The following is a 72,089-nucleotide window of genomic DNA, read 5'->3' as shown; positions in this document are numbered from 1 at the left end:
TGCCCTCTAGAACCCGTGGTCCCTGTAGCTGTCTGAAGCCTGAGACAGATCTACACACAGCCTGGCAGTACTTGAACTAGACGCGTGATACCCTGTGTTTGGGGGAGAACTTTGGGTTACAGCTTCACTTGAGAAGAGTTACTGTGGCGTCCTTCAGTCTCCAGTTGGTTTATTTAAACTTGGTTGGTTGGAGAAACTTGTGGATTTGGTGCTTCAAACCTTAAGTGTGGCTTGGATGGTGCAGAGAAACCTGGAAGAGTAAACAGCAAAATTCTGATGTCGAGATCTCTATTTTTATTATAATTGAAACTATATGGGGTGGGGGGTGGGTGGGAACGGGAGATGGGGGAGCATTAAACTGAGAACCCACACCTATGGTTGTTTGTTTTCTGCAGATTTGTAATTTTTTTAATTCTTATTTAGTGATCGTCAAACCACGTTTTTAACAACTCAGACAAAATATTATGTGTGCTAGTGCCAAAGTCTGCAGATTGCTTTATTTTTCCTCCTAATTACATGTACCTGTTCTTTTACACATTTAAATCCTCATAAATGAAGGATATGATGGGTGACTCAGCCCAAGCTGCTGATATATTTCTTATTAACGCAGTCAATTACACTGATGAGTATATACTGCTCCTTAACAAGGAAAGTATCCTTATTCCTTCTCCAATTCAGTGGGATGTAAAGGAGACTGATAAAATAGAAATGGTTCTTCTATAATTAAGGAATGGGGGTGATAGGAGGATGTATATTTTGACTTGTAAAAAAATCTTAAATGCATGAGACTTTTTTCTGATAGTCATTTGCACTCCTTCCCATCTGTAATTCCTATGTGTGCTAACATATAAAGTAACTGAGAGAACCAGCTCCTTTTTCCAAACATCTTCAAAATACATCAAGAACCCCCCAAAAAAAAAAACAATATTGAAGAAAAAAAAAACTTGTTTATTTCCCCTTGCTATTGAAGTTTGGGTGGGAACAAAAATTATTAGAAAATGTCATGCAAGGACTTTATAAAAGCTCAGAGAAGCTAAAATTGAGCCTGTTTTTCCTGTAACTCATGGAACCAAACCTGACTTAACCAGGCAATCAGGGAACTGACAAGCTATTGAACCTTGGAAGTTCGTCACTGATCTGATACCTCAATGAATATAATAGCAGTAATAGTTTATATTTATCTGCCTTTAAAATTTTCAGTAATACTTAGTCATTATCTCAAATTAACTCTGAGGACTCTCCAACACAGGGAAAGATCACACAACAAAAGATGAGAAATACATTATCTAAATAAAAAGGAGTAGCCCTGAAGGATCATCTGCACAGAAAAAAGGAGAAAAAAATAAAATAGAATTTGAATGTGGAGCATTTAATATGCCAAAGAAGATTCACACTCCATTCTTCAGAGAGCTTTCTGCAGTTTGATACCTTTTGTCTGCAGAAGCAAGTTGTCTTTGTAAAATGGATTCACTCCCTGCTTGAAGCTCCCCAGACCAGACTGTCAGACAATAGATGCATTGAGCTCAAGTAGGCTGCTGCTTTCTTACTGTGCAGACCTTCACTCTGGGGTAATGACTCTTGAAAATATACTATTCAAAAGTTCACGCATAAACTAAGTAAAAAAGGGAATGAATTTTGATCAACATTTACACTTGTCACCGAAGTAAAATAAAATTTTAGGCATCAGACAATCCCTATATTTCTGTTATATCCCCAGGGTTTTTGTTTGTGACATTTCTCCTATGGAGAAATCTAACTTACTATGGATAGGAATGTGCCTACAGCACGGTATTTGTTTATATGTCACCAATATGTTTGTCTTTTGTCTATGCAGCTGTGTTTTCTTTGGGCCTAAGAAACAATTTAGTCAACCTCTAGGAGCCTGAGGGGGGAAAATTAATTGAAATAGTCACTTACAAATGAAGTCTTTATAGGGCACCTACAATGATTGTGTCCTCACACAAAACATGGTCAATTTAGTCACATGGTTGTTTGTCATTTGTAGATTACCCACTTGCGGTTTTGCTTTATTATTTGGCTGAATTGACTGAATTTGAGGCATATTGTGCGAAGTAGAAGCTTGCAAACCCTTGTAGTTCTAAGAGATCTAGAATCATCATACAGCATTGCACATGATAATGCAAAGTGTACTCATCCCAAGGGTATGTAGTTAAGACTGTTAAGTTCCTCGTCAGTTACTGCTGCATCTAGCATAGTTCGTTTCATAAACTAGACATATGGCTTTTTCGCAGAACATAAAAATGGGAGATGGAAATGTTTAACTTACATAGAAATGAAAATACATTTTCATTGGCTGTGGTAACAAATGACATTTGCCATATTGTTGAATTGCACAAAATTTCACACAAATATATGAATATACTCATTCAAAAATACCAATATTGTCTTGTGTTTCTAGAAATTTTAGAGTTTCCTTTTTACAAATGGACACGGCACCCATGAATGAATGGTTATTGAGTTCAACAAATTTCCTACAGAATAATATTCTTCACTTTTCTTCTCTATTACCTTAGTTTTATCTTCTTTAACCAGGAAGCCCTGGGAGGACTATAATTCACTCAAGCAGTAAAATCTCAGATTATGTGTACTTGATGGAGTTGCTGTGACTGAAAATTGCCTTTGGTGTTCCACCTTTCAACAAATGTGTAATTGGAAATGAAATTTAGGAAAATAATGAAATAAAGTCCTTTTCGTGTTAAAAAAAAAAAAGAGTGGATGGTGATTCTATTATTATGGAAAGATTGGTTCTTTGGATTCTGGGTTGCAGTTAGGACTTTGAACCTTCAAAAGAGAATAATTGATGAGAAACAATAGTGTGGTAGACTGGCAAGTACTGTCACACTGGGAGGATTTAGTTTGTAGGAAGCATTTAAAAGGAATGAGGCAGATCATGCTCTCCCATTCTGCAAAGAAGGTAAAGATCACCATCACAAGAGTTCTCCAGATCCCTGTCTTTAGGGAGAACGTTTAGTCTCTAGGCTAGGTAGTGAGATTCCAAGGTACTCCATGGTACTTGAAACACAGAAACAGGAACCGAGGAAGCAGGACTAGAAGCAGGCTTGGGGAAACGTAAGAGGAGGAGACTGACCTCTTGGATGGAACACCAGAGGAACAGACGGAAAAACAGCTTTGGAATCAGAAAGTCTTAGGTTTGAATTGCAAATAGAGCATGTTATAGCTGTGTGGCTTTCCTCAAATGCAGCCTACTTGCAATTTGTTGCATGCACCAATGCATGTAAAGCACCTATGAAACTACCTGACACTTTTTTGGCACTCAGCACAAAAAAAAAAGTATTTTTTTTTCAGTAGCCATCATTTCCTCGGTAGCCATCATTTCCCCACTGCCTCCCTTGTGGTTGGTTGGATGGCACCTGTAGCATAGAGAAAGTGAGGGCTATTTGATAGAGGTTGAACTGGGGAGGAAGCTAGCCTGAATGGGAGAAACCTGGCTAGACTAGAAGTGACTGAAGTTAAGAGTCTTCACACTTACCACTTCAGCTGGTGAAAAATAGAAAAATAGCTCAGAGGCCAAAACATGAGAGATGGTTTGCAGTGGCCCTAACAGCCAGAAGAAATTGCCCAATATTTCATGTCCGATAGCATCCTCTTACTCACTTTTAAAGTCTTCTTCCTCTTCTATGTCTGTAGAGATTTTTCCCAGAGTCCAGAGCCCCCCGCCACATCTACATCTTTTCCCTCAATGTTTCATTTCCTACTTTTCTGCTTTTCTCTTATCCCTGAAAACTCAGAAACCATGATAACCACCAATAATAACGTGTGGATCTATTATGGTTCTTATTTCAGCTCTGGAGGGCAGATTTGGCAGCCTAGGGTTTTTGCATACATAAAAAAAATTGTTGATTCGAATGAATGCATAATTTGGGGGAGGGGGCAAAAGCTTTTAACTGGGGGATCTACTGGTCCAAGGGCAGAGGCTAGTGGAGAAGTGAGTGGGAGGTGAAGCTTCTGCACCCTTCATCAATGTCCGTCCTTGAACAGTCCAGCAGGGGGCAGAGTGCCGCTGAGTTGTTTCCAGAATTCAGGTGTTCACCTTTTGACAATGTCTAACTCCTTCCTGGACACTGCAGATGGTATTGACTTCTCTAGGCTCAGGGAAATGAAGACGCATGAGCCAAGAGAGAGGGGGCTTATTATCATTTATTTAAAATAGATTTTTCAGAGCCGCAAATTCAGGTGGAGGATCCCTAAAACAAACCTAGAATTTTTCTTCATATATGCAAAGCCCATTATTTTCTTATTCATCTCTAGTCCTGGGAAATGCTAAAATCTTAGTATTTAAAACATTGTGACCTTTAATTAATGTGGCAGTGGGTGAATTCGGAGGTTAGAAGACAAAGAATTTATTTTCCAATTAAAGAGAGTGAATTATTAGATATATCCTTTGCCACTATGATTTTTCTCATCACTGTGTTCTTCTTTTCAGAATAACGCTGGGTTGAGGTTGATATATCCATAGTGCAAAGGTAGAACATTTGTCATTTGCCATTTAAAGAGAGGACTGGGTTTTTGCACAGAAGTGAGGTGTACTTATATGTCCGTTTTTCCCAGAAGGCAGACTTTGAAGTCTGTGTTGATTTTGGCATTTGCTTTAGAAAGAGGCATATATAGATGTGAGTACAATCTTATGTATCACAAACATAAATTTCTGTGTTGGAGAATGGATCATATAAAATGAGAAAACAAGTTAGATTATATCATTGCCATTCCTTCTGTAAGTAACTGTTACTCCCTGGCATTTTCATGATCCCCAGTGGGGAGTTTTTTCTGTGCCATTTCACACATCTGTCAGTTAAATCTGACTTTCAAAGTCAACATCCACATTTTAGGATTATACTAGGATTTTCAGTGCTCCCTGAGAGAGAGCCAATCCCTGGAGTTGAGCCAGCCAACACAGGGAAGACTTAACACTATTCCAAGTGTAGTTTGTAAGAAAAAGTGCCAGTTTCTTTTGACTTATTAGTTCATACTTCAAAAGATAGGAAAAATCCTTTCCAAAACTACCAACTAGAAATCTATAAAACAAGAATGGCCTTATAACATTTCCTGTACCTAAAGTGAACAGATGGTGATATAGGAATCCATTTATGGTAAATGCTGAAAAGAATCTACACATGGCTTGCCTAAATGATGCAAGAAGGCATGACTCATATCCTTCCTGACTCTGTGGGAACATTCCACACATCAGTCTCTGATTGGTCATTCCATATTAGAATAACTAGGTTTCAGCATATCTCTTGCTCACAAGTGTCGTGATGGGAGTGCAGTGATAGAAAAGTCCACAAAGTGTAGGTTAGTTGGTCAGGAACTGTGCCCAGGGTACTTTTGCACACACATCTGATTGTCTTTTCTAATCTCATTTGCTAATCCAGTTTATGATTGTTTTACACGACCTACATCACCACTGTCGTTCATCAGTCTATCCTTATTTCATTGAATAATCTCAATGGGTTCGGCATTAGACTGATCTGAATTATGTGGGAAAGAACTCTTTATGACTCTTTACCTCTCCACCCTCATCTTGCCTGGCCCTAAGTTCCTTGAGTCCTCTCTGTTTTTCCCTGCCCCTCAGAGGCTTTCCCATAGAGCATAGTATGTTGGGGTAATCACAAAGTGGGAAGTATGGCAGGAGACTATCCCCATGAAGAACCCCAACATGTTGGTAGGTTTAAAATGCAAGAGCAAGTCTTTGATGTGAGAAAGACTGGAGTCCAAATCCATGTTTTGCAACCATGAGCAAGTTCCTCTGTACACACCTTTATGTTTGCAGGTAAAAATTAAATGGAATAATCTAATTGTTTTTAATCTTGGCTGTACCTTGGATTCATCATGGGACCTTCAAAAAAATCTTTCCTCAGACCCTGCCTCCGACTAATTAAATTATATTATTTGGTGTACGGTCTGAAATTCTTATTTTAAAAATTCTCTTCAGGTAATTGCAATGTTTGGCTAGGGTGAGATTCACTAAGAATATGTCTATGAAGCTTTTAGAACAATGCTTGGCACACACAGTAACTGTGGGTGTGAAGGGGGCCCTGAATGAAATAGCAAGTCAAGTGGATTTGTTTTTTTTTTTTTTTTTTGCCATGGTACTTCTCAAAATTTGATGGACATACAAAATTTGATGGACAGCTGGGGAATTGGCTAAAATGCAGATTCTGATTCAGTAGGTTTAGGGTGGGGCCTGAGATTCTACATTCCTAATAGACTTTCAGGAGATGCTGATGATGTGGTGCCATGGACCCCACTTTGAGTAATAAAGATCTACAGGAAACCATAGCTTAGTTATAAAGTATCAGTCATTTCCCATGATTATATATGTAAAGAACAACCAAAACAAAAGCAACACAAAACTTCCAGATGATAAAATATGCTTTTTAATGTACAATAGGTGGTGTTTTCCTGACTTGTTTACATAATACTCCTGTCTCAGCTTCAGCAGCTGTTAAATGTCTCACCTTATATGCTTTCTCCCAGATGCTTCAGATCCTCAGTCTACCCTAAAACAACTTACTTCTGGATCTGAATCAGCAAAGCATGACCCTTAAATTCAGTCCTTTGTTTACACGTCACTTCCAAATAAGGGCTTCATCTTTTGTAAAATAAATAAATAAATAAAATAATAATAAAAAAAATACAAAAAAGATAAAACAAATAGAACAAAGAAATAACAATCATCAACATATGACAAATGACACAATTTCCTTGGTAATACCTTTCACTCAGTAAATTCACTTGGATTATAAATACACACACATTTACATATTATATCAGTTTTATCTTTTGTAAACATAGTAACTATTTAATCAAAGGTGGAAGAGGGGTGTTTTCTATATATTATTACTTTATTCTTATTGCATTTTAGGAACTTAATATCCTAGAGAAGACTTTGATTTCAGGAAAACCCCTCCCCAATATTCCCAAAAATATTTCATAAGGCTCATTTTTTTCTTCTTCCGTGAAAGTAATTTAAATTATTAATGAAAAATGGTTGTCAAGTTCTTGGCACCTGCCTACAAAACTGGAGAAACTGTTGAGTTCCTAAGCCTGGGTTGACATAAAAATCAAATGACTCTACTTCATAAAGAATCTAGTCCTTTAGTTTTTTCACTTGAGTTTTATTTGAGTTAAATGAATGTGTCATTGTCTAAGTAAGTTTTTATTGTACATCACAAAACATAATTCAAAATATTTTCTCTCCTTAGTGTACAATCGTGATACTTAGAGTTGTATTCCAGCAACGACACATTGCTGGGAATTTGCTTACTTTTTTTTTTTAAATATTTTATTTATTTATTCATGAGAGACAGAGAGAGAGGCAAAGACAGGCAAAGGGAAAAGCAGGCTCCCTGAGGGAGTCTGATGCAGGACTCCATCCCAGGATCCCGTGATCACGACCTGAGCCAAAGGCAGACGTTCAACTGCTGAGCAACCCAGGAGTCCCAGAATTTGCTCACTTCTTAAGCAAATGTACTTATTGCTGGTGGTTTTTTTTTTTTAAATAAACTTCTTAAGTAACCACCATGTAATGCTATCATGGTGTAGATATTATTGCTTCTTTATTATTGTGACATCATCATCATCATTATTGTCATCATTATAAACAAAGTACAACAACAATTTCATTCAATTCTGTGATTTAGAGAATTATAGCAACAGCTCCAGGTGAATAATTTGTATTCAGATTTGGAAAGGAAACTACATTACTAGGTCCATTTCACTTAGTCTTTGAGAATAGTGTTTTCTAAATGCTAGTCTGAGGCATTCAATTATAATAGAATGTCAGGGATTTTTTTTTTTTTTTTTTTTTTAAGTACAACGTTGTATCAAGGGGACACAGATTTTCCTCTTGGTTTGCTCCCAAATCCTGTCCCTCAGTGTCTAACAACCTTGACCAGCCAGGGCACATATCATGCCCACTTGTCTCTTCCAGGGGAATTGGTATGTATAAAAATGTACATTTAAGCTGCTGGTTATGGCAGTATTAAATATAGATGCTTCTGCTCTGATGAGTAATGTGTGACAGGAGGTATTTCTCGTTTATGGAAAGTTACTGAGAGATGTGTGTCAAAAACTTGGTACTTGGACATTATGCCTATTTTTACATGGAGTCAAATTTCTAAGTGAAAACTAAATTCAGGAAAGTAACAGGATGTTTTCAAATATTAGGTTTGTTTTAGCATTGTATAGATAAAACTTCTATATAAATGCTTATTTTTTGTATTTTACAATTATGTGTTGTATTAGCCCCACCCCTGTTTGCCAGAAGCTTTATATTGTTTTCCTCTTTTCCTCTCCCCTTTTAACTCCTCAAAAGATCCTAAAACACTGCCATAAACAACAAAACCAATAAATCCTCAAGAGAGCAACTTATCGGTATACACAAAGCTAATTTAAAGCCAGAACATTGAGATTATATATAAAGGAAAGATTTGCTTTTGTTAAGGAGCAAACATTGTAACAGTGAGTGTGAAAGGTTGTGGAATTGCCTCTGTTCTGGATTAAAAAAAAATGGGAAAATTCTGCTCAAAATTTTTTTTTGCTGGGTCTTTGATTATATCACCCAGTTTTTAAAAATTTTATTTATTTATTTATTTTAGAGAGAGAGAGAATGAGTGTGGGTGATGGGGAGGGGCAGGGGGAGAGAATCTTCAAGCAGACTCCCCACTGAGTGCTGAGATATCCCCAGACTCCCAACATGGGGCTTAATCCCAAGGGCCAAAACCAAGCGTCAGATGCTTAATCCATTGATCCACCCAGGTATACCAGTTATCATCCATTTTTAGTTGAAATGAAGATTACATGACAGAAAAGCTTTAGTAAACTTGGAATCAGAATTAAAATCTAGACCCAGGCAGACCTTGGTTCAAATTTCAGATTTGCTACTTGCCAATTATGTGACCTTCACCTCACTGAGCATCACTTTCTTCATCTATTAATATGTGGAAAATAGTGTATTATTCACAGTCTCTGAAGATTAAACAAGCTACTATGAGGCAGTGTTTAGTTCAGAAATTAAGCATCGTAGGTGTTTATCAGAGGCTGGTTTCCTTTTGTTCAGACAAAATGAGCCAGGTGTCTATCCAAAGATTTTGGAATTTTGAGCCAACAGAATTGTTTAAAATCCTCTTTTCTTATTATTAGTATGCAGTTTAGGACCATTTTTTTTAAATCTCCATGAATGTCAGTTTTCCTATTTCTAAAATGGGGCTAATATGATCTATCTTGGAAAGACTTTAAGAGGATTACCTTATGTAAGTGCAGTCACCTGAGATAGTTCTCAGAGCAACGCAATTGCTCAGTAGAATTTATTTTTCTTTCAACTTCCTTTCCCATCTTTAGGAGTTAAGGTCTGATGTCACATGCTATGCTTCAGTGTTCGTAAAATCTCATTTATCATTGAAAGTGAGATCTGTACAAATTTGTGATTTGCAACCAGTTTTATTGATACTATTTGGAAATTGCTTATATGCTGTGATTCAAGAAATGCTAAAAAAATGACCTTGTTTCCTGCCTGATGTTTATTAATTAAAAATTCATTTCTTTTATTATTTTAAAATATAAATGCTTTTGGAAGTCTTAGCACATCTTAGCACAGTTACCATCACCCATTTATACCTTAATGTGATTTAGTTTGTGGGTGCTAAAGATTATTTGAGTCCAGAACATTAAAATATGTGAGATAGTTGTTTTTTTTTTTTTTTTTTTAAGATTTTATTTATTTATTTGAGAGACAGATTGAGAGTGTGTGAGAGAGAGAAAAAGCATGAGCGGGGCGGGAAGGGAGGCGCAGAGGGAGAGGGAGGAGCAGACTCCCTGCTGAGCAGGGAGCCCGATGTGGGACTCCATTCCAGGACACTGGGATCATGACCTAAGCGGAAGGCCGACGCTTAAACTGACTGAGCCACACAGACATCTCCAGAACATTAAAATAATGTGAGTTTTGAATATTAGAAAATAAGAAATGGCTAACTTTGAGCCACAACATATTTTTAGTTAGACAAAAAAAATGGGTAGCTTGTCATAAACAGCCATGTGAAGGCCCTGGGGGAAGAATGAAATGTAAGGGTTATTGAAAACAAACCTGAGCTCCTTTATAGCTAACTTAGATAACAGCATGCTTGCATTTTATACCGTTTCTGTAAGATTTTAAATCTTTTTAGATACCATGAGCGTTCAAGTTTGCAGTGAGAAAACTTAATTTGGGATAGTAAGTAAGTCACTATCCTCAGCTGGGAAATAGAACAGAGCACATATAAGCTGCCCTGCGCTGCTTTTTCATGATCGCTATGGCTTTCTACACGTTAAATGTGACCTGGTGGGTCTGTACCTCCAAGGGAAGACTTGCCTGACAGGTGGCAATCTACTTGCCTGGCTTTATTCAGATGCAGCCCCAAGTACCACAAATGTATACTGAGTAGTTATTGGTCCACGATAACCCAAGCCACTGTCCAGAGGCAATGAAATAATTTTAAAGGTCACTTAGTCTGCGTTTAATCAAGTCTGTTTTCATTTTTGACCGCTTGTGTTACTCAGTGGTATTCATAAAACACAGATATTTGCTATAGCAACTACCACAGGCTGACACTGCTGGGTAGATGAACTGGCCAGATTATTTTCATTCCACAAATGAGATCCCCCTACTTTTATGAAATGGTGCCTGTGACCTATTTTAGATCAAAAGTAGACCAAAAATAAGGGTTTTAACACTGCATTGATATTTTTATTCTTTATTTTAGGTAAAACTGGTGTTTCCTTCAAAGGACAACAATAAATATATTGTGTAATTATAAAATGAAAGAGCCTCATGATGATAATCTATTCCAAAGCCCCAAAAATTAAAAATAAAAGACATTTTTGGTTGAATTAAAATGGATGTCTCTCTATATTTTTCTTGTTTCTCTCCATAACAATTTTAGAGGTCATAAACCTTTTCTTATAGAAGATAGTTGAGCAACTTATTAGTGTAGACCTGGGTCTTTTAATTTTGGCACTGTTGACATTTCGGCCAGAGAGTTTTTTGTGGTGAGGGGTTGTCCTGTGCGTTTTAGGCTGTTCACTGTTAGTACCAACCTCAACTCCTTGCCAGGCAACCAAAAATATATTGACACATAGACAAATGTCCCTTAATGGGCACTGGAGTACACAGTCAAATTAGAAATCTTAGCAGAAAATCTATTTAGGAATCTGAATGATTTGTTTTGTCACCATTTTGATGAGACACATATTCTCTCTTATTTCACCTGCATAATCAAAGAACTGCCTTAGCTCTATTTAATACATAGGTCCTTAGCAGAGTGTCCCCAAATCTCCAGAAAGTCCATGCGGGGACTTCAGAGTAGCTTTAGATCTCATAAAATCATCTATTTTTGTATCCTGGACAAAAGCCTTTTAAAAATTGTAGTAAAATATACATACATAACATAAAATTTACCATTTTAACTATTTTTAAAAGTGTAATGGACAAGAATTTTTATAGATTCCTTATGAGGTACTTGATCCCCAAAAAGTTAAAAATCATTGTTAATGAAGAGCAAGATGATGTAGGGCTATTAAGAAAAGTGGTTAAATGCACAAACTCCTCCTCTTCCTCATTCCACTTTACTTGCCATCACCTCTGAGACTTTTCTTTGTTTATTGAGATAAAATTGACATGACATATAACTGTATTATTTTTAGATGAAATAAGTTGGAGAAAAACAAATACCATATGATCTCACTTATATTAAGTGGGATTAAAAAAAAAAAAAGCCAAACCCCTAGATACAGAGAATAGATTGGCAATTGCTGCAGATGGGGAGGGGTTAGGAGTGGGTATTGGGCAAGGTACTGGAAGGTACAAACTTCCAGTTATAAGATAAATAAGTCCTGGGGATGTAATGTACAGCACAGTGGCTATCATTAATAATACTGTCTGTGTATTAGTAAGTTGCTAAGGGAGAAGACTTTAAAATTTTTTTATCAGGAGTTTTCTTTGATCCTTGTAGATGAAAACATTTGGTCATCTTTATGCTGTCTTTGCAGTCTTTCTACCACATATATGTGGACAGTGATGCTTATACTTAGCAATGAGGAATGGGCTTTCAGGAGAGCTCCGCAGTATCTCAGGTGAGTATAAAGGCAAACTTCTTTCTTCAGAGGTCTTAGAGTTACTTACCATTCCATTCCAAAGCCTGACACAGTGCCTTGCCCATTGTAGGAACCACTTAAATGCTCAGGAAATGAGTGTGTGAATGAATGAACAAAGGAATATGTGACCTTGTGTGACTCTGCTGGGTCAAACATTTTTCACTCACATGGTTTCCCAAATGTTTTTTAGTTAAAAGCACACAAGTGAAAGAAAAATGTGTTATCTTAAAAGAGAAGCTACCTATCTCTTCTTAATAAAGTGCTGTGAGATGCCGAGTCACCAAAAAAGACTAAGTGATATTACTTACTCAAGAAGAAAAGTGCATTAATACATTCTAGGAAGACTGTCAATAGCAAAGGTCACTGTCAAGGACCATGGTATGTAAGAGCCAAACACCTCTCAGTTAGCACTGGAAAGCAAACTTGAATGGACAGACTCATTTTCTAAGCTTTTTGCACAATTATAGTCTCATTGTCATTACATGATTTAAAAATAAATTTTCATACATTGGTCTCTGAGGGGATCACATTTTTCTTCTGGAAATGCCTAATGTACTTTTGCACAGAGTGATGAAGAGAGTTGTTTGTTTGTTTGTTTCCAAAGGGATGAAAAAATAATTAAATGAGTGTGTATGGAGGTGATTCTAAAGCAGTCAGGAAGGATGCTGGCATGGTCGTGGGCCTGAGGTGGAAGGGCAGTGCTCCCCAGAAGGCAGAGGCTATTGTTCTGCTTTTGGCTCTTCTGTGCTTCCCCCCAAGTCCCTGACACTCAGTGGGAATTGTGGTGAGGAAGAACCTGGGTGAGAATCCCAGATGCAGTGGCTGGTTCACATGTGGGTGGTTCATTGGTGCAGAGGTAGATAGTAAAATCCTGTTGGCATGAAGATCTCACTCTGGCCCAAAAGATGGTGATTTCTGATCCCTATGTAATGAAGCCTTCCTTCCTTTCAGATTGGGTGATAAATACAACTATACCAAGTATCTTGCTTATTTGCAAAATAACTTAGTAATGTTTCAATTAGAATACAAAAGGAGGGGTGCCCGGGTGGCTCAATCTTGGTTTCAGCTCCAGTCCAATTTCATGGGTGATGAGGTCAAGCCCTGCCTGGGCCTCTGGCCCACACTCAGTGGGGAGTCTGCTTGAAGATTCCTTCCCACTGTCTACCCTGACCCACATGTGCATGAAGGTGAGCATGCTCTCTCTCTTTCTCTCTCAATTCAATAATAATAATAAAAAGAATACAAAAGGATTTTTGTTAGTCACACTTATGTCAGCATAGGCCAAACATCCAAGTAAAGTTAGCATATTTTTTTTCAAATAGCTTAGACATTAATACAACAATAACAACAACAACAGTAGATTTTGGTGGCCTGAATAATTAATTTAGATTTGTGGTTTGCTTTGATTGGATTCACTGGATAAGTGCACATTTCCCTTCTTATTTCTGCTCTTGTGAATTCACAGCATTAAGTCTTTGAACAAATGTTAAATGATGGGAATTTTTTGTTTATTGTATAATTCAATAGCCCAGTATTAGAGCTGCTTATTAGGTGATTGTGAGATGCAAATAAAAGGAAAACTGCAATTTTCTTGGGCTGACTGGTACAAACAATGGAATCAGTTAGTGTTGGCTCTTAATTGTACAGAAGTATAATATTGCCATGCAAGTGTCAAACTGGAGATTTTTTAGGAAAAACAACAGACAAAGAAAAAAGAAGAAAGATTATGACAGAAGATTACGTTTATTGTGACAGGTTTTATCGCTCCAATATCAAGTCAGTTTCTTGGGGCTGAGTAGAGAGGAGAAGCAAGTCAGGGGAAGGAAAGGGAAGAGCCAATAAGAAAAGCAGTGCGGTGGGAAGAGCAATATTTCCAATCATCTATCATTGACACTCCCAAATGAGTGTTTGAGAATTAAATTATCTTGTCATTTCCCTAAGGATTGAGGTCATGAGTAATGGAAGAAGAAACCAAACTCACACCCTCTTCTCTGGAAAATCAACCTGCTATCTAAGCAAGTGAAATTTGTATCGTGACTGGTTCTAATTAAATACAGGATTGCTTCATTACTTCTGAAGCTCCCTGTCAAGTATATTGGATCTCACTGAAAACATCAGATGATAATGTCGTCTGGAGTCTCAGGTCTTGAATGCAGCTCCACATAAATAATACGTGTGCCATTTCTACTACACAAAAACTCTGATAAAGAATCTTATTTGCTAAATAGTAGATTTATTTTTGTACCAGGAGGTATTTTTCTTCTTTTGGAATTATGAATATATAGAAATCCTCAAATCCTCCATTCCAAGACAAATGCCAGCATTTATTCACTCCTTAATGAGGCACGAGGCTGATGGCATTATCTTGTTGAACTTTCTCAACAACATTTAGGTAGTATTACTATGTTCACTGACAGCTCCATCTCCAGCTATACCTCCCAGTGTACCTGATGCCCGGAAGTATTAATGTCCTAGTCTGTGGAACACACATGCTGTTCACCAGCCCCATGTATATGCTCTTCTCTCTATTGCTATTGGATGTGGGAATGCTTACTCATCTCTGAAGATGCAGCTCAAACTGCAACTCTTCTTCTCGGTCCTCCTAGGCAGAACTACTTACTGATTCCCTTTGCTCTTATCACTTATGAAACATATGAGAACCTCCAATTACATTATATTATAATTACAATCATATGTCTATGTCTTTAAGTGGGTTTAACTCTAAGGATGTGAAACAAAACAAAACAAACAAGAAACAAAAAAACCTCTAAGGATGTGGACTATCATTTATTCCTCTTTGTAACTACATGGTCTTAGTGTAGAGTCTGATCAATTAGAGATACTCAGTAAATGTTCACTGAATTGTGAAATGGTTGTAGTTAATTTCATAGATTTATTAATACTTTTGCATTAAACACCTAAGATTATCCTGAGGAGGGTCAAGTTCTTTTTGTTTCCATATTATTCCTGATTATATCTTAAGTATGTCTGTGTCTTTCGGGGAAAAAAAGAAAGCCTTTTGCTTGTACACATGAAGAAGGAATTATATAACAAGCTAATAAAAAACGCATGCTCTTTTTAGGTGGACAGTTAGCTTTCACAATACCATAGTTGATAAAAATTTCCAGTTTTAAAGTTACTCACATTATTTTAAAATAAGAGGCTCTGTGATTTGCTGGAAAAAGCATGGGATTTAGAACTCAGACATGGGTTTTAATCATATACTTCCCTACTGAATAGACTGGTAATCTGAGGGACTTGACAATTTTTACCTTATTTTTACTTACAGACTCATTGTGAGTTTTGAATAGAAGGACTTACTGAGTCATTGTTTTTTCCCACTGGGTACATGGAAGTGGGTCAAACCCGTTGGATCCCTGCCCTCATGTAGTTGATATCCCTGAGGGGAAACTGACAATAATCAAATAAATATAAAATAGGCGGCGGTGATAAGTGCTGTGAAGAAAACAGAGTGGTTCACAGTGTGTGCCCTTTATTGGACTGTCAAGGAAGCTCTCTTTGGTGAGGGGACCTTTGAGGATCAAACTGATATGGGGAAGAGTGCCTGGGGCCATGAGGTCAGCCATTATCATTCTCTGAGTAATTGCTTTGATTGTCCTGAAACTTCGAAGACTTGTTAGTAATCACAATGGTCTAAATGGAAACAAAGTTCTTACCAAGAGAGACACATTCTCAGACTTGTGGCCACTTCCGAGCAGCCTTCCTGCAGATCCTCTGGCTCACTGGGTTGCTTCCATTGAAATTCAAGACATTTGGCTTTCCCCAATGATAGAAGGTTGTTGCATTGCTAACACATTTATATGTTCCCATGTGTACTTTTAAAAAATCATTAATTTAGAGCTCTTAAATTTGCTTTTATAGTTACTTAAAGCCCATGACTTTCTCCTGTAAATATTGGCTAAATTGATCACTGCTTTGTAAATATACTGAGAGAAGCAGTGAGAGGAGTAAATGTACAGACAGCTAATGTTGAAATGAACTTTGATATATAAAGTTTGGATGCAGAATATTGCAGTTTTGAATGTGGATAACCTCAGAGCAGCTTTCATATTTTATTGGCCTAAGTTACTAACTTTCCCTTTTCTCTGTTCTAGAAGATAAATAAAAAAGCAGAGATTTCCATCATAGCAACACTGTGCATGCTGACATTTACTGATTTCCATTAGTATTCCAGGTGACTGGTTTTTACATGCTGTGTTAATAAACTGGTTAAGTGCTGCCTGTACTTTTTTTTTTTTTTTAATTGAGGTCCCTTATTTGCTCTTGACTGTTTTCAAAAATTCTTTTGAGTCTTGGCATTTGCATTTTCCTTGTCTTTGTTTTCCTTTCTTGGGGGGAAATGTACAAATAGCACCACACAAGTCTATTTCCTAAGAAACACTAAGGCGCAGAAAGGCACATTCTATTCCAATTTATGGAGGTTTTAAAAAGAATCCCTTTGTTCTTTTTTTTTTTTTTTTAAAGTCCAAGAGAACAATGCTTTACATATGCTGAAGCTGTAGGATATGGAAACCAAAAAGCGAGAGATTCATCTGGCACCTGGGTAAAATTATTGTGAGCTAATGCAGTATTTTCTGAGTGTCATTTCCAAGACTAGCACTTAAATCCCCAGAAAATAAGAGAAATAACAATGATGAGGTGAAGTTTTCATAAAGTAGCAGTAACAAAATTTGAATATCTGACCTAAATCTAAGGTTATATCATTTTAGTCTTTTTGGTATTAAATGTTCTTTTATGGATGATAGAGATTGTGTATGATCATTTTAACTATTTTTCTGCCTATGACAATGATTTGAATAAAAAAATAAATCAGTACAGTTCAAAATAGGGAAAAAGGACATTCATTTCTATACCTGTCTTCCATTTGCTACAGTTGCCCCCACCTGTACACATTATTGCCTACCACTGTAAATGCTACCCTTTTGTAATTCCTTTGTACGTACATAAGCAAAAACAAGTATGTACCTCTACTACCCTCTTCCCATGAAACAATAGCATAATATATATTTTTTATTTTTTTTTACAATAGCATATTATACACATAATTCTGCACATTGTTTTTTTTAAAACTTTAATTTTGAAATAATTATAAATGCACAGAAAGGGGCCAAAAAGTTGTATAGGGAAACCCTGTTCCCTTCTTTCAGTTTTCCTGATGGTAATCTGTTGCATAGGAACACTATAATATCAAAACCAAGAAACTGGCACTGCTACAATCTACAGAGCATATTTAGATTTTACCAGTTTTCCATGTGTACACATAAAACTAGGGAAATCTGGCAACCATTAATCTGTTCTCCCTTTCTAAAATTTTGTTATTTAAAAATGTTATATATGAAACATACAGTATGTACCTTTTGAGATTGACTTTTTAATTCAGAATAATCCCCTTCAGATCCATCCAAGTCATTGCATGTGTTAATCATTCGTTCCTTTTGATTGTTGAATAGTATTCCACAATAAGGATGTATCATGGTTTGCTTAACCATTAAACTAAAAGGACATTTGACTTATTTCCAATATTTTGTTATTGTAAATAAAACTGCTATGAATATTTGTGTAGAGAGTTTAGTGTTGACATAAGTTTTCATTCCTCTGGGATAATACCCAAGAGTAAAATTGCTAGGTCATAAGGCATGTGAATATTTGGTTTATGAGAAGCAGTCAAACTGTTTTCCAGAATGACTTACCATTCTTCATGCCCACTACAATCTGTGAGTTTCAGCATTTGGTGTTACCACTCTGTCTTTGAGCTATTCCTATAGATATATACTAATATCTCATTGTGGTTTAATTTGAATTTCCCTAATGGCTGGTGATGTTTACAGTGATTATTTGCCATCTGTATCTTATCTTTGGTGAAATACCTGTTCATCTCTTTTAACCATTTAAAAATTGGATTTTTTTGTTAAATATTAAGAATTCTTTACATGTTCTAGATGTAAGGAATTTGACATGTAGCTTGCAAATACTTTCTTCCAATCTGTAGCTGGTCTTTTTAATCTTTTCATATGAGTCTTCACAGTAAACATTTTTAATTTTAACTAGGTCCAATTTATCAATTTTTCTTTCATGGATTATATTTTTGGTATCAAGTCTAAAAATTCTTCTCTTCTTAGATCCTGAGCACTTCTTCAGATAATTTTTTTTCTAAAAGTTTAATGGTTCTGTTTTATATTTAAGTCTGAGACTGAATTTGAGCTAATTTTTGCTTGACATATGGGTTTTAGGTTAAGGTTCAATTTTTTGCCTTTGATGTCCAAGCATTATTTATTGAAAAGGCTATCCTTCAGGGTACCTGGGTAACATCGTCAGGCATCAGATTCTTGGTTTTAGCTCAGGTCATGATCTCAGAATCTTGAGATCAAGCCCAGATTTGGGCTCTATGCTAGCATGGAGTCTACTTGAGATTCTTGTTCCCTCTCCTTCTGCCCCTCCCACTTGTGCTCTCTCTCTCAATAAATGAATCTTTAAAAAATGAAAAGAAAAACTATACTTCCACTATTGAATCACTTGTGTGCCTTTATTGAAAATCAGCTGGCTATAATTTTATGGGGGTGATTTCTGAGTTCCCTATTTTGTTCATTGGTATATGTTGATCTGATAGTACTATAGCTTGAATACTGCTTATCTTTACAGTGAGCCTTGAATACTTAATATTTTATAGTAAATATTGAATATTACAGCTTTATATTAAGATTTAGTATGAGTATAGTAATTTCTCCCACTTTATTTTTCTCTATCAAAATAGTTTTAGCTATTCTAGGTCTTTTGTGTTTCTATATGCACTTTAGGATAAGCTTGTCTGTCTATAAATAACCTTGCAACTTCAATACGAATTGTGTTAAATCTATGGATCAATATGGGGAGAATTACATCTTTTGTATGTTGACTCTCCAATCCATAAACATGGTATATCCCTTCATTTATTTAGGCATTCTTATCTTGATATCACCAGCATTTTGTAATTTATAGCATATGGTCCTGTACATATTTTGTTAGATTTATACTTGAGTACTTTATTTTCTTTGGAATGATTATTTTATATACTTCTTTTTTCTTTTAGTAATAAAACATGAGAAACAATGTTTCTGATAGTCTCACTTAGTGTAGTTTTAAATTGCATTTATCTTATGATAAGTAAATTTAAGCAATTTTTCATTTTTTAGGGGCTATTTGTTTTTTTTTATTTGAAATCAATTAAGTAACATACAGTGTATCATTGGTTTCAGAGGTAGAGGTCAGTGAGTGATTCGTCTTATGTTATACCTAGTGCTCGTCTTAGTAACAGAACATGAGAACATGAGAAACTTAATGATCTCTCCTTAATGTTCATCAACCCAGTTAGTTACCCCATCTCCCCTTCTCCTCCAGAGACCATCAGTTTGTTTCCTATGATTAAGAGTCTCTTACAATTTATCTCCCTCTCTGATTTCATCTTGTTTTATTTTTTCTCTCTTTCCCTATAGTTCTGTTTTGTTTCTTAAATTCCACATATGAATGAGATCATATGATAATTGTCTTACTTTGAATTATTTTGCTTAGCATAATATCCTCTAGTTCCATCCACACCATTGCAAATGGCAAGATTTCATCTGATGGCTGAATAGTATTCCATTGTATATATGTATACCATATCTTCTTTATCCATTCATCTGTCAAAGGATATCTGGGTTCTTTCCACAGTTTTGCTATTGTAGACATTGCTACTATAAACACTGGGGTGCAGGTACTCCTGTGGGTCACTTCATTTGTATCTTTGGGGTAAATAGTAGTGCACATGCTAGGTTGTAGGGTAGCTCTATTTCCAACTTTTTTGAGGAACCTCCATACTGTTCTCCAGAGTGGTTGCACCAGCTCAAACTTCCACCAACAGTGTACAAGGGTTCCTTAGGGACTATATGTCTTTGTTTATTTGCCTTAGGCTGGTGCGAAGAGGAGTTGCTCTTTCGTGGTTTTTTACTATTGGGTTATTGGAATTTTTCTTGGCTATTTATAGAAATCTCACTGTATATTGGGGAGTTTAACCCTTTGTGTTGGGAGCTGTCCATATTTTTTTCATTACATCACTTGCTTTTGACTTTGTTTATGGTGCCTGATGGCATGTTCTCACAGTGTCACAGTGAATAGTCTTGTACTTACATTTCTTACATGTGCACCATATCAGTAAGATAAATTCCTGGCAGTGAAAATTTGTGTACATCTGTAACAATGTTCTCAAGACATAACCATTATAAAAAAGTTGTTTTTCTCGAAGTTATTTTATAATTTAATACAATGTTAACAAAATCTCAATAGGCTTCTTTTTTTTTAAACTGGACAAATTAGTTAATATGGCAAAATAAACAAAATGGAATAGCTTGAAAAATTCTCCAAAGTAAAAACAGTCTGAGACTATACTGCCATGCTAGACCTGAAGACATAGTAAATGCCCTGTATAATTATAACAGGATGATGCTGGCAAATGAATAGATAGAGCAATGAAGTGGAACAGAAAGTTCACTAATACATCCAACAACATATAAAAATTTGGTATGTGACATAGCTTGAATCCTATATTAGTAAAGAGAAAATGGAGTCAGCTACAGTAAGATACCACTTTTTACCTATTAGTTTAGTGAGTTTCAAAAGTTTTATGGCACACTCTGTAAGGTTGCAGGAAAATAGGGCCTCATACACTGCAGTAAGTGTCTAGGGGGCTACAACATCCTTGGAAGACCATTTGACAATATCTTTTGCTTGGTGATACTTGACAAGGATGGCATTTTTGTTTTAGTGATTTTCTTTATAAATTTGCACAACATTCCTCATTTTCTACTGCTTTGGACACTAATCTCTTAGTTCCCTTTTATGCACAATGATATATCTAGTGTTTCTTATTCTTCCTCTCTCTCATCCTTTCCTAACTCAGTATTATTCACTATTAGTATTTTTGGACTATCTACCTTTGTACCTTGTGTCATAGCTTTTCTTTGACCTCCCCAAATGTACTCTCCACCCTCATCTCTGTCTGCTGACTTGTGTGGACTAGATCACCAGGTCTCTGGCCTCCTGGCTTCTAGTTATGTTCAGCAGGAGACCCAAACAAGGGAGGAGAGTGAAGTCAGGGACCTTCTGTGGGGTTGCTTCAGATTGGTGTACCTTTGATCTTTCAAGGAAGCCTCCTCTATAGAACTTTTCTCTCTGGGTTCAAATCATAGCTCTTCACTCTCATATTTTTGGATCCCGAGGTGGAACAGCTCTGCTGTTAATATCTTTACAGTGCCCTCACCTTTGTAGTTTTCTCAACTAAGCCTTGCTTGAATGTCCTTAATTTGAGTGGGCAATTTTCTGTCTTTTTCTTTTTTTTTTTTTCCCTCCTGGGTTCCTGAATAATTCACTTACTATCTGTGGGTATTTAGAGTTACCGTACTTTATTTGTAATTCTGGTATATAAAAGTTCATAAAAGTAAACCTTTCTTTTCTTAGCACAAACTTACTTGGCAGGCAAAACTGGAGCAGAACTCTTCAGTTTTTTTTTATCTATGACTTAATATGTATATCCATGTTTCATTGAAGAAAAAATTTTAAAGCTGCCTTTAGACATCTTTTTACTATGGAGAATTTTGAATATGCACAAAAGTGTATAACAAACTCACATGTGCCTATTACCCAGGCTCAACAGTTATCTATTCATGATCAATCTGGTCCCATTTATATCAACTTTACTTTTTTTTTCCCCAGGGCCCAATCAGGAGACAGAAACTACACAGTAATTTGAACAGTAGAAGAGTAACAAACTTACTAAGTACAACAAGATATTGGAGTAGTAGTGAATTGGACAGTAAGAAGTAAACAGAGCTCTAAAGAATATAGAAAGAGTAAATAAAATAATCAGTCACTACCCCTAGGGCTGAGATAGAGTGCCTAAGGAAGAGCCCCCACGCTCAAGATCTAGGTCTTGACCATAGAACTCACTGGATAGCAGAGCTGTAACTGTGATACTGAGCTCATAGAACATGCTTGGGAATCTGTCTCATGGGGTAGCATGGGAAGCCACTCCCAGGGTGGTGTTTTGCTGAAGTTACTCAGCTATAAGACATTGATGTTGTTATTTTTATTGATATTCATATTGTTTCATCTTGCTATCTGGTATATCTATGCTATCTGGTATATCTGTGTTCTAAGTGTATCTTGTGCATTTCCTCCCCCAGATCTGGAATCACTCATTTCTCCAAGGAGTTCTGATCCCTTTCACTGAAAAAATAGTATTTGAAGTCCACAATCTGTGTGCTAGGAGTGCTCCTTGCTCTGGGATAGTCACTGTTTCCAAAGACTTCAGTGGACATAAATAGAAATAAATATATTATATTATATAAAATATAATATAAAATAAATAAAAACATATACATATATAAATATAATAAATATAAAGTATTTTATGCATATAAGAATATCTATAAAATACAAGTTCATACTAACACTTTTAATTTAAATTTAGGGCTACCAGATTTTTTACTTAACCTCTTCCTCTTTGCTCTCCTATGCTGAAATCCTAGCTCTCAAGAATGCTGGGATCGATAGAATCAGATTAGCACATAATTTCTCATTTGCTTTATCTGATACTGCCCATGCAACAATCTCAGAATAGCAACTACAATATTGCTACTAACAATATAATTGCTAAAGTGGTTATGTTATCACTGTTGTTCTTGATTACATGCTGCATTTTAAATTCACTGGTGTTGTTTCTCTCAGGTGATTGTACCAGCATCTGGATAATGAATAAGTTTGTTTCACTTTATTTTAAATTCTACACTTTATCTTTTATTTCAAGATAATTTTAGGCTAATAAAAGATTTACAAATATAATACAGAGAGTTCCAGTATATCTTTCACCAGCTTGCACTTATCTTAACATGTTAAATAGCCATAGAACATTTACTAAAACTAAGAAATTATCCTCAGTCAGATACTAAAAGCACAGAACTTACTCAGATTTTACAAATTTTTGTGTTAATATTATTATTTTGTTTCAGGAATCCATACAGAATCCCACCTCTTATTCAATCATGTTTTCATTATCTCCTCCCATCATTGTATCCATAGTCTTTCTTTGTCTTTCATGACATCAACACTTTGAAGAATACTGGGCAGTTATTGTATAGCACATCTCTAAGTTTGGGCTTGTCTGATATTTTTTTCTTGATTAGCTTGAGGCTATACATTTTGAAGAAGGATACTGCAGAGGTGATATGATAATGTTTCCCCTCTCAGGGCATAACATCAGGGGACACATAATGTCAATATGTGTTACTAGTGTTGTTTATCTTTATTATTTGACTAAATGGGGTCTTCTAGGATTCTCTATTGCAAATCACTTTTTCCTTTGTAATTACTAAATATTTTGGGGAAGATACCTTGAGATTGTGCAAGTATTCTGTTTCTGCCTAAACTTTGCACACTGATTTTAGCTTCCATTAGTGAATTCTACCACAATGATTATTACTATGATTTTATAATGATGATTTTCTATTTCTTTCATTCTTTCTACATTTATTAATTGGAATGCTTCTGTGAAGAAGAAATGTTACATTGATTCATTCCTTTATTTATTCATTTGGTTATTCATAGATTGACACATAGTATAGACTCATGGATGTTTAGTTTGGTCTTGGATTATAGAACAACTGTTGTTATTTTTGGGCACAAATGCTCCTAGCTCAACTTATATATTCTTAACTCCAGCCCTAGAATCAACTACTTTTCAGGCAGCCCCGGTGGCATAGCGGTTTAGCACCGCCTGCAGCCCAGGGTGTAATCTTGGAGACCCCGGATCGAGTCCCATGTCGGGCTCCCTGCATGGAGCCTGCTTCTTCCTCTGCCTGTGTCTCTGCCTCTCTCTAGCTCTGTATCTCTCATGAGTAAATAAAATTAAATTAAAAAAAAGAGCAATGCATTTTTTAAAAAAACTACTTTTCTAAGGAACTTTGATTTCTTTCATTGGAGAATGGCATTAGAAATTGAGATTTGGGTATGAGCAGGACTCATTGCTCCTTCAGTGCCATAAAACTGGCGAATAAATATGTAAATAAGTATAAAATACATCTGTATTTCTGTATCTATTTATCAGAAGATATAATTTAAATATTTATTCATATTGATATCTGACTCCAGTCCGGCACTACGGGTTTATCTTATGCTTTCCTTTTCCTTATTTGTAACTTCTTTCTTCATCAGTGACAATCTTGCCTCTCATTATCTGCAATATTTACTTATTTATTCAACTTTAGTATACAAGTGGTTTCAGAATTGGTATCCCATACTCCTTTTCAACATTATATAGCCTTGACTTGTCTCTGATCTTAGAATAAAGTATTCCGATTTTTACTATCAAAGATGTTCACAAATTTTCATGTTTGTGAATTTCTTTTGTGTATGGCCTTTTAGAGTTTTATTTCTTGGACCGTATTTTTAGTGTTAAGGGAAGGGTTAGAGAACTTTTTAAGGCTTTACACTCTGAAGACTACATTTGTTTTGGACACAGAGACAACAAATATGGCCTTGGCTTAACTATGTGATTTCTATGGAGCTCTCTAATTTTTGTTTCTCTGAGCTAATTAGCATGGAGAAGGGCTTCTGCCAATAGTCCTGCTTACCCTGGTTCCTTTTATCTGTTGTAAGTAGGCAAGCAGGCAATATACTATTTCAAGGTGAATCTTTCCATCTACAGAAAGTGAATTTTTACTGGTATTTTCTGAGTTTTATTGGTATTCATCCTCATGTCTTTCCATTTTTTTTCTCTTCTCTTTAAGCTTAATATCAGCAGTTATATTTAATTTAGAATCTGCAGATTATATGAAATTATATTTCTCTCTTTCTTTGGCAGAAAATGAAGTTTGAATTTTTGTGTTTTGTTTTTCTCCCTGTTGTTTTTCTATAAATTTCCAACATAATCAGAGAGGAAAATTGCTGGTTTGATTTTTAATGGACACACTCAGTAAAGAAAGAGTTTGGCAATCTTATATTTTTACTGTCTCTTTCTCTCAACTTGAGTGGTAGAAATATGGATACTGGGGAACCAGTAATGTTGGTAAATAAATCCAGATTTTGGAGATACAGAAATGTGAATTGCAATACAGCTTTACTAATTATGGTCTGTTTAATTTACCATGTTGAGCAATTTATTATTACTGAACCACAGTTTCCTCAAAGTAGGGACCATAATAACCATTTTACAGGGTAGTTGCAAGGATTATATGCTCACGGTTTGCCTTCCGAGATGTTCAACATTTATTAGAGTTCCCTGCTGCCAACAACTGTATTGAACTTTTTAGCAGGTGCTGAGTAGTATGAGAAAGTCTTTCTTTTTTTGTTTTACTAAATAAATCTAAGTGATACATTTTAATCTTTTAAACAGTTTGTGTCTCTTGATTCAGAGAGAGGTCAAATCTACAATACATGATCATCATGTAAATTGCTATAATCTTTGGAAAAAGAGACACTCTGATTTTTAAGAGAAGCATAGGCATGAACCCGAAATTATCAGTCCTGTATCAAAACCCCAAATTTATAATTAAAGAAAAATAAACATTGTCTAGTTGCCTTTCAAAAGCGTTATTGGGTTTAGATTTTCTTTACCTAAGAGTTCTATGAACATTATGAGATCAGACAAGAAATCACTATCATCTTCCCTTCTTTTATTTGTCAAAAATAGAAGTCATCTTAACAGATTCCTGAAAAAATTATCTGCTGCTCCTAGATGATTATAACTCTACTTCTTCTATTTACATAGTGTTCAATGGCTTCTAAAAATATAAGTATTATATATATATATTTTCTTAAGTTCTGAAACTATAGTTTCAGAAAATAAACAGAAAGATAATCTGTCATATGAATGACAGTATCACTTTATTACTTACTGTTTGTGGAACTTACAGAAAATTGCTGAAAATAAGGTCAGCAGTTTCCTCAAAGTTGGCACAGAAGATAGTTATCTCATTTCCCTTCTCACTATGTAGTATACACACACATAAATACTGTATGCTAATATAGCTGTAATAACGGACAAAAAGGGTGTATTTTTTTCATTTTTGAAATATTAAATTATACAATAGAATATTTAGCATATTAGATATTTAATATGCACTCAAATATTGAATGTATATTATATATATCACAAATATATATTATTCTTATTTTCTTGTGCTTTAAATACAAGTATTGTCTGTGCACTGATAATCCAGTGCAGGTGGAAGCAAACAGTTTTGTTTGCTTCTGGGATACAAAGGACTCTTCTACATAAGTCACATTTATATTTTAATTATAAAAGGGCATTTGAAATACATTGCTGTTTTCTGAAGGTACACTGTGTAGTTTCCACAAATAATTGGAAAAGAAGTCCAGCTACAATCCTTTATTAAACTTCAGAGAACAACCTACTTTAATATTAAATGTGTATTTTCACTCTGCTATGTCTTAACAAATTCACAGACCAATATTTCTCCTTGAAATTAAAATACACCTCTAGTCAAAAACCATAAATAAAGATTAAAACATGAAAATATAAGAACTTTAATTTTATGGACTTTAAGCGGATAGATTTGAGATATGAATCATCATGACAGTGATATTTTCTATTTGTAAAAGTATATTTTCTAAGATGTTTTATGAAAATATTACTTTTCTTTCATAATCATCTCATTTATCATGTAGAAAGAAAACACAGTAATTAAAATAAAAAATGCCTTAGAAATAAAGCCTCACTAAATGATATTTCTAGAAAAATAATTTTGAAAGTAATTCTATTTAAAAATGAAATTTAGTAATTGAGAAATATAAGTTAAATTCAATTTATATGTTTATTTTTGGACATTAACTTTTGAAGTTTGATGACATATTTTAAATTGTGAGTCTTAACGAAAGCTGAAGGAAACTGCAAGGGAGTGAAGATACTAATGTAACTCTGTGTAATAGTACTTAAAGACTCAGTAAGGGTGAATACAGTGTCTTCAGAAGAAGTTTCTTTATTCCTCTAGAAATGATGTGTAATCTAATAGTGGCAATAAGAGAAAAAGAACACTGGGTTGTATCCTGAGCTAAAACTTGTTGTGTGGGAATGGTAAAAGATAAAAAAGTATAAGTGTAAGGGATGCTAGAGGTGGTAGGGACATCTTTCAATATTTTGAATATCACACAAGGGACAAAGAAGCAAGGGAGGAGGATAATGAGGAGTAAAAGATTTGGTATAAGTCCTGAAGTAATAACACTTTTGGATTGTTGAAGGGATTTAACAGTGAAGTTGAGTGTAGTAAAAACAAAAGTCATTGGTGAAGGTAACAAAAATTGTCAAGCCAGGACTTTAAGAAGTTTCTCAGGAATATAGTTGTAAAACAAAACAAAATTTAAATACCATCTCCAGCAACACCATCACTTTCTGTCACCATCACTACCACCACCACCACCACCAAGAACAAGTTTGTCACGTGTATAAATCACTGAGGAATTTAGTAGAGTGTCTTGGAGCTTGGAGAATGAATTAGAAAAAGAAGATAGTGGGTTATTTAAGTTATATGAATTTCAAAAAAGCAGTAATTGAATGATGGTGGCAAGAGCATTCTGCCAGTAAAGAGAGTTGTATACCAGTCCATTTGTGAGAAACACTGTGTTGTCAGGCTTCAAATAAAGGAAAGAAGTGGAAAGAGTGTTTGAAAAGAAAGTCAAATTGTATTTATGGGGTAAAAGAGAAACTAGTGAAGAAATAGGGAGGAGTCAGCATGGAACTGATTAAGGCAGAAATAAGAGAAGGGAGGAAGTAATCATGGTGAATGATTTTTGAAGGTGCTTTGGAGGGACATGAAAGCAAGCCTGGAGGGGAGTATTGAATGGGATACTCATGTGAAAGATCATACAAAACTTATATGGCAGTCCCAATAATGAAAACTTTTATGGCAGTTCAAATAATGGAATTGCTCTAAGAGATTTTCATGCTTGTCCATTAAAAAAGGAAGTAACACCAAAGTATTGTTGGAAAAATCATTTGCTGGAATATTTGAGGCTTGATGAAGGCATGATACAGATATACTGGGTTCCAGAACTTTGTGATGACCAGTTTGCCCAAATTATGGGATATGGAATAGAAGCGTGACATTTAACGGGAAGAGCATCATGGTAGTTTAGCTGGTCATGTTTAAGAAGTAATGGCTCCCAACTGTTATATATGGTGGGTAAAAAAAATGTTTCAATGCATATTACTATAGGCAAACATTGATTATCTAATTTCTTACTTTATAAAAGATAGAAAAACCAAGAGCAAATTTTGGGACTTGGCAGGGCTATATAGTAAGTGGTAGAAGTGAAAAGTGCTTGGGAAAAAAATTATCCAAATTCCAAAAAGATTGTTGATCTAGGAACATAGCAGATCCTGTTCATTCAGGATAAATGATATTCTTTGAAATCAGTTTCAAATTTCTAGTTGAAGTGTGGATATGAGAGATTATACTATAAATTTACCTCTGATTATAAAATGAGCAATGGTAATATTCTTTCAGGAGCCATAACTCTTTTCTGAATCAAATAATCACTTACATAGCATCTTTCAGGGCCCGATTATTTTTTCCAAAACAAATAGAATATTAATGGAATGCAAAGAGCACAAACATGAGTGAAAACATTATTTTTCTAATCTTAGCAACATGTTTCATATATGGATATTATTGGCTTTACTCTGACTTTTTGGTCATCTTATTAAGAACTTTGTTGTCCCTACTCCTACTTTAGAATGACTTACAGAAAGCTCAAAAAAATTGTGTCAGATATCAGTGCAAGGAAAATAATTTTGTTTTACTAGATGCAAACTTCTCTTGGGTTATGGAAACAATTATTTGTAATTACTGTGTTAAATTCTTTTGATAGTTATGTCTACAAAATAGGTGTGTATGAAAAATATTTAATTCAGATTGAAAAATAAATATTTTTAAAGAATAAATAGAGATTTGAAAAACTTATCTAATACTTTACTGCCTATTATCTTTTGAAATTTTTTACATTTGTAGAGATCTTATATTCTAAAAGGAGTGTCAAGATTAAGTAGAAGAATAAATTTCTGAATTTTGTTTATAGTATTTTTTAAAGACTTGGGTAAAGATTCATATATGCTGTCTTACCAAGGTGTGTGCCTGTTAGCAAGTATGTCCCAATGTGTTCTGCTTGCATAAGGAGCTGTCATTATCATGAGTGACTTTTATCCATTTCTTCTTGCATATGTGTGCATGTGTATGTGTGAACATTGTTTCATTTCTGACTCCTTAATGAAAAATTTCAGAAATAGGTAAATAACATTAATATTCTTCCCAAAGGGAAAATGTTATCCAACCTAAAAAATACTTCATTTCTCTAAGATGCACAATATTCAATGAAGTGTAGTCTATTGACAATCTTTTTGCTAGACTAAGAAACAAAGAGAGAATTCTCAAATAAAATTAGAAATGAGAGAAATTTCAAGTGATAAAGCAGAAACACAAAGGATCATAAGAAACTACTATGAACCCAAAATTATCAGTCCTGTATCAAAACCCCAAATTTATAATTAAAGAAAAATAAACATTGTCTAGTTACCTTTCAAAAGCGTTATTGGGTTTAGATTTTCTTTACCTAAGAGTTCTCTGTCTGACTTATTTACTTCTCATATGCCTTCAAGGTCCATACACATTGTCACAAACAGTAGAATTTTCTTCTTTCTCATGGCTGAATAATAGTCCATCATATATTTATATCCAGAATTATTTAATTATTCATCTATTGATGAACCCTTAAATTGTTCCCATATTTTGGCTATTGTTAATAATGCTGTAATAAACGTAGGAGAGCTTTCATTTCTTCAGGATTCATTCAGAAATGGGAATTTTGGAACATACAGTAGTTCTACTTTAAATTTTTTGAGGAAGCTCCATACTCTACCAAAGTAGAGTAGAAATGGATAAATTTCTAGAAATATAAAATTTACTAAAACTGAATAAGGAAATAGAAAGTCTGAACAGATTAGTAAGCAAATTGAATCTGTAATCAAAAACCTTCTAACAAAGAAAAGCCCAGGGCCAGATGGTTTTATTAGTGAATGCTGCCATACATTTGAAGAAGAATTAATACCAATCTTTCCCAAACTCTTCCAAACAATTGGGGAGGAGAGAACACTTCCAAACTCATTTTACAAGGCCAGCATTACCCTGATACCAAAGTCAGAAAGACTGCAAGAAAAAGCTATAGACCGATATCTTTGATAAATATCAATGCAAAAATTCTCAATAAAATATTACCAAACCTGGGCGGCCCCGGTGGCGCAGCGGCTTAGCGCCTGCAGCCTGAGGTGTGATCCTGGAGACCTGGGATTGAGTCCCATATTGGGCTCCCCGGATAGAGCCTGCTTCTCCCTCTGCCTGTGTCTCTGCCTCTCCCTCTCTCTGTATCTCTCATGAATAAATAAATAAAATATTTAAAAAAAATAAAATATTACCAAACTTAATTCAACAACACATTAAAAGGATCACACACCATGTTCAAGTGGATATATCTCTGAAATGCAAGAGTGATTCAATGAATGCAAATCAATAAGTATGACACAACACATTAATAAAATGAAGGATGAAAATCATACGATCGTTTCAATAAATGGAGAAAAATATTTGACAAAATAGAACATCTAAAAACCCTCAACAAATTGATTATGGAAGAAGCAAACCTCAATATAATGAAGATCATATACAACAAACCCACAGCTAACATCACATTTAATAATGAAAGATTAAAAGCTTTTCCTCTAAGATTAGGAACAAGATTGGCCTACTCTCACCAGTCTTTTTTTTTTAAGATTAAAAAAATATATTTTATTTTTCATAAGAGACACACAGAGAGAGGCAGAGACATAGGCAGAGGGAGAAGCAGGCTCCCTGTGGAGAGTCTGTTGTGGGACTCTATCCCAGGACCCCAGAATTATGAGCTGAGCCAAAGGCAGATACTCAACCACTGAGCCACCCAGGTGCCCCAAGATTTTATTTATTATTTATTTGAGAGAGAGAGAGAGGAAGAGAGAGAGAGCATGAATGAGAGAACACAAACAGGAGTATGGGCAGAGGGAGAGGGAGAAGCAGCCTCCCCACTGAGCAGGGATCCCAGGGCCTCAGGATCATGACCTGAGCCAAAGACAGACTTAACTGACTGAGTCACCCAGGTGCTCCTACTCTCACCAATCTTATACAACATAGTCTTGATCCTTACTAGAACAATCGGGCAACAAAAAAGAAATAAAAGACATCGAAAATCAGAAAGGAAAAGGTATTATTGTCTTTATTTGCAGATGATATAATATTATATATACAAATCCTAAGGACTACACTAAAAAACTCTAGTCAATCAATAAATTTAGCAGAGTTGTAGGATATAAGGCCAACATACAGAAATCAGTTGTGTTTCTATAGACTGACAACAAAATATCTGAAAACGAAATTTAAAAATCCCATTTACAATAGCAACAAAACAATATAAAACTTAGGAATAAATTCAATGAGGGAAAGTTCTATATACTGAAAACAATAAGACTTTGATAAAAGAAATTTAATAAGACACAAACAAGTAGAAAAATATGATGTGTTCATGCATTGGAAGAATTAATACTGTGAAAATGTCCATACTACCCAAAACCATCTATAGATTTAATGCAATCTCTATCAAAATTCCAATGGCATTTTTCACAGAAAAAGAATACAATCCTAAAATTTCTATGGAGCCACAAAATATCCTGAATAGCCAAAGTAACCCTGAGATAGAGGAACAAAGCTGGAGGCATCACATTGATTTCAAATTATACCACAAATCTACAGTAATCATAACAGTATGATACTGATAAAATAATAGACACATACACCAATAGAACAGAATTGAGAACCTAGAAATAAGCCTTGCGTATATGGTAAATTAATATTTGACAATGGAGAGAGGATAGGCTCCTCAATAAATGGTGATGGGAAAACTGAATAATCATATATAGAAAAGTGAAATTGGATCCCTTATACTACTCACAAATATCAACTCAAGAAGCATTAGAGACTTAAACACAAGACCTGAAACCATATAACACCTAGAAGAAAAAGAGTGAAAACACTCCTTTACATTGAACTTGTCAATGATTTTTTGGACATAACACCAAAGCACAAATCAGAAAAGCAAAAAATTTAAAGGGGGAACTACATCAAACTAAGAGGTTTTGCTCAGCAAAGTAACCAATAAAATGAAAAAGTGGCTTATGAAATGGGAGAAAACATTTGCCAACCATATATCTGGTCCAAAATATATAAAGAACTCATACAATTCAATCACCAAAAACATTAAAATCAGCAATCAAAGTAAAAAATGTACAAGGCAACAGAGAGACATTTTTCCAAAGAAGACATCCAAATGACCAGTAGAAACAAGAAAACTTGCTCAATATTACAAATCATGAGAAAAGTGTAAATCTAAACCACAAAGAGATGCCATCTCACAACTGTTAAAAGGATTATTATTAAAAAAAAACAAAAAACAAACAAACCCAAGAGGTAACAAGTATAGGTGAAGGTGTGGAAGCAAAGGGAACCTCTGAGCACTGTTGGTGGAAATGTAACTTCGACCACTTTGGTAGAGTATGGAGCTTCCTCAAAAAATTTAAAGTAGAACTACTGTATGTTCCAAAATTCCCATTTCTGAATGAATCCTGAAGAAATGAAAGCTCTCCTACATTTATTACAGCATTATTAACAATAGCCAAAATATGGGAACAATTTAAGGGTTCATCAATAGATGAATAATTAAATAATTCTGAATATAAATATATGATGGACTATTATTCAGCCATGAGAAAGAAGAAAATTCTACTGTTTGTGACAATGTGTATGGACCTTGAAGGCATATGAGAAGTAAATAAGTCAGACAGAGAAAGGTGAACACTGTGTGATATCTCTCATATGTGGAATCTAAAAAAGCTAAACTCCCAGAGAGAATGGTGGTTACCAGGGGCTGGGGCTGGGGACATTGGGGAGATATTGGCCAACGAGTATATAATTGCAGTTATAAGATGTGTAAGTTTGGGGACCTAATGTACACTGTTTGATTATAGTTAAAATACTGTATTATATGCTTGAAAGTTGTGAAGAGACTAGTCTTAAATATTCTCACCACAAATAAGAAATAAAAATTATGTGATGTGATGGAGGTGTTAGCTAAGGCTAAGTGGTAATCGCATTGCAATATATGTGTATTAAATCAAGTTATACACTTTAAATTTACTTGATGGTATATGTCTATTAAATATCAACACACACATAAATTAGAATACTTATCTAAGTTGAGGACATTTGGATGGCATGTAAATATTTTGAGACTCACTAGCATTTTCTATTTAGGAGTCATTAAGCACAGCATCCCATTAGTTCAAATATGTATATATATATATATATATATATATATATATATATATATGCTTTATTATTTTATGTTTATAAAGGAAACATTCCCAGGAAGGGATGACATAATAGGCATCCCAACAAATGGCACACACTTGAAAAACAACTTTTATTTCACTTACCTCAGTAGTTCAGACAGAAGGAGTAAGTCTGTATACTTGAGTCAAAAGGAGGGCACCATCAGTTTGCAAATTATGGAAAAAAATCTAAGAAGGATAATAATGTTCCACAAATTTGCAAGCACCATGATAAATTATATTTATTTTGTTTTCATTGTTGTGGAGAGAACAGTAAAAGTGGAAGACTTGGGAAGCTTTGCTAAAAATTATGGCTTCAAGTTTACCTTCATGGCTGTTCTTTGGGTTGGCAGGCCTAAAATCATCAGCTATTTTACATTTAAAAAAAAGATTTTATTTATTTATTCATGGGAGACAGAGAGAAAGAGAGAGAGAGAGAGAGAGGCAGAGACACAGGCAGAGGGAGAAGCAGGCTTCATGCAGGAAGCCTGATGTGGGACTCGATTCTGGGACTCCGAGATCATGCCCTGAGCCAAAGGCAGATGCTCAGCTGCTGAGCTACCCAGGCATCCCAGCTATTTTACATTTCTAATGAAGGCTGGCAATTGAAATTGATTTGTATAATCTATTTTAATACATGGAGAAATAATTCAAAATCTAAAAATAAAAACGTTCTGTGGGCTGAATACTACAGTCTGCCAAACAGAACATGTTAGCCTGTTTATAAAAGTTATGGCTTCCCCTTTGGCTGCATGAAAAAAAAAAGTTATGGCTTCTAATCTATGCCATTACTTTACTGTGATATCCACCTTTAAATAATACTTCCTTCTTGGCTATGATTCAAGAGGTAATAATAATAAGCAAATGTTTATAAAATGGTTTTTAGATACCAGGCACTCTGTATCCTAAGTGCTAAAGTCTTCACAAGTACTCAACTAACCTTAACTTTACTTCAGTGAGAAACTGAAGATTGGAGTTAAATAATATGCCCAGATTTACCAGACTAGAAGAAGTTGAGTAAAGCATCCAGCACAGCATGGACAAACTCAGTGGTAGCAATCATTATGATGGCTTGTCGCTCAGTAGCCCTGGTTGTGGGGATATTAAGTGTCTTTTCCCAAAGTCACCAAGGTAGTTGGTACTAGATAATAATACTCTATTTCTTCCCCTTGAAACTAGGCTTTTCTCATCAAGCAAGACTGCCTTGAGTTTTAAAGTATCTTGTCTCTAAGTTCAATAATTCTAGTGAGTTTTATCAAAAGCAATAAGGAATTTCTTTTGACTCCCTCCATCTTTATCTAATCAATTTGTCAGCAGTGCATGAAGCAATTTTTACAAGAAAGTGGATGGAAGGAATTCTGCAGTTACACTTTTCTCAGGAAATCTTTTCTTTTACAAACAGTTTCATGGACACATATTGCTTTTCTCACATATTTATTAAATCTTCTACTTAAGCCTCAAAAGACACATTAGGCATTGTTTTTTGGTTTGTTTGTTTGTTTGTTTTTGTTCCTTGAAGATGTAAGAGAAAATACGGGTTTACTCAGATATTTCCCTAAATACCTTACAAATCTTAGAGAACCTTGAGAGTTTATTTCTGGGGCTTCATAAAGGAACATAACTCCTTTATCAGAAATGGTTACCCATGTTTCAGAGTCTTTCAGTAACAAAAATGTCAAGAATAATGATTTTCTTGAAGTTAAATGACACCTACTTTGATTCTTTTTCTCTTCCTTCCTTCCTTCCTTCCTTTCTTTCTTTTTCTTTCTTTCTTTTTTTTTTTTTTTTTGAGAGAGAGTGCTTGCAGAGAGGGGGGCCAAGGGAGAGGGGAGGAGAGAGTCCCAACAGGCTCTATGCTCAGCAGTTTATGGAGGATCTGATCCCACAACTCCAGACCATGACCTGAGCCAAATCAAGAGCCAGAAGCCCAACTGACCGAGCCATACAGATCATTTTTTCTCTTGAGTGTTTCCCTCTTTAAAAATGTTAAGAAAAGAGATAGCTCCCAAAGTTATACATTGTGCATTGTGCATAAATTGTAATGTTCACTGTAGGCTTTGGTCTTTTAACTTGGTTATTCTAGAGGCCATATGTGGAAATCAGACTTAATGGAGTGAAAACAGGAACTCTGTGTTACACTGGCACATGATTCTTGCCAAAGTAGATTTCCCGTCATTCATTTTACCAGTTTTTTAAATTTTATTTATTTATTCATGAGAGACAGAGAGAGAGAGAGAGAGAGAGAGAGAGAGAGAGAAAAGAATAGGCAGAGAGAGAAGCAGGCTCCCTGTGGAGAGCCTGATGTGGGACTGATCCCAAGACCTCGGAACCACCACCTGAGCCAAAGGCAGATTCAACCACTGAGCTACCCAAATGCCCACATTTTACCAGTGTTTATATAGTATTTAGAGTTGCTCTGTTAGGTGCCAGATATTGAGTCCTGGATATTCCAGACTCATGTTTTTTGCTGCTGTTGTTAAAACTCCAGAACTTCAGGTTATATTACTATTCATAGTTACAAGTATAATTACTTTTCTCAAAACACCTAATTTTTTTTTAAATCTTTTTATTTTTATTTATGATAGTCACAGAGAGAGAGAGAGGAGAGAGAGAAGCAGGCTCCATGCATCGGGAGCCCGACGTGGGACTCGATCCCGGGTCGTCAGGATCGCGCCCTGGGCCAAAGGCAGGCGCCAAACCGCTGCGCCACCCAGGGATCCCCAAAACACCTAATTTTTAAAATGAAGGCAAGTACATTTTGACTGTTGAGTACAAGCTATATAAAAATGGAGTCATCTTCTATTTTATAATTTATCATATAAATTCTAAGAATTATCTGAAGAGACACACCTTCCATCTTAATACATTTGTATACCATTATCATTTTTATGTTTTTAAAATTGAACTGTCTTAGATAGAACCATACATCTTTGAATATTTTTTTGCCTAAAAAATACTATCAATGACAATTATACCTTCCCTAAACAAAAATAAGCCAGGATTATGCATGAGAGCCATAGATGCCAATAAGTCTTGTATAAGAAACATGACACCATTTAAATACAAGCCTTACTGCTTGAGTTATTTGAAACACTGTTTTTATGAAGCCCAGGTCTTAGGTTTGAATCTTGGGTGACCCAATTAATTTTCGTCATTTTAAAGTTACAGACTTTAGTCTTAAAGTAGGTTAAATGTAAGTTATCACTGGCAAATAGAATTGAGTAAAATAATACTGTAGAATTGATGAAAATCTACCAGTAATTTATACCGTAAGCTGAGGAATTTGAGTATTAAAATGACCTGATGTCAATCTCCTGCTCCTCTAGAAATTTCTTAACATTCTTGGCTAATGCTTACCTGGGGTTTCGTTAACTTGTCTGTAATGGGTGGTCACTTCTTATGGGAAGCATGACTGATATTGAGATATTATAGCCATTAGGACCTCTTACTGATATTGAAACTAATGGTATGTCTCCCTACTATGTCGTTATGAATTCAACTCCTCCAGAATATTTCCCCTCATTTGCATGAATGCCCTTAAAATATTTAGATAATTCATATGTCTTTTAATGGATTTCTTGTCTCACTAATTCTCTCAATCCATTGCTTGAATGATATAGTTCAGGACCTTTTACCATTTAACTCACATTCCCCTAAAACATGCTAGAGTTTATTAGTATATGTCTTTAAATGATGTGCCAAAAGTGATCATTATGTTTCACATGTGCTCTGACTAGTAGAGCCTACCGTCACTTCCTGTGATCTAACCATATGCTTCCATGATCATAGCCTGAATATGCACTTTCATTTGGCAGTTATAATTAGATTCATTCCTAGGAAATCTGAGGACAGTATTATCCTTTTTCTAAATAATAAAATTTGTTTGACCATATTTGTGTGTGTGTGTGTATGTCTGATCCTACTGTCAGAAAGCTGAAAGTTTGATTATAAATGCTTGTGTTTGGCACATTTATTGGCTTCTTTTGCTTGGATTTTATTTCTCATTCATTTCACACATGTGTCCTTTATGAAAAGATTTTGACCAAGAGTAAAGTAATTTATGAAACTTGGCAGTGTTTTAAAGGTAATTGGTTCATCAACTTGAATTGGTTTATTCATAAATGAATTCTCTATGGCTAGAAACTAATTCATTCAAGTGATCAATGGATTAATTAATCAATTATTCAACTCAATTATAGTTTTTTAAAAAAGATTTTATTTATTTATTCATGAGAGACACACATAGAGACGCAGAGACACAGGCAGAGGGAGCCTGCTGTGGGACTTGATCCCAGGCCCTGGGGATCATGACCTGAGCCGAAGGCAGACACCCAACCACTGAGCCACCCAGTGGCCCTCAATTATAAATTTTGAGTGGTCACTGTGTTCAAGATATTTGGTATAAAGAAGAAAGAGACAAAATTTCTCCTTAGTGCTGTTCTTCCAGAGAGCTTATAAACAACTGGGCAGAAAAGAAATACAAGCACAAGATAATAGTACAATGTGAAGGGATATCCATCTACCCAACCACTTATCAGTCATACTCTGGGACACTTAACGACCTACTAGAAATATTCTACTATCTTCTTGTGTATGTTGGGATTTAGTTCATTACTGTTGATTTTTCTCCTATTTTCTAGTATGGAGACTACTCTCCTTGATACATAATTTAAAAGCAAAATGGATATTGAATAATATTGATTTAGTTTTCCAGAATTTCCAAGTGTTTTCATATTTTCTTGCTATCCTAATTTTATTGGTTTCTAGTTAGATTTCATCGTGGCAAGAAAACACACGTTTTATATAGTGTCCAAGGTTTTGAGTTTTACTTAGTAGGTAGAATAGGGAAAAATACAACTACTTTATCCTCTCAAAAGTAGAAATCCTGGTGGTAGTTTCCTATATAACATCTATTTTCTCCTTCTTACTAGCATAACCTTATTATTATTTTTTCTTTTGGTGGGAGGAGGGAGGCAATATGCCAAGTTTAAAATACTTATCTTCCTAGACTCCTGTGCCTGTAGGGGTAGCCATGTGATCAAGTTTTGGCACATAATAAAACAGCTAAAGCCTACTCACTAAGACCTCTAGAAAAGTTATCATTCTCCTAATAAAAGGTACACCTTCACCTACCTTTCTTCCCTTATTTCTGACTGATATGTATACATGATGCCTGGAGATAAAACAGCTATCTTGTGCCCAAGAGAACAAAGCCACCTACTAAAATTAGTAGAGAAAGAAGCCAAGCTGAATTTGAATTCTTCATCCACTCCTTGAGCAGCTGGACCAGCCTTAAGGTTCCCAAGCAAGGAATATTTATTATGGGAAAAAATCCTCTAGGTTTAAGCTATGCTATGCTAGCTGACTTTTTGTTATGTACACAAAACATAATCTTAGCAAATTGTTCATCCTGCTTTTTTTTCCACCCAATTTGCAATCAAACTTTCACTCTACCTTCAAAATCCAGCTCAAGGCAAATTCCACTAGGATGACTTCCATGGTCCAACCCTAAAACAGAAGCCCTGTTCAGCTGCCTTCACACCAAATACCACCTTCTTTCATGCTTCATCTCACTACATTTAAAAAAAAAATTATGATCCTTTCTTCATTAAAAAATTCTTGAAGGCAGGCATTATGCCTTTCTTTGGCATTCCCCCCGCCTACCCACCCTTGTAATGCCAGGAATTTAAGCAGAGACCTGAAGTGGAACCGGTCTACTTATATAGGACTAAATACAAAGTAATGCAATAATCTTGACTTGAGCTACCTGGTTCAGTAGTCTGGCATAATGTCACCTACAAGCTCAGTCACTGCACATAATGATTTTTTAGCTGTCAGTTCTAGCACACAGTAGAGTCATGTTAGGGGGAATGTAAAAAGTAGGCACTGCCTCTTACCATGTTCTCCCTCATACTGCAGGCCTCCCTCTGTGTTAGAGGCTGCAGAGATCACTCACCAGTTGGCCCACGGCTGGCCCAACAGAGAGGGGCCAATCACTGTCCTCCAACGACAGTCAGACTTGCCTGCACAGCAGTACCTGTGTCTCTAGCCTGAACTCCTGTATAAGAATTTGGCTCTGCCAGTGGCAGCTGGAGAGGGTAATAGGACCTCCTGCTGGATGAAAGAAGTTGGGTAAATGAACAGGTGAGCTGCAAGGGTCATCTGCAAAGAGATCAGCAATGATAAGTTAACTCATTCAGACATATGCTTTGACATCCAATTCCCAAACCCACCTGTAGCATGAGGAGAAGCCATCTCCCATGGGAGAGAAATGAGTGTGATAGGAGACTATATTCTTTCCACCGAGTCTTTCCAGGAACCAGGGCTTCAAGGCACAAATCTTCTGGTTCTTTCTTCTCTCAAGCCCCCCGTACTCTTATCACCCTCACTCCTTGTGCTGCCATTGCTTCTGCTACTGTTCCTCTTCCTCCTCCTCCTCCTCCTCCTCCTTCTTCTTCTTCTTCTTCTTCTTCTTCTTCTTCTTCTTCTTCTTCTTCTTCTTCTTCTTCTTCTTCTTTCTTCTTCTTCTTCTTCTTCTTCTTCTTCTTCCTTCTTCTTCTTCTTCTTCTTCTTCTTCTTCTTCTTCTTCTTCTTCTTCTTCTTCTTCTTTTCTCCTTTATTTCTTTTTCTTCTTTTCTAGCAGCAGCAACAGCAACAGGAGTCCATCTCTGTTATTCTCTAAACAGGGCAGGTTTCATTGAGTGAAGGAACCTAAGGAGCTTCTTTCTTTTTCTAGAAGAATTCCTCATAGGGTCAGGCTTCTCAAATTCTGCTGACTTTACCTCTTCCTTCTGCTCTTCCTCAGCAGGCATCAGAGAATATTTAGTTCCTCCTGGTTTCATAAAACAATCCAACAATCCTTTGCAAAGCGGTCTTCATAGCTGCACTTCTTGCAGGTGACGTACAGGACAGCCTTGAGAGTTATCTGCCCAGTATAATCATGAAAGGACTGCCTCCGCCTCTCTTCTTGCTCAGTGATAATGTTGTTGGGGTCAAGGTCTCTCTTAGTCTCTTGGTTGACAACTTTCATGGAGATGGATACTTCTATCCTATTATTTTTCACCCATCAGCCAATAAGCTTCACCTACACCTTTTTTCTGACACCTACTATCTCAGAGGGCTTATCCATGAGACAGGATGACATGTGGGTTCGGTTGCCCAGACCTTGCTTCTGCCAGCCTGGAATTTTGATAAAAGCTTCTCAGTATGTCACCACAACAATCTTTGTTGGGAAATAGTGTGGAAAGCATGCAAGACCTCCATGGTCTTAGGTCTTTCTGAATTCATCCTTAATGTTCTATGGCTCCTCTATTTCTCTTCCACTAAAGGTAATTCAAGTGTCTCTGTGTCATCTCTCAGTCTCCTGGCCACAGCATTGTGTGAACCGCCCAAATCAGGCCTTATTTGACACTTTTATTTGGCAACTTGGCAGGACTCAATAAATGTTTGTTAAACAGGCAGATGAACAAAATTTTCTAAATAGCAATTGTTTCATTGCAGTTTGTTGTTGCTGTTTGCAACTATTTTCTAAGTAACTAACTTTATATAATAGGGCTGTGTTGGCATATTTCATTTTTCTTGGCACTACTGGAAATAGCTGAGACACTGGACAGGAATTATTGCCAGAGTTATATTAAATACATTTAATTAAAGTAAAACAACATCAATTCACCTGTTCTTTATGAAATTGGCAAGCCCATTTCCTCTGTGGTGCCAAATTTGGGTTATATATATGTATTTTGTATTTGAAAAGTAGTTTATATGCCTAAGGATGTGGAGTATCTTCCTGTACAGATTTTTGTGATGTTTTGGCTCCCTGAAGTTCTCATGTGATAAATGGAATTGTTCTTCTGGGATCCATCTTGGAACCACTATATACTTGCTGTTTGGCTGCCTGTGTGATGCTAGGATGCCTTTATGACCATCCCAAACTATCACTGATTTTGCCTGAGAAGGAGTGAACTACTTTTCCTTTCTGCTGGAGTTATCTTTTCTCTCCCCTACTGTAATCTACTTTCACCTCTCCTCTTTCTTATCTCCTGTCTGGGTTCATTTTTCAAATGACTCCAAGGGAAATCTTTTATTTAGCAGCCCTCTAAGGGTAGAACCAACAGTTCTTAGTACCAGTCTCTCATAATATCCTTAGAACAGGATGAGAGGTGTAGAGTATTATGAAATGGAGCATGGAAGGACTGAAAGAGTGTCCAATTAGTTAATGCTTGCCTCCTATTTTCCTGATTTTTTCAGATGTGGATGCTTTTTGGTGTATGCATTTCTTTTAAGAATGGCATATATTCTAATATATTTAGCAACTCTGTAGAGTAAATATAGATTCATGCACTTTTTTGGGACAAAGTAGAAGTAAAATTGTAGATGCATTATAAGTATATATATATATATGTATATTTTGAAACATATTTCCTACCTATGATTATATAAAAACAAGGAAATTGCCTTTCACAATGACATTGGGTGGAGGTATATAGTGGTAACTTTGAAATAAAAATGGCAGATAAACAAAATGCCATGATTATCAAGATGGCACTGAGTCTGGAAATTAAAAGTAAAAAAAAGTGTTATATCCTAACATACAGGAAAAAGTGTAGTGTGATGAACAATATACTATACTAATGTTAGGATATTGTTTCTAAGAAAAAAAACATGATTCTGAGTATATACTTAACTCTATGAACCTCAGTTTTAATCTATAAAATAGAACGAATATTTAATATTAATAATTAGTATTTAATGAATATTTACCCTGCCTTTATCACAGAGTAATTGGAAGGATAATTAACATCATAAAAGTGAAAATGCTTTAATACCTCCCAAATGCTACAAACGTAGGCTTTATTTAATATAGTTAATAAAAATATATGCAGACAATAATTATCACCAGAAAAAGCCAGAAAACCAGAAGTTTCAACTGGTTAGTTGTGTGGGTGGGTAAATCCTATATGAGGGTAAAATTCTACATGTAAAAGATAAGCTTTCTGTGTTTATTTAACAAAATATTGCAGTAGTATTATTTCCAGAAGAATATCGAAATTCAATTATGACCCAACAAACAGCTGCAAAAGATGCTTCTATATGATTAAAGTCAAAAAATATAATAGCACTTTATTAGAACAAATCCAATATAACAGGAAGCTAATCATGAATAGATCCCATCCTGTTCCCTTTCCTAGAAGCAAAGTTTTAACTCAGCTGATTCTTCTGATATTTTTCCAAATTATGTTCTTAAAAAATATTTATATATTTGAGAGAGAGATAGAGAGAGTGAGTATGAGTAAGGGGGAGGGACAGTGAGAGAAGCAGACTCACAGCTAAGCAGGGAGCCCTGCAGGGCTCAATCCCAGGACCCTGGCATCATGACCTAACCCGAAGGCAGATGCTTAACCAACTGAGTCACCCAGGCACCTCTATATTGTATGTTTCTCAGAATATTTTTTGGATTGAGAACTTTTAGATTCTACTATTTGATTTCCTATAATAAAAATGAAAATTTAGCTTTTTAAACCTCCCCATCACTCCTCCATTTCTCTCAATTTTATCCATTCAAACACTGAAATTAAATCAAAGATCAATTGCTTTTATCAATGTTTATGCAAATACATCACTGGAGTTAAAGTAACACGCCATGTGGCAAACCCTCGCTTGTGAGGTTTTTGTATTGTATAATAATTGTCTACTTACCACATGTCCAGTTTGCTGTCTCAATATTTTTAATTTATACCTTTCCCTTTGTAGCTCTCTGTTTATTCCCCATAATCTAGACTGTTTCCAGCAGTTACAAAGCTGTCACATTGAGGTCTCTCTTCATTGTTTTCTGATTTGATCCTATATTTCCTGAATCCCATCTTTCTCTTTATTGATTTACTCATGAATTTGCTGAAGGATGTTTTTCAGAACTTCTCAAGAAAGGTGTCATGGGAGGCATATATGAAAATGCCTGATGTTCCTCTATCCTCACAAGTGATGAGAGTTTGGCTGGGTAGAGAATCACTTTGAAAAGCATTTTCCCTCATAATTTTTTTTTTTAATTTTAATTTTTTTTTTTATGATAGTCACAGAGAGAGAGAGGCAGAGACACAGGCAGAGGGAGAAGCAGGCTCCATGCACCGGAAGCCCGATGTGGGATTCGATCCCGGGTCTCCAGGATCGCGCCCTGGGCCAAAGGCAGGCGCCAAACCACTGCGCCACCCAGGGATCCCCTTTCCCTCATAATTTTAAAGTACTTTCTCCAAAGTCACATAACACTTAGTGATGCTTGTGAGAGTTTTGCTCTTTTGTTCATGACTTACCACATTTAAATTTCTAGAGACTTTAGAATTTTCTATTTCTTATACTAAAATTTTATAATGTGTGCTCTGGTATGGATCTGTTTTTATTCCTTTTTTTCTGAGTATTGGAAGGCTTTGTCAATTAGCAATGTATATTCTTTATTTCAGGAAAATTTTTTTTGATTTCTTTCTTTAATACTCTCTTCCTTTGAATTTTCCTTATTCTCTATAAAACTGATTTGTTGAATATTAAATCTTCTATATAATACCTCTAAATTTCTTAATTTTTGCTCATAGTTTTCTTTGTTCTTTATCTTTCTCTCTCTTTATTCATTATATTTCCTTAACATTGTCTTTCAAAGTTTCTATTGAAATTTTTTCAGCAGCTGTATTTTGTGATAAAGAGTTTTTTCTTGTTTCCTGATATTTTTCTTTTCCAAAGTGTGATGTGCAGATTTCTAAGGTGGCCTCCAAAATTCCTGGCTTCTTACATGTACACCTTAAATAATTAACTCCTCTTGAGTGTGGAAGAAAACTACGACTATGGTGGTATACATATTTCTTAAGATTTTATTTATTTATGAGAGAGAGAGAGAGAGAGAGAGAGAGAGAGAGAGAGAGAGAGAGAGGCAGAGACACAGGCAGAGGGAGAAGCAGGCTCCATGCAGGGAGCCTGATGTGGGACTCAATCGAGGGTCTCCAGGATCAGGCCCTGGGCTGAAGGTGGCGCTAAACTGCTGAGCCACCCAGGCTGCCATGTATATTGTTTTCTTGACTATATTACATTGCATGAAAGAAAGGATGCACAATTAAGTTATTGATCAGTAGACTTTGACTTAATTAAAAAGAAGATTGTAGTGGGTAGGCTTGAGGTAATCAGATAAGTCCTTCAAAGGAAGCCCATTGCCCAGTGATAGTAGTCAGAGATCTGAATTTCTACTGGTCTAATACCATTTGTGTTAAAAACAGGTGAGGGGGGCCACCTGACAAGGAACTGTTGGGTGCTCTCTAGGAAATGAGAATAGTTCCTGGCCTATGGCTGGCAAAAAAAATCAGGGATCTTGCTCAGTCCTATAACCACCAGGAAGTGAATTCTTTCACCAACCAGCTGGTTTGGAAGAGGAGTCTAAGCTTCAAATGAGACTCCAGACCAGGCTAAAACCTGACTGCAGCCTTGCAAGAACCTGAGCAGATATACTGTAAGATAATTAATTTGTACTGTTTTAAGTCATCTGTTTGTGGTAATTAATTATACAGCACAGCAACTTGTTCTTGTTTTGTGGATAGATTATTTTTCTCACCCACCTTCTCTCCATTACTTCATTTGTTCCTTTATTAGTTTAGGCTCTTTCTTGAGTTAAAAGCTCTCTTCAAATAGTGGTTATTATTCTTCCTTATGTTTAGTTTTTTAAGAGATTTGATTTGTTTATTTGAGACACAGAGAGCACAAGCTGTGGGGAAAAGCAGAGGGAGAAGGAGAAGCCGACTCCCTACTGAGCAGGAAGCCTGATGTGGGGCTCCTTGCCAGGACCTTGAAACCATGACTTGAGCCGAAGGCAAATGTTTAACCAACTGGGCCATCCAGACACCCTTCTTCATGTTCAATTGTGAGACATTAAGAAGGGAAGCAGGTACCTGAGTGAAATCTTGTGACAAACAGAATTCCATTTAGGTAGATACAACAAGATATGTGGAGGTTTTTTTCTCTGTTCTTATTGAATTTCTCTGACTAGAAGTGCTTGAAATTCTGGCTAAGTGCTTAAGGCCTGCCTGGCTATCGGAATTCCCTCTGTGAGATGGACAAGGAAGTATGAGTGTTGACAAACTTAAAGGCTGTCAATTAAATCCTATTTTCAGGCCTGAGCCAATTTCTACCATGACCATCTGTACTTTAAATATTCTAGAGGATATGCCTTAGATTCATCTTGCCTAGAGGTAAATGTCCAAATGCCAGTGTTCTCTGTGTCTGTGTGTGGCCACTTTAAGAACTGACTTGAAACAAATCTCCTTTGCCATGTGAGGCCTCAAGGCTGTCATCCCTTGTGCATGTGGCTCGCCTCTGAGACCCCCTCATGTTCAAGCCATAAATAAGTTCTTTTCAACTTTTATTCTCTTATATACACATTTTAGGTGATAGAATTCATAAAAATAATCCATTTTTTAAAAATGGAAATTAACAGAAAATGTACTATTAAATGCAGTTTACTGTGCTGTGGAACTTTACTGACATTATTTTTATGCATATGGAGTTTACATTACAAAAACATTCGAACTGTCAGGGAGGAGAGAAAAACTGATTTTTTAAATATGATTTGGAATATGGATTTGATAAATATGAATTATTTTAAATATTCATGATTTTGAGAGTAGTTGCAAAGATAATAATGACTGACATTATTATCTCAATTTTTGCAACTCCTCTCCCCTTTGGCTGCTGTCTAGCTGAAGGCACCTGAGTATATAACTTAGGGGTCCTTCACCAGCAATGACCAATGTTCCATTGCTCACCACCCCCTTCCACCCCAATGACAGTACTTCTGACGAAACAGAAGTGAGGCTGCTTTGTTTATGGAAACTGTCTCACTGAGTCAGTTCAATATCTCCATATAGGCCACTCAGATTAATCAGCTCCCAGATATGGGGTGCTTACCTTTAGGGAAATATTAGCTATTAGCTATATTAGCTTCTGCCTTCTAGGCGAAGTAGAGGAAGAACCAAAAAAATTAAAGTCATAAAAGTGCTCTAGTAACTTAGAAAAAATTCTGGCTCTACATTAAGAAATCATAAAATAAATTCATAGGAACTGTGTTAAGAAAGATCCCTGGGTGGCGCAGCAGTTTGGCGCCTGCCTTTGGCCCAGGGCGCGATCCTGGAGACCCGGGATCGAGTCCCACGTCGGGCTCCCGGTGCATGGAGCCTGCTTCTCCCTCTTCCTGTGTCTCTGCCTCTCTCTCTCTCACTGTGTGACTATCATAAATAAAAAAAAAAGAAAGATATAAATATCAGAAGTGTAAAAGACTCCTCTTGCCCTTAGCCCCAAGTCCTAATGATATCTACAAGGATGCAAGAACATGTATATAAGCATATAGAGGCTAAACTATTACCACAGTGATATAAATGAATTGCTAGAGCTGTATAAATGAATGATGAGATTTTAAAGTGGAAAGATTACCTCGAAAAGGGTGAGATTTGAGCAGAGATTAATAATATGCAATGAGTTACAAATATATTATTGCCATATTCCTTGTGTGTGAGGATAAGATCTATATCTTCATAACAGCAAACAAAGAAGATTCGGATTTATATTCAAAACCTTTCTGTAAGATAAAGAAAAACTGACAATAATTGTTTCTAAGTTGACATATAATTCATTCTTGTTTCCAAAGAGCTTTTAGGCTTTGAGGAACTATTCATCATGATTACATTTGAATTGTTCACTGATTTCCACTATGTTTCTGGATTTTTGAAAATATGATACAAAATCCACATTATTACTGCCTTTTTGGAGCGAGGGAGAAAGTATTATTAATATTAGGAATAACAGGGGATCCCTGGGTGGCGCAGCGGTTTGGCGCCTGCCTTTGACCCAGGGCCGATCCTGAAGACCCAGGATCGAATCCCATGTCGGGCTACCGGTGCATGGAGCCTGCTTCTCCCTCTGCCTATGTCTCTGCCTCTCTCTCTCTCTGTGACTATCATAAATTAAAAAAAAGAAAAAGAAAAAAATATTAGGAATAATAAAAGTTGTGATTGGAGAAAATAGATCAGAAGAGTCAGCGAAAGTAAGAATCACATTTTATTTATTAATTTGGCTTATTAAAAATACCCATTGCAACAGCTTATAGGCACATATATAATATAGACTTGTGATTATAGGTTAAAATATACGTGTAATAAGGACACAGTAAATATAAGAAGACCAATAAATACAAAAATGTACTAAATGCCCAAACCTCACTAGATGCTAAGAAAACCAGAGTAGGTCATAGTTGATATTTTATAATTTCAAAAACATATGACTTAAGCTTCCACCCTTCCCCAGGAAGAAAATTCTAAGCTTTTTCTCCCTGCATATAGGTGATTATATATTTTTCTCTTTTAAATCTGCTCAGGGATATTCTGGTGGGTTATTTCGAACATATATTATAAGTAAATAGAATGGAATAGAATAATACCATCTTTTTTTTTTTTAAAGATTTTATTTTATTTTATTTTTTTTAAAATTTTTTTTTTTTATTTATTTATGATAGTCACACAGTGAGAGAGAGAGAGGCAGAGACATAGGCAGAGGGAGAAGCAGGTTCCATGCACCGGGAGCCTGACGTGGGATTCGATCCCGGGTCTCCAGGATCGCGCCCTGGGCCAAAGGCAAGCGCCAAACCGCTGCGCCACCCAGGGATCCCTAATACCATCTTTTTAATGTGCTGATAACCAACTACTAAAAAACCATGCAAACAGAAGACATAGTAAAAAATCAGTTAGTGAAAAGATGAGGTCTATTTTGTGAAGTAAACTATTTACTTAGGTTCAATGAATGATCCCTTCCATGCAGCTTTACGTATGTTTATTTTTTTTCCAGTACCCTGAACAGCAATATTCAGGCACCCTCCAAACCAAATTAAGTTCATAGGAGATGACACTATCTTTCACAGCTGCATCATTTTATTTGACATGTTAAGACTCTTCAAATACTTAGGCAACTTTGTCAGTAACTTGGCCAGTCTTAAATTAGTGATGGCAATAGATTATTTCACATTTTACCTTCATCTTCCTTCTTTCTTTATTTTTCTCTAATCCCTTCTCTAATTCTCTAAAGAGATGGGCATTTCGAACAGATTTGCAGGTGACACTAACAAATTTTTAAATCCTTTATGGGAGCAAATGTGCTTACATCTAACTTTTGGCTTTTCCCTCAATTTATAAATGCTCTCATCATACAGAACATAGCACTAGACCATATGGAATCATGGAAGATGATTATGATAAAATTCCTTTTTTTGATAAAATTCCTTTTATGTGGAAATATTCTTTTTCTTTTGTGGATATGGTTCTTTTTGTGAAAATCTATATCAACTCTTAAATATATATATATATGTGTGTGCATATATATACACGTGAATACATGAAAATATATGTGTGTGTGTATATATACATGAATACATACTTGAAAAAATATATATATTTGGGTAAATGCCTAGGAATGCAATTGCTGGATTATAGGGTAGTTATATTTTTAACTTTTTAGGAACCTCCATTCTGTTTTCCAGAGTGGCTGCACCAGGTTGCATTCCCACCAAGAATGTAAGGGAATTCCCTTTTCTCTGTATCTTTGCAATATCTGCTGTTTCTTGTGTTGTTAGTTTTAGCCATTCTGAAAGGTGTGAGGTGGTATCTGATCATGGTTTTGATTTGTATTTTCCTGATGATGAATGATGTTGAGCATCTTCTCATGTGTCTCTTAGCCATCTGGTTGTCTTCTTTGGGAAAATGTCTACTTTTATCTCTGCCCATTTCTTACTTGGATTATTTGTTTTTTTGGGGGGTGTTCAGTTTGATAAGTTCTTTTAGATTATGTGTACTAACCCTTTACCAGATATGTCATTTGCAAGTATCTTCTCCCATTCCAAAGGCTGCCTTTTAGTTTTGTTGATTGTTTCCTTCACTGTGCAGAAGCTTTCTATCTTGATGAAATTCCAATAGTTCATTTTTGCTTTTGTTTCCCTTGCCTCAGGAGACATCTAGAAAAATGTTGCTACAGCTGATGTCAAAGAGGTTGTCACCTGTGTTCTCCTCTAGGATTCTGTTGGTTTCCTGTGTTGCATTTAGATCTTTAGTACATTTTGAATTTATTTTTGTGTATGGTGTAAGAAAGTGGTCCAGTTTCACTCTTCTGCATGTTGCTATCCAGGTTTCCCAACACCATTTATGGAGAGACTATCTTTTTCCCTTTGGATATTCTTTCCTGCTTTGTTAAAGAATAGTTGGCCAGTTAGCTGTGGATCCATTTCTGGATTTTCTATTCTGTTCCATTGATCTATGTGTCTGTTTTTGTGCTGGTACCATAAAATCACTACAGTTCTTGTAATGTATCTTGAAGTCCAGAATTGTGATGCTTCCAGCTTTGCTTTCCTTTTTCAGGTTTCCTTTGGCTATTTGGGATCTTTTGTGGTTCCATACAAATATTAGGATTGCTCTATGAAAAATGTTATTGGCATTTAAAAAAAAAAGATTTTATTCACCTATCTGACAGAGAGAGGGGGAGAGAGAAAAAAACACAAGTGGTTGAAGGGAAAAGGAGAAGCAGACTCCCCTGTTGAGCAGGGACCCAGTGAGGGGCTCAACTCCAGGACCCGGGGATCATGACCTGAGTCTAAGGCAGATGCTCAAATGACTGAGCCACCCAGGTGCCCCGCTATTGGTATTTTGATAGGGATGGCTTTGGATAGTATAGACATTTAACTATGTTTGTTCTTCCAATCCATAAGCATAGAATATTTTTTCCCATTTCTTCTGTCCACTTTAACTTCTTTCATAAGTGTTTTATAGTTTTCAGAGTAAAGATCTTTTATCTCTATTAAGTTTATTCCTGGGTATCTTATTGTTTTTGGTGCAGTTGTAAATGGGATTGATTCCTTGATTTCTCTTTCTGCTGTTTCATTTTTGGTGAAAGGCAACAGATTTCTGTACACTGATTTTATATCCTCTGAATTTGCTGAATTCAGACATTGGTTTTAGTAAATTTTTTGGTGGAGCCTTTTGAGTTTTCTACATAGGGTATCAAATCATTTGCAAATTGTGGAAGTTTGACTTCTTTCCTTTGATTTCTTTCTGTTGTGTGATTGCTAAGGGTAAAACTTCCAGTACTATGTTAATCAGTAATGGTTAGAGTGGATATCCTTGTGTTGATCCTGACCATAGAGGAAAAGCTCTGTTTTTCCTCATTGAGGATGATATTAACAATGGGTCTATTGTATACGGCTTTTATGATGTTGAAGTGTCCCCTCTATCCCTACTTTGTTGAGGGTTTTTTATCAAGAATGGATGCTATACTTTGTCAAGTGTTTTTTCCAAATCTATTGAGAGGATCATATGTTTCTTATCCTTTCCTTTACTAATCTTAATTAATCTAATTGATTGATTTGTGAATATTGAATCGCCTCTGAAGCACAGGAATAAATCCCACTTGATTATGGTGAATAATTCTTTTAATGTACTGTTGGATTTAATTTGCTAGTATCTGGTTGAAAATTTTTGTATCCATGTTCATCAGGGATATTGGCCTGCAATTCTCCTTTTTAGTGGGGACTTTGGTTTGGAATCAAGGTAATGCTGGCCTCATAGAATGGGTTTGGACATTTTTCTTCCATTTCTACATTTTGGAGTAGTTGCAGAAGAACAGATATTAACTTTTCTTTAAATGTCTTGTTGAATTTCCCTTGAAACTCATTTTGTCCTTGACTTTTGTTTGTTGGGAAATTTTTGATTACTGTTTCAATGTCTTTGCTAGTTATGACTCTGTTCAAATTTTATATTTCTTTCTGTTTCAGTTTTGGTAGTTTGTATGTTTCTAGGACTTTGTCCATTTCTTCCAAATTTCCCAATTCATTGGCATAATATTTTTCATAATATTCTCTTACAATTGTTTTTATATCTGTGGTGTTGGTTGTGATGTCTCCTCTTTCATTCATAATTTTATTTATTTGGGTCCTTTTTCTTTTCTTTCTGATAAGTCTGGCTAGGGTTTTGTTAATTTTATTAATTCTTTTGAAGAACCAGCTCTTATTTTTATTGATCTATTCTACTGTTTTATGTGTTTGCTTGTTTCTTATCACTTATTTCTGTTCTAATCTTTTTTATTTCTTTTCTGATGTCTTTAGGCTTTATTTGCTGTTCCTTACCTACCTTCTTTAGGTGTAAGTTTAGGTTTTGTATTTGAGATTTTTCTTGTTTCTTGAAGTATGCCTGTACTGCTATATACTTCTCTCTTAAGAACATCTTTACTACATCCCAAAGGTTTTGGACTGTCACATTTTGATTTTTGTTTGCTTCAATGTATTTTTTAAATATCTTCTTTTATTATCTGCTTAACCCATTTATTCTTTAGTAGGATATTTTTTAACCTCAATGTATTTGTGGTCTTTTCAAATTTTTTTCTTGTTGACTTCAAGTTTTATAGCATTGTGGTCTGAAAATATGCATGGAATGATCTCATATTTTCTGTACTTTGTTGAGGGCTGATTTGTGATCCAGTATGTGATCTCTTCTGTAGAATGTCCCATGTTCCCCTGAAAAGAATGTGTATTCCACTGCTTTAGGATGAAAAGTTCTGAATATCTCTGTTAAGTCCATTTGGTCCAGTGTGCTATTCAAAGCCACTGTTTCCCTACTGATTTTCTGATTAGATGATCTTTCCATTGCTATAAGTGGGGTGTTAAAGTCCCCTACTATTATTGTATTATTATCAATGAGTGTCTTTATGTTTGTTTTTAATTTATTTATATATTTGGGTGCTCCCAAGTTGGGGGCACAAATATTTATAATAATTATATTTTCTTATTGGATAGACCCCTTAATTATGACATAATGTCCTTCTTCATCTCTTGTTACAGTTTTTGTTTTAAATTCTAGTTTGTCTGATATAAGTATAACTACTCTGGCGTTCTTTTGGCATCCATTAGCAATGATAGATGGTTCTCTATTCCCTCACTCTCAATCTGGAGATGTCCTTAAGTCTAAAATGAGTGTTTTGTAGATAGCATAAAGATGGGTCTTATTTTTTAATCCATTCTGATATCCTATGTCTTTTGATTGGAGCCTTTAGTCCATTTACACCCAGTGATTATTGATAGATATGAATTAATTTCCATCGCGTTAATGGTAAAGCTGGTGTTTTGGTGATGTTTCCTCTTCCTTTCTAGTCATTGTTGTTTTTGGTCTTTCTTTCCCACTCAGAGACTCCTTTAATATTTCTTGCAGAGCTGGCTTAGTAGTCATGAACTCCCATAGTTTTTGTTTGTCTGAGAAAAACTATATCTCCTTCTTTATTTCTCTTTCTATTCTGAATGACAGCCTCACTGGATAAAGTATTCTTGGCTATGTATTATTCAGCATGTTGAATATTTCCTGCCACTGTCTTCTGGCCTGCTGATTTCTGTGGGTATATCTGCTGTGACCTACCTGATTTGTTTTCCTTTGTAGGTTAAGGAATTTTTTCCCTTGCTGCTTTCAGGATTCTTTCCTTGTCTGTGTATTTAGTGAATTTGACAATGATATGTCTTGGTGATGGCTAGCTTTTGTTGAATTTAATGGGAGTTCTCTGTGCTTCTTAGGTTTTGATGTCTGTTTCCTTCCCCAGATTAGGGAAGTTTTTAGCTATAATTTCCTCATATAAACTTGCTCCTTTTTCATTCTCTTCTTCTGGGACTTCTGCGGTACAAATGTTATTACACATTAAGGAGTTACTTAGTTTCCTAAGTCTACATTTGTGATCAAATACTTTTCTCCCCTCTTTTTTCCAGCTTCATTATTTTCCTAATTTTATCTCCTATAACACTGATTTGTTCCTCTGTTTCATCACTCCTCATTATTATCACATCCAATTTGGTTTGCCACTCAGTTATAGCATCTTTTTCAGCCTGACTAGTTTTTAGTACTTTTATCTCTGCAGTAAGGTATTCTCTACTGTCCTCCATGCTTTTCTCAAGCTCAGCTAGTGTCCTTATGATTATTGCTTTAGATTCTGGTTCAGATATCTTACGTATATCTGTATTGATTAAATACCTGGCCATGACTTCTTCTTGTTCTTTCTTTTGGGGTGAATCCCTTTGTCTTGGCATTTCATCCGGGTCGTTGTTTTTTGTTAGGAAAGTCTGTTGCATTCCTGTTCCTTAGAGTAATGACTATGTCAAGAAGAGGTTCAAAAAATAGATAATAAATAAATAAAGGAAGTTAGATCTTATTTCCCCTAGAGCCGAAGCTTTGATTGTAGCACTCTATGATCAATAGACTTGGTGCATAGGGGGAGTTTGTGCTGGTCGTCTGGGGCTGGGGCCTGCTGCATTGATTCTCAGGCCCACTGGCCCTAGTGGAGATGAACCTACAGGGCACAGGGGGATGGGGCTTAGTGTAAGTGGCTGTGGCTTTTACTGGGTGGTGCTGTTTTGCTCACTGAGGGTAGTCAATGATGGGGATGGAGGGGAATGGCATAGTCCAGCTCTATTTTCTCTGTATCAGGGAGCTTGTACTGTCACTCTTCAGTAAGCCCTCACATAAGAGCAGACAATCACCCCTCTTGTGTCCCTAGCTTCTGCCATATCCTTACCTTTACCCTGTCTGCATCTGAGCCGTTCACCTGCCAGGTGTCATAGTACTCCTGTGTTTTATTGCAGACACATGGCTGGGTTTCAAAACTCTAAATTTCAGAGATCCCTGTAGTGGAGACCCACGCAGATCCCCTGGGGGAGGGTCCTGCCACACTTTTGCCACTTGCCAGTTTGTCCTGGAAATTTGTTGCACCATCATCCAGCAGTTCCAAGTTTATGGTAAAGTGCACCAAGGTTTGCTGCCCTCACCGGGTGTCTCTGTTCATATGCTAGTGAATGGAGCAGCTCAATGGTGCCTGCTGGGTCTCTGTAGTGTTTTCTTAACTTCAATGTCAAGTGCATCACTCAATCAAGATCAGATTAAAGAGTATATTGACACAAAACTAATTTTTGGCTTATAATTTTTATTTTACAGCTTAATATTGACATTTTATATGTGGCATTTTGTGGTAACAAAGTAGTGGTCTCACTATCTTATATTGTAGTAATATTTCAAGCTATGTGCTAGAATGCTAGAATCCCTAGCATTCAAATCTCAGCTCTACCATGGAACCTTGGGCAAATTACTTGACCTCTCTCTGTCTCAGGTTTTTCATCTGTAAAATGGGAATGATACAATAATATTTGTCTCACAGGTTTGTTGTGAGGAGGAAAGTAATAAATTTAACGTGTATGGAACATTGCATGGCACATAGCAAAAACAGAATGTTTTATTTTCAATAAATTACCTAATCTATTAGAGTTTCTATTTCATTATCTGAAAGAGTAGATTATATGTCATAGGGTTATTAAAACCATCAAACTGAAAATCTGAGAGTAAACAATCAGTATCATGAGAGGTGAGGAATTGTATTCTCCTTATTCTGTAGCTACTTTCAAATATTGATACATTAGTAGACAAAATGGTACTACACATTGTCATGGTAACCAGATGTGCCCTAATTCACTGCTCTTTTTGTCCTACTGATGCACTGTTTTCTTAAAGGTAGTCTGGAAATTTCCTTTTATAGATATATCTGAGACTAGTGGCCCAAACCAACTTCTAAATGAAAGAAACTTCCTCTCCCTTTGATTAGTCTTCTAAGAAAAGACTAGAAAAAGAATACTGTATATAGAGACGTCTGATAACTTTATTTAGACATTTTTTTCCAAGCTTCAGTTTTTAGTTTGTAGTGCAGCTGTGGTGATGGGCGAGTTACCTGTATTTTGGTTTCTACATTGTAAAATAGGATACTAAAAATACCTTAACCTTTTGGATTGCTGCTTTTAAGGCTTACTACATATAAAAGATTTACAATTATGCATGGTGCATGATAAGATCTTGATAAGTATTAGCTATTGTGACAATTATTATTGTTCTTTTTGTTTAGTTGTAGAGTAGATCTTAGGAACAGAGTAAACTGAAGTTTATTTTTTAAATTTAAATTCAATTAGCCGACATAAAGTACATACTTAGTTTTAGATGTAGTTTGCAATGGTTTATTAGTTATGTATAACACCTGGTGTTCATCACATCACATACTGTCCTTAATGCCCACCACCAAATTACCCCATCCCCCTAACCACCTCTCCTCCATCAACTCTCAGTTGTTTCCTATAGTTAAGAGTCTCTCATGGTTTTTCTCCCTCTCTGATGACTTCCTATTCAGTTTTGCTTCCCTTATCCTATGACTGTCTGTGCTGTTTCCACATATGAGTGAAACCATATGATAATTGTCTTTCTCTGTTGGCTTATTTTACTCAGTGTAATACCCTCCAAATGGAAGTGAGGTTTAATTTTTTAAAAAAGATTATATTTATTTTATATAGAGAAAGCTTGAGCAGGGGGAGGGGGAGGGGCAGGATCCCAAGCAGACTCTATCCTGAGTGTGGAGCCCAGCACAATATCACAACCTGAGATCATGACCTGAGCCAAAATTGAGTCAGACACTCAACTGGCTAAGACACCCAGGCACCCTGAAGTTTGTATAATTTTATGTTGTGCATGAAACATTATAAAACAAAGCAAATCAAAACCAAATAAAAATATGTCATCAAAAATGGTGGAGTAAGGACCTCTGAATATTCTCCTCTCCATAAAATGAGAACAATGGAAGTAATTGTCAGAATCTTTTACAGAACTCTAGAAATTAACCTAAGGCTTGTCAGAATCTGTAAAAGCAGCTGAATTGCAAAAAAAGAGTAATTATAATGGAATTTTAACTTTTCCTACTCCCATACCCTCCTGTCATGATCTATAGTAACCTTAAAAAACAATAGCCCATAATCATGGTGAAAACCAACAGCCTGGCAGCATTTAGAAGTGCATAGTGAGGTTGGAGCTCCTCCAAAGACCCATTCCCAGAAAATTATCATTATTTTACCTGTCAGATGTTTCTTGCTGACAAAGCTGTTTTCACTTGATCTGACTTGGAGCTCTCCTAGTGAGAACAGCCTTTTCCCTGGGGCATCTGTCAAAAACAATTAGAGGCAATTGTTAAATATTCTGACTGCCCAAAATGATGGTTAACAATTGGAGCAAACAATAAGCTAACTAAATAACTTTAAAAAATCTTTAAAATGAGATGTCCATAGGGGGCTTTGAAAAAACCTGACGTATTCCTGGGGATCTGGGAGGTCACCTGCATGCTCAGGGCTGCTCATATCCAAGGGCTGTATATACAATAACAGAAAACCTGAGAAGGATCTAAACACTTGTCTTAATTTATTTGGACTGCTATAATAAAAATACCATAAACTAAATGGCTTATAAACAACAAACATCTACTTCTCACAGTTCTAAAAGCTGGGAATTTCAGTATCATGGTACCCACAGATTCAGTGACTGATGAAGGCCCACTTCATCATAGATGGCACCATCTCACTGTGTCCTTGCATTACAGAAGGGGCAAGGGATCTCTCTTAGAAAAGAAGAGGGTTTTTTTTTTTTTATATTTTACTTATTTATTCATGAGAGACACACAGAGAGAAAGAGAGAGGCAGGTACACAGGCAGAGGGAGAAGCAGACTCCGTGCAGGTAGCCTGATGTGGTACTCGATCCTGGGTCTCCAGGATCACGCCCCGGGCTGAAGGTGGCACTAAACCAGTGAGCCACCCAGGCTGCCCAAAAGAAGAGGTTTTATAGAAATACAAGTTCCATTCATGAGGGCTCTGTCTGTGTGATCTAATCATCTCTCAAAGACCCCAAGTGCTAATAGGATCACTTTGGAGGTTAGGATTTCAAAATGTGAATTTTAGAGGGGGTACACAAATATTTAGACTATAGTAGCCCTCATCTCTGACTCACCTGGAAGCTCTGTGTATGCAGAAAGTAAAGGCTAAGATAGGGTTGTAAACTACCTAGCCGAGTGTTGAAGACAGCCTCAAATATACATATAGCTCCTCAGCAGTGATTGGGAGAGTTATTGTTTCCATGCATTTAAGGAAATGGCTGTCCAATCATTAGTTCACAACTAAGAGAACTGAGGAGAAATTTTAGTGACATGACAAAGAATACAGACTTTATAGAATTAGTGCAGAAAGTAACAGCAGCAAAAAAACAGCAGCATCAACAAACCCTGGGCACAGGGGATAATTTAATTCCCTAAGTTGTCACATTATACTATTTAAAGCATCTGAATTTGAACAAAAAGTTCTGAGATATATGAAGAAATATGAAAGAATGGCCCATACATAGTAATATCCTTGTGGAAGCCCAGATGTTGAGCTTATTAGGCAAATGCTTTAGATCAGGTATTTTAAAAATGCTCAAATAACTAAAGGAAAGAATATCTAAAGAATTAAATTTTGAGAGTGATGTCACACTAAATAGAAAATACAAATAAAACACAGAAATATGTAGTTCTGGAAAAATAAACGAATGAACAAGATATAAAACATATAGAAATAGCAAAATCACAGACATAAGTCCTAACTTATTAGTAATTGCGTTAAATGTAAATGTGTTAAATACTCCATACTAAAAGAAAGAAATTAGTATAATAAATTAAAAAATGATCTAACTCTGTGCTGCGCATAAAAGACACATTTAGATTCAAAGACACAAATACATTAAAAAATAAAAATATGGAAAAAGGCATGCCTTGCAGTCAATAACCAAAAGAGAATGAGAGTAGCTCTGGTAATAGCAGACAAAGCAGACTTTAAGGAAAAAAATATTACTAAGCAGGACATTTTGTAATAATGAAAGGGTCAAGCCATCAGGAAGATATAACTGTAAACATATATGCTAATATCAGAGCCTATAGTATATGAAACAAAACTGACAGAATTGGAAGCAGATATAGACTGTTGAACAATAATAGCTGAAGACTTCAAAACTCACTTTCAATATTTCATAAAAATGTTAGAAGATCAGTAAAGAAACAGAAGACTTTAACAACACTATACACCAGCTAGACCTAATAGATATCTATATGACACTCTATCTAAAAACAGAAGAATACACATTCTTCTCAAGTGCACATAGAACATTTTCCAGGATAGACCGTATCTCTCTAAATGTAAATGATACAGAGTAAGTTCTCTGATCACATAGAATAAAATTGGAACTCAATAACAGAAGAAATTTGCTAAATTCACAAATATGTGAAAATACATATATAACCAGTGGATCAAAGAAATTGGAAGAGAAATTAGAAAATATTTTGAGATAAATATCTTGTAAACACAACATACCGAAACTTAATGAAATGCAGATAAAATAGTGCACACAGGGAAATTTGTAGCTATGATGCTTAAATTAAAAGAGAAGAAAGGGGCACCTGGGTGGCTCACTTGGTTAGGCATCCGACTCTTGATTTTGGCTCAAGTCATGATCTCAGGGATGTGAGATGGAGCCTTACCTTTGGCTCTGCACTGGGTGTGGCACCTGCCTGGAATTCTCTCTCTCTGCCTTTCTGTTTACCCTTCCTTCCCTCCCCCACCCCCTCTCTAATAAAGTAAAATAAAAAGAAGAAAGATGTTGATTTAATAACTTAATCTTCCACTCTAAGAATAGAAAAAGAAAACAATCTAGAACAAAAAAGAAGAAAAAATGAAAACTAGAGTAAAAATAAATGAAATAAAGAATAGAAAACAATAGAGAAAATCAGTGAAATCACAAGCTGGTTCTTTGAAAAGATCAATACAACTGACAAACTTTTAGCAAAATAATCAAGAAATAAAGAAGACTCCAATTAGTAAAATCAGGAATGTAAAGAGAATGTTGTGGTTGACCTTACAGAAGTAAAAAAAAATTACGAAGGAATGTGAGAACAATTGTATGTCAACAATTATTTAACCTAGGTTAAATGGACAAATTCCTTGAAAGACACTCAAACTGCTGAAAGTTACTCAGGAAAAAATTGAAAATCTCAGCAACAAATAAGCATATACGTAGTTAAATAAAGAAAATAAAGGGGAAAAAAAAAGACAGGGATTAAAAAAACCCTCCTGAAAATCTGTTCTTATTTTTATTTGCTTCTTTCTCTGTGTTGTGCCTAATTTTTTAAATAAATAATTTGTTAATTGAGCATTGTGGTTCATTAAGATCTAGCTAATTTGTGGAGTGAAATATCTCCCTTTACTGCTGGCCTGTACCATATGGAGGACTACTGAGAGAGTTGTCTATTGTTTTTCTAATGTTGGCATCCTGCTAGCTAGAAAAATAACATGCCCATGTTTATGATTGGGAAAGGAATACTATCCTCATACTGGGCTTTCATTTTAAGGTGCTATATCCAAAATGTCAGTAAGTTCTTCTTTTCAGTTTTTATTGTTGGATATAGCTATGTGGAAATGGGTAAAGCATATTTTTACAGTAGTAATTCCTGGAAGCAGCAGGTATGATTTTTATAGCGACATAAACTAGATATATACTTTTGACTTAAAGAAATCCTTCATATTTTATATTTGGCTCCCTACAGCATATTTAAAATTAACTTAAGAGCCTATGAGACTCCACTTAGCATGAATGAGAATATAATCAGTTACTTTTCCTGCAAAGAAAGGCCTCAAACATGAGATAGTAAATATGATGTCTGAACTGTATTATGCATTTGATAAATGATAGTTTTAAGTAATATGTCATTATTTTCAGTGTGCTTTCAAAGACTCTACTATCATTTGTTACTCTCCTAGACTCTGAGTAGCAACAATGATTAGAGAAATGCACTTGAATATCAATCCAGAAAAATAGATGATTATCTTCCAGGAGAAATTGTGGGAGTTCTTTTCTCTTAAGTTTTATATTTCAATGGCCCTTTAGTGTGATCAACAACTGTAATTGCCACTTTAGTGCTTGGCCAAAAAGCTGTTATATCAATCAATCAAACAAATAAAGGGATAAATTAATTAATATTTTTTATTGAAAACAATTTAAAAGAATTATAGCAATGCAATTTTGATTTTCAACAGTCCTACTCACCATCTGCATTTAGTAAAAGTCTTGACATCAGCTGGGGTTGCTAAGCAATAAATATCTCTGCCATGACTCTAGAGTCCCCTCTGTTACTTTGTAATTCAAGCATGTCACACAGCTTGATATGGGCCTCCAATTCCTTCACAGTCAGAAATGGGGCCTGCTGTTCCTAAGGTATAAAGGGAATAAATAAAATGGTGTGAGAGTGATGATTAAAACACTGGGAAATGCTACATAATCCTCAGAATTTGGGGGATGTGCTTTTGAAATGAGAAGTAAGTAATCATAAACTCCATGGCTTTATCACTTTAAGAACAGGTAGGGCACTTGGGTGGCTCAGTTGGTTAAGCCTAGGATGTTTGATTTCAACTTGGCTCATGATCTCAACATAGTGAGATCAGTCCCTTATCAGGCTCTGTTTAGATTCTCTTTCTCTCTCTCTGTCTCTCTCTCTCTCTCTCGATCAGTCCCTTGTCAGGCTCCGTTAAGATTCTCTCTCTCTCTCTATCTCTCTCCCTCTGTCCCCCACTCCAACTTGCATTCTCTCTCTAAAAACAAGAACAACAATAACAAAAGTCTGCAGGTAATTTCCACACTCAGCAGAAACTCATTACCTTTTGGGGTACTTATACTAACTTTGTTATTAGTTAGAAACACTTCTCAGATAAAACATGGTATGTTTTGTAAAAGTTTCTATAGCATTTTCTATTTACCAAAGGGTAGTCCTGATCATTTAATCATATATGCAGTCATATATACAGATATATTACAGTCTTGATTTCAGTGAAGATAGGAAAAGCTGGTGAGAGTTCTGTGCTAATTTAAAGGTTTTTGACAGTAGGCAGACTAGCTTAAGAAGACGTGAACTATTAAAATGATTTGTAATTACTTACATATGAGCAACTAGTTTTTTTCTTATTTTCATGTCAGTGCTAGATTCTATAGGAATACTTTCTTTTCTGACTCTATTGCATGATACAGGCACATGTATTTATTTCTACATTTTTAACATAGGAAAAAGAATGTTTTGTTTCATGCTGACTTACTGAGGTGTTTAAAAATGGATGAGATTTCATGTGAACTATAAGAATAAAGGGTATTAAGACATGTAAATTTTTCTAAGCCATCAATCAAAATCTTGAGTATCTTTTTAAAATTAGTATCTAGTTCTTTAGAAGAATTAAGTTATATTACATAGTATAGATGGATCTTGAAGAGATGAATTTGATCAGATTAGATAGAACTGAGATGAAAAAGAATACAATTCTCCTAGCTCCCTGACTGTGATTTTGAGGTTAGTTTTCTAATATATAAAATAGTGGTGTTGATGTACATAATCTCAAAGGTCATATTCAATTTAAAAACTTTCTCATCTTTAATATAGGAACTGAAACAAATGAGTTAAAGTAGTTTTATCCAACATGGTATATTCAGTCAAATTAAAGATAAAAAATCCGCTCCATGACTGTTTGGTTACCTCTATTTATAACATGTTTTAATTTGTTTTGAGATGGTATTTCAACAAATAACCTAAAGGCATTATAATTTATATATTTCTCAGTATTCTGAGATAGAGAAGTAAAGTGCACTCATGGAGTAAAATGACCAAGAAGTAAAGTGACCTCATGATCACATAGACAGAAAGTGTAAAGCCAAGATTCATTTCTGTGTCTCTAACCAAGTCAAAGATTTTTTTTCACAGTATAACACTTTTTACAAGAAAATATATTCCAGTATACTTATTTTTCAGCTAATGTAACTGATCCTCAGAGCTGTAAAATGACTTACTTACCCCAAGGGTACCTACAGAATGGAGACAAGAAACCACATTTCCTGACTTCCATTCTGATGCTCTTTCTGCTTACATCATCCAAATTCATAGCTAGTCTTCATTCTTGCTTTACATTCCATTTTGAAGGATAAACATTATGGAGAAGGAGAAGTGAAAGCATTGGGATTTAATGATATTTTTGAACTAAAAATTTGGACTAATTTCTCAAATTATTCAATCTTGAGTTCTTTGTGGTCAATGTTTTTTTTAACATTAACAGTATCTTTTAGCCCATTTTAAAAGTAACACAAAAATCTCCTGGCTAATCTGTCCCTCATTATAAGAAGCCAGGACCTCAGCCTTTTCTTCCCTTAGTTACTTTATAATACCCTGAAAGGGCTAAAATTTATGTATGCAAGGCCTTTTTTGTCAACGAGAGTCACTGTAGATGACAATTTATTAAACACTTACTATGCATGAGGCATTATGCCATGCTTATTACGAATTATTTTATTGTATCCTTGCAATAACCATATACCATAGGTACTATTAGCACCCTCAGTTGACGGGTAAGGAATCTGAAGAATTGTGGGGCTCAAGTTTTCATAGCCATAAAGTGGCAAAGCTAAGTTTTGAACTGAGGCGGGCTGACTCCAGAGCTGGTGCTCTTACTGATGAAAATTCCACAGCAAACATGCTCTTCTTCTGTAGTTCCATGTACTACATATTCCTGTTTGTGGCAAAAGGAATCAGCTGAAATACTCGACACTCCTTTTAGGGGATACGGACTGCAGGTTCTTGTCAAGTTTCCAGTGTTCAGCCAAAGCTGGGTTATATTCCATGACTGAGAGTCTTCCTCTCCAGCTCATGTTCCATTTTGTGATATAAGCCCTAAAAATCACTCAGCATATTCACGCTTCAACAAAGTGAACAGTTTCTACATCTTCTCATTCTTTATTTTCTTATTCATAGGAGCTCAAAGCCAGGCCGAAAGGCCCGGAGAATCAGATGCTCCATCCCCTTCTTCTTTCTTCTCTGTCCCATTTTTCCACAAAACCTTTCTTGACAAACAAAAACCCTTCTAATATTTTGTTGGATGTGTGTATGACCATATACTCAGCTTCTGTAGCTAAGTCCTTTTACAAAAATAATATTAAATGTCAGAACACTTAATCCAATCACCAGTGAGCACTCATAATGAAATTCTACCTACTTGACAATTTGTTGTTCAAAGACTGGAACATAAAATCTGGAGCCACAAAACTCCTGGGAGAAAAAAATAGAGAGTAAGCTTCTTGACAATGGCCTTGGCAGTCTTCTTTTAGAATTAACTCCAAACGAAAAGATAACAAAAGCAAAAATAAACAAGTGGGACTACATCTAGCTAAAAACCTTCTGCACAGCAAAGGAAACCATCTGCAAAATGAAAGGCAACCCATTGAATGGGAGAAATATATTTGCAAATCATATATCTAATAAGGCATTAATATAAAAAATATGTAAGAACACATACAACTCAATAGCAAAAACAAACAGACAACTCAATAAAAAATTGGTCGGAGAGGGAGACAGAACATGAAGAGTCCTAACTCTGGGAAACGAACTAGGGGTGGTGGAAGGGGAGGAGGGTGGGGAGTGGGGGTGAATGGGTGACGGGCACTGAGGGGGGCACTTGACGGGATGAGCACTGGGTGTTATTCTGTATGTTGGCAAATTGAACACCAATAAAAAATAAATTTATTATTAAAAAAATTGGTCAGAGGACATGAATAGACATTTTTCCAAAGGAGACACCCAAATGCCCAACAGGTTCATGAAAAGATATGCAACATCACTAATTATCAGGAAAATGCAAATCAAAACCTCAATGAGACATCACTTCAAAGCTATTAAGATGTTTATTGTCAAAAATACTAGAAATAACAAATGCTGGTGGGGATGTGGAGAAAGGGGAACACCTGTCCACTACTGGTGGGAACATAGCCTAGTATAGCCACTAGGAAAACTTTATGAAGTTTTCTCAATGCATTAAAAATATAACTACCATATAATCCAGTAGACCCACGTTCTGGTATATATTTAAAGGAAATAAAACCATTATCTGGAAGAGATATCTATACTCCCATGTTCACTGCAATATTTTCACAACAGCCAAGATATGGAAAAAAAACCTGTGTCTATTGATAGATGAATGAATAAAGAAAATGTGACATATATATAAAAAGAATGTTATTGAGCCCTAAACAAGAAGGAAATACTGCCATTTGTGACATTTGCCTTCCATGAAATTGGAGGACCTTTATGCTATATGAAATAAGCCAGGGAAAGACAAACACTGCATAGTATCACTTATATGTATAATTTAAAAAATGAAATCAAAATCATAGAAACAGAGGGTAGAAAAGTGGTTGCCAGGGGCTGGGAGGTAGAGGAAATAAAGAGATGTTGGTAAAAAGGTATACATTTTTGGTTTATAAAATGAATTAGGTCTGAGGACCGAATGTACAACACAGTGACTCTAGTTGATAACACTGTATTGTATAATTGAATTTGTTAAGAGAGTAGAACTTAAGTGTGCTCATCAAAAAAAAAAAAGTAAATATGTGAGGGGAGGATGTGTTATTTAACTCGATGGAGGGAATCCTTTAACAATATATATGTGTACCAAATTATCACTTTGCTCCCTAATTATCTTAGAATTTTATTTGTCAATTATACCTCAGTAAAGCTGAAAAAATAACATAGTATAATAAGTTGCTTTTCAAAACTTGAGAAAGATTCACAGGAAAAAATACTAAGTACATACTTTTGAAGGCTATCAAATAAGGAAAATTGTTTTTAAATGAGATTAATCAGCACTGGCAAGGAAGGACATAGTGCAATGAGCACTCTCATCTACTGCTACAAATCAGTCTGACATTGAGCTGAAAAACTATTAGAAGAATTTATGTCCCATACAGAAGAAAACTGCTCAAAAATGTTCATCTTAGCATTATTTATAGAAGCTGAAATTGGGAACAAATTCTATTCCATTTAGAGGGGGATGACTATGCTAATCATGTTATATCCATTTGAGGAAAGGTGTGCGTCCATTACAAACAGTGTTTATGAGTGTTTTTAATAACATGGGGAAATGCTTAGGTCAGCATGAGTATTCTTCAGTATGCTAATGATTTGATATGGAAATTAATGTTATGGAAAAAGTTTTCCATTATGAAATAATTTTGAGAAACTCAGGAGTAATCTCACTCCCACAAAAAGGTTTCCTTTCTTTTTCTGGAGGATATCTCAAAATCCTTTACATGCCATACATCTTATTTCTTAATAAAAATTGCTAGCAAAAATATTAATAAGTTTATATTCTGAAAAGAAATAAAATCACAAAAAAGAAACAAAATACTTAAAGCCATAATAATGATCACTTTAAGCAATTTTTTACAGCTTACAAAGTACTTTCTCACAAATTACTTCACTTACTTTTATAATAAGCTGTTTAAGAATAAGAACTTTTGAGTTATACTATCTGGATTTAAATCTGCCCACTTATCTTCTGTGTACCATGACACATAACTTTGTCTTTATAAAACTAAATTTTCTTATCTGTAAATTGAGAATACTAAGTAATTCATATCTTATTTTTTGTTGTGTTTTAACAAAATGAAGACTAAAGCTTTTACTAGGGAGTAAATAATCTATAAGTGGAAGTAGTTATTATTATTATCTTCAATTACCAATAAGAGGTAGAGAATGAGACCCTAAAGGACTTGAAATAAACAGAGCCAAGATTCAAACTTATATCTTCTGATTTCAAATTCACTCCATTTGCATTGTGCACAATGCCTTAGAGACTTCTAGAGTTAAAGTGACCTAGTGATAGAAAACCTGAAAATCAGCAAAGCATTTTGAAATGGTACCGATTATTTTCCACCTTTTTTTTTCTTTCACATGTCCCTTTCTCTCTACTTCTTACTAACACTGAAATAAATTCTCCATGTGCTACTCCCTCCGCTCAGCTGTCTTCAGGACTTGTTTTGTCGATGGTAATTACCAGAGGATGGGTTTTCAAGTCTGTGAATTAGCCAGATAATAGAACTTTGTTCTGACCCGAACAGTGGTTTTTCAAAAGATATAAAGCCTTCTTAAAGTGTTTGGTTTTAAAAAAGACAGCTGAGTTCTTATATCTGCTTCTCCCTTCAGTCTATTACATTATCACATTATAACATGACATTAAGCTTCTGTGAAACTCCAGAGTATACCTTTGAGAGAATGATAATGAAAAAGGCAAATGTCTTAGTATTATAGATTATGCAAATAGTTTTATTTTAAAGATACCTAATCCAAACTTTGATGACGACTGATCTAAAGCATTTGTAGATATATAAATATAAAAATAAAACATTTGTAGATACAGTGTAGAACACCAAATGTTTTTAAACAAGTTACATGCTTGTGAAAATACTTCATTAAAAAATTGTTTTAATCTTCAAGTGTGTACCAGCCACTATTTTAGACACTCTATGTATAAACTATGTATACAGATGCTCTGCTTTTAAGTGGTTTATCATTTTAATTGAAGGAATAAAAAATACTTACAAGTATCTCAAAAATGTGAGAGAATGGGGCACCTGGGTGGCTCAGTGGTTGAGCCTCTGCCTTCAGCTCAGGTCATGATCCCAGGGTTCCTGGGATCAAGTCCCACATCGTGTTCCCTGATGGGAGCCTGCATCTCCCTTTGCCTATCTCTCTTCCTCTCTCTTTGTGTCTCTCATGAATAAATAAATAAAATCTTTAAAAAAATGTGATAGCATATATCAAATGGCAAAAGATGGTCAACAAAATACTAGAAAATGTCCAAAGGAAAGAAAAATCAAATCCATCTAGGGGGTTTAAAGAGACTTCCTAGTCCTGAGAAATTAGTAGAATTCTGAGAGTAGGTATTGCTTTTTTTGAGAGTATATTTTGTGCCAGTCACTATTCTAGGAGCTTGGCATATACTAATTCATTTCATCTTTATAACAACTTGATGAGGCAGGCATTGTTATCTTCTGCTATGGAGGAGGAAATTTAGGCCCAGAAAGATTAGGTAACTTGTTAAAGACCACACAGGTAGCAGTACATGGATCTAGAATATAAACCTCATAATGGGGCATGGGTGTCTATTGGGTGTCTATTTCCTTAATGAACAGTCACTGTTCTTCAATAGGGATTTTTTTTATTAAAGATTTAATTAATTAATTAATTAATTAATTAATTAATTAATTTAAGAGAGCGTGCACATGAGAAAGAGCACAAGCAGGGGGAAGGGCAGAGGGAGAGCGAGAAGCAGGCTTCCCCTGAGCTAGGAGACCTACTCAAGTCTCAACTCCAGGACTCTGGGACCTTGACCTGAGTTGGTAGACGCTTAACTAACTGAGCCACCCAGGCACCCCTCTTTAATGGGTTTTTAAAAATATTTCTGTGTATTTGAATGTGTGTTATAGGAAGTCAGTTACAAGAAGTTTGGCGAATATAGTTCTATTTATTGGGTTATCAATAATTTAAAGTAAAATAAACGAATGCAAATTTTAAAAAATCATTTCAGAGTATACTATAGGGATTGTTGACCAGCAGAATAAGGTGTGCATGTAATTTGATGAGCATTGGAAAGATACAGAGACTTTTGGGAAAATTACTGAAATGATTAACAATAAGACTTAGAAACATCAATCTGACAACATTGTATAAGATGGGTTAGAAGGAGAAAGAATTGGGCAAATGGATGTTATTGTTATTGAGAATGAGCCAAAAAAGTCTAGAATTTGGGTAGTGGCAGTGAGAACAGAGAAAGAAAGGCACAGTGGAAGCAGAATGCACAGGGGTCCTGTACCTGACTAGACGTGTAGTATTTCTGAGTTGGAAAGGGGTGAATTCAGGTAAGGTAGTAATGGAAAAAGTCAAAGATAATATCCTATTTTTTCTCTGAGCCATGGCCCTCTAAGCCCTACTTGAGGGTGTCTGATCACTTTCTATAGGATTAGCATTTTCTAGATTTTGTTTTATTACATTTTGTTATTTTATATTAGAAAGTGTTTCTTAGTCACTCATTATGTGTAAGCCAACATGCTAGATACTTTGAGGGAAATAAAGGCAAATTAACTGCTCTTACTTTCAAGTAAGTTTATGTGTAGGAATTTATATGAGTGGAGCTTCATGGAGGCAGAGATTTTGTCTGTTTTCTTAACTGCTCTAGGTCTTGCCTTTAGAATAGTGTTCAGCATGTAGCAAAAGCTCACCAAATATATGAATAAATGGATTAATAGGATAATGACTCACATTCAAAGTGAGTCAAAAAAAGGAGAAAATCAGAGACGTGATAAACCAGAAATGAATGGGGAAATCCCCTGCTCTTGATTTGACATTGAATCATTGGGTGTCATAGGATAGAGAGACAATTGCAAAATCCTTTTCTTACAGTGTGGCTAAATACAAAGCATCCCATCTAGGTCTGAAAGCAGGAGACAGGCATGAGAGAAATAATACTTTTAACATTATTTTTCAAGAGTTTGACAAATTGAGTTAACTTGAAAGACTTCAATGATTCCTTCAATCACTTATTTAAACAAAAATGTATTGAAAGTCTATGTACTAGAAACTGTGCCATCTGGTGAAAATATAAAGGATAAAGTGGACAGAAAGTTTCTTGTCCTTATGGAATTTATATTTTGATGAGACAAAATTAAATGAGAGACAAAACCATATTGGGACACATGGAAGAAAAGTAATGAACACAGTGTTATGATAGGGAGTAGGATGGGGAATTATTGGGGAAATCTCCCTGAAGTGGGTTTTAGGTGAAGTCTGTAGGAGCTAGCAAATGGGAGCAGAGAAAAAAATGCTCCAGATGAATGGAAGAACATAGGCCTCAACAGGGAACAGCTTGATCCCTTTTGGAGATGGTGGTCAACCTGTGTGACTGGAGCAGGCAGACAGAGATATAGGCAGAGCCAGATCACACAGTGTCTTATGGGCCAAAGTAAGGATTTCTCAAACTAAAAAGGACCTCAGTTGTCATTGACTTCAAGTTACATCCAAGAGGATAAGATACTGCCACTGATGAATTTCATATGTGGGTCCTAGAAATATAAAGAGAAAAGTCATGATTATTTTGTAGTTGGAAAAAAAATTGAGATTCTTAATTGACAGAAAAGCCATTATGTTATTGGCAAAGTAAGGAATACATAGTTCAACTAAGTGAATTAGTTAATTAGTTATTTGGTAGTTATAGGAGCAAATGATGAAAGGTCTTGGTAAAAGATAGGGTCTAAGTTGCAGTGCCTCATGAACCACGAATTATCATTTCATCAGAATATAATAAAGTTCACTTGACTGAAATTGTCATTGCCAATGTCTACAGCAGCTGAGAGTGAGAGCAGATTTTCACTTCAGTAGAAACAATGCTTTTTTTTCATTCTCATGAATTTAATTTGTTTAATTTTTTCCCTCAAATATGCTACTTCAATTTCAAAGAACAATTTACTGAGATGCTTAAAAACAATGATCTAGATAACCTGTGCACTATGAATTACAGAAAGTTATAAATGTTAAAACAATTTTTATTTTCAGAGTTACAGTAAGATAGACTTTAAATGATCAATTTACAGATATAAATAAGGGCATTAATTAGTAATTAAGTTTCTAGTGCTGAAGTGGCATTTTATTTCGCAACATAAAAGTTTCCTTTTGTGTTTGGGCCAAGAAATGAGATAACAATTGTCCAACTAAATTGATCTAAAGAAACAATTAAGAAAAGAACAAGCAAAGCAATCTTAGAGGGCAATTTTGGTTTTCAAAAACTATCTGGATTCTTAAAGACATATCTGATACAACTCCAAATGCAGTCGTGTACTAATAGAAGAACTCTGAAAGATGGGGTGGGAAGAAGAGGAAAGACACCTGAACAGTAATTTACAAGTATTTTTGATGGTAACCCACAGAAAGAAATTTATTTTATATTATGGTTCATTTATATATATATATATAATGATATGAAATACATACAAATAGAGCATATAAGAAAATACTACAGTGCATCACAATTATTAGCATATACACACTTCTCTATATCCTTGTATAACATATATGTTATATAATATTGTATACATATTACATTTGCATATTATACATTTGCATATATGCAAAGTTTATACAATATGTATATGCACTGTAGTATTTTCTTATATGCTCTATTTGTATGTATTCCATATAATTTCATTTTTTGTGCTACACGGGGCTCACGTGGGATATTTTTATGATTACCTGCTTTCCTGTAAGTCCCATCCCTGCATCCCTTGCCAGTGTGGAGGTGATCTTGGAGATGTGGGTGCCCTGTGCATACTGCAGGGAGGATAATCAGGTGACATGGCTGTTAGAAGCCTGATGTAGTAGAAAGAACATAAATTCCCTTGGGGCCTATTTGATCTTGAAGATACCCTTCGAATATGAGGGAATAAATATTGAAGGGATGCCCCTGACAACATTGGCACCTCAACAGTTTGGGAAGACAGGGAATGCAGGTGTTTTCTGAGCTAGAGTTACCTTTAAGATTCCCTGAAGCTGGGCAGCCTGGTGGCTCAGCAGTTTAGTGCTGCCTTCAGCCTGGGGTGTGATCCTGGAGACCAGGGATGGAGTCCCACATCAGGCTCCCTGCATGGAACTTGCTTCTCCCTCTGCCTGTGTCTCTGCTTCTTTCTCTCTCTGTGTCTCTCATGAATAAATAAGATCTTAAAAAAAAAAAAAAAAGATTCCCTGATGCTCTGTTCTGCAAACTTTTTCTGAAAAAAAAAAAAAAAAAAAAAAGCCAAAAAAAAAAAAGAAGCCAGGGAGTAAGTACTTTTGCTTTGTGGACTATGCATTTCTGTCTTGATTTCTCAACTCTGCTGTTGAAAGAGGCAATTGAGGGGCACCTGGGTGGCTCAGTGATTGAGTGTCTGCCTTTGGCTCAGGTCATGATCCTGGGGTCCTGGGATCAAATCTTCATCAGGCCCCCAGCAGAGCCCCCTGCTTCTTCCTCTATGTCTCTGCCTCTCTTTCTCTGTCTCTTATGAATAAGTAAACACAATCTTAAGAAAAAAAGAAACAGGCAATTGGTAAACAAATAGGTACATCGGTGTTCCCCCAATTTTTTATTCAACAAAGTAAGTAGCAGGTTGGTTTAGTTTGTGGGCTGTCATTGGTTGACTCCTGCCCTGAAGAGGTATCTGAGCGTAGGAGGAGCTAAAGTATTTTTGCAGAAAACTGCTTTCTTTTTATTGGTGCAGAGGACTTTTATTTATATTAAGGTACTCCTATAAAGCCCCTGCAAAGGGGTAAAAGCTGTAGAGGTGAGAAGTAAGAGCATTTATAGAAGAGATACCCTCATGAGAAGAGCCACACTTAATTGATTGGGCATTGCATCCAGCTGGGTCAAAGCAATAATGCCTGGAAAGCCTCTTTGATGTTGCTTGAGAGAATATCCCCTCTTCTTCCTGATATTCATCACCTGGTTTCCTTCTCTGGCATGATTCCACTTATTCTCTAGGCCATAGAGATACCCAATACCTATAGCTATTAGGTCCCCTGGTGGATTCTCTGCCTTTCAGTCTTCCAGAACTCTGGAAG

The 72,089-nt window shown here is 35.6% G+C and overlaps 1 protein-coding gene and 1 pseudogene across 1 annotated transcript in view; one reads left to right on the top strand and one right to left on the bottom strand.

Annotated features, from left to right (window-relative positions):
- The window catches only part of HTR1B (5-hydroxytryptamine receptor 1B), a 1,940-nt gene extending 1,655 nt beyond the window's left edge, over positions 1-285 (top strand). Inside the window, exon 1 of the mRNA XM_055330261.1 lies at positions 1-285. This exon is cut by the window's left edge and continues 1,655 nt beyond it. The gene's annotated coding sequence lies outside the window, so the exon portion shown is untranslated.
- Positions 286-40,347: 40,062 nt separating this feature from the next.
- On the bottom strand, positions 40,348-40,963 carry LOC129512392 (zinc finger CCHC domain-containing protein 17-like; annotated as a pseudogene).
- Positions 40,964-72,089: the final 31,126 nt, after the last annotated feature.

This window comes from Nyctereutes procyonoides, unplaced genomic scaffold (assembly GCF_905146905.1).
Source record: "Nyctereutes procyonoides isolate TBG_1078 unplaced genomic scaffold, NYPRO_anot_genome, whole genome shotgun sequence".
Lineage (NCBI taxonomy): Eukaryota > Metazoa > Chordata > Mammalia > Carnivora > Canidae > Nyctereutes > Nyctereutes procyonoides.
The sequence above is the reverse complement of the archived record's forward strand: the minus strand, read 5'-3'. Positions and strand labels throughout refer to the sequence as shown.